General features: G+C 46.2%; 2 pseudogenes; both read left to right on the top strand.

Annotated features, from left to right (window-relative positions):
- Positions 1-22,433: 22,433 nt before the first annotated feature.
- On the top strand, positions 22,434-23,218 carry LOC123046909 (flavonoid 3',5'-hydroxylase 1-like; annotated as a pseudogene).
- A 9,643-nt stretch (positions 23,219-32,861) lies between these two features.
- LOC123042251 (G-type lectin S-receptor-like serine/threonine-protein kinase At1g11330) lies at positions 32,862-36,429 on the top strand (annotated as a pseudogene).
- Positions 36,430-72,089: the final 35,660 nt, after the last annotated feature.

The following is a 72,089-nucleotide window of genomic DNA, read 5'->3' as shown; positions in this document are numbered from 1 at the left end:
TACTCTAAAATGCGCAAGATAAGCGTGAGTGCTATGGATGGCGTTGTCGTAGGGAGACGGGAGCGGATCCATAGTGGTGTATTGATATCGTGAATATGTGGACTCGTGTGCGCCACCTCAAAATAGTTACTTGCAATCGTAGTTCAGGATAGCCACTGAGTCAAAGCTGGCTTGCTGCAGTTAAACCCCACCATCCTCTTTGTTGATAATGATGCATGTATAGTTAGTTCTGATGTAAGTCTTGCTAGGTACATTTGTACTCACGTTTGCCTATTTTATGTTTTTGCAGAGACTTCCGTCTCACTAGTAGTTTCACGTGGACTTCGACGTTTAGCTTGTTACCTCAGCTACGATCTTGTGCCCTCGGCAGGATCTGGTAGATAGTCAGGCTTCTCAGCCTTTTTCATTTGTAGATGTCTGTACTCAGACATGTTAAGCTTCCGCTTGTGCTTTGACTTATATGCTCTGAATGTTGGGTCATGAGACCCATGTTTGTAATATCTCTCTCCTCGGAGCCTATTGAATAAAATACTTGAGTCGTAGAGTCATGTTGTGATGCCATGTTATATTTGCACATATCGAGCATATTGTGTGTATGTTGTTGAAATGCTTGGTATGTGTGGGATCTGACTACCTAGTTGTTTATCCTTGGTAGCCTCTCTTACCGGGAAATGTCTCCTAGTGCTTCCACTGAGCCATGGTAGCTTGCTACTGCTCCGGAACACTTTGGCTGGCCGGCATGTGTCTGTGACGCCCCCGATTTAATCGTACACTAATCATGCACGCAAAGGTGTACGATCAAGATCAGGGACTCACGGGAAGATATCACAACACAACTCTACAAATAAAATAAGTCATACAAGCATCATAATACAAGCCAGGGGCCTCGAGGGCTCGAATACAAGTGCTCGATCATTGACGAGTCAGCGGAAGCAACAATATCTGAGTACAGACATAAGTTAAACAAGTTTGCCTTAAGAAGGCTAGCACAAACTGGGATACAGATCGAAAGAGGCGCAGGCCTCCTACCTGGGATCCTCCTAAACTACTCCAGGTCGTCATCAGCGGGCAGCACGTAGTAGTAGGCACCTCCGGGATAGTAGTCGTCGTCGACGGTGGCGTCTGGCTCCAGGGCTCCAGCATCTGGTTGCGACAACCAGAAAGAAAGAAAAGGGGGAAAAAGGGGGGAGAAAGCAACCGTGAGTACTCATCCAAAGTACTCGCAAGCAAGGAGCTACACTACATATGCATGGGTATATGTGTAAGGAGGCCATATCAGTGGACTGAACTGCAGAATGCCGAAATAAGAGGGGGATAGCTAATCCTGTCGAAGACTACGCTTCTGGCAGCCTCCGCCTTGCAGCATGTAGAAGAGAGTAGATGGAAGTCCTCCATGTAGCATCTCCAAGTAACATCTCCAAGTAGCATCTCGAGTAGCATAATCCTACCCGGCGATCCTCTCCTCGTCGCCCTGCGGAAAAGCGATCACCGGGTTGTATATGGCACTTGGAAGGGTGTGTTTTATTAAGTATCCGGTTCTAGTTGTCATAAGGTCAAGGTACAACTCCAAGTCGTCCTGTTACCGAAGATCACGGCTATTCGAATAGATTAACTTCCCTGCAGGGGTGCACCACATAGCCCAACACGCTCGATCCCATTTGGCCGGACACACTTTCCTGGGTCATGCCCGGCCTCGGAAGATCAACACGTCGCAGCCCCACCTAGGCAAAACAGAGAGGCCAGCACGCCGGTCTAAACCTAAGCGCGCAGGGGTCTGGGCCCATCGCCCTGAGCACACCTGCACGTTGCGAGGGCGGCCGGAAGCAGACCTAGCCTAGTAGGCGTTCCAGTCCAATCCGGCGCGCGCCGCTCCGTCGCTGACGTCTGAAGTGCTTCGGCTGATACCACGACGTCGGGATACCCATAACTACTCCCGCGTAGATGGTTAGTGCGTATAGGCTCGTAGCCGACTCAGATCAAATACCAAGATCTCGTTAAGCGTGTTAAGTATCCGCGAATGCCGAACAGGGCCAGGCCCACCTGTCTCCTAGGTGGTCTCAACCTGCCCTGTCGCTCCGCCACAAGTAACAGTCGGGGGCCGTCGGGAACCCAGGCCCACCTCTACCGGGATGGAGCCACCTGTCCTTTCAGCCCCCTCGTCAGAATCACTTGCGGGTACTCAATGAGCTGTCCCGACTTTAGTCACCATCTGTATAGTATGTATATATGTATAGTATATACCCGTGATCACCTCCCAAGTGATCACGGCCCGATAGTATAGCAAGGCAGACTGACAAGAATGTAGGGCCAATGATGATAAACTAGCATCCTATACTAAGCATTTAGGATTGCAGGTAAGGTATCAACAGATGTAGCGACAATGTCAGGCTATGCATCAGAATAGGATTAACGAAAGCAGTAACATGCTACACTACTCTAATGCAAGCAGTATAGAGGAGAATAGGCGATATCTGGTGATCAAGGGGGGGGCTTGCCTGGTTGCTCTGGCAAGAGAGAGGAGTCGTCAGCTCCGTAGTCGAACTGGTCAACAGCAGCGTCGGTCTCGTAGTCTACCGGAGAGAAGAGGGGGAAGAAATAATGAATACAGAGCAAACAAAGCATCACAAAATATAACAAGGCAATACGCGGTGTTCGGTGTGCCCTAACGCGGTAGTAGGTGATACCGGTGAAGGGGGAAAACATCCGGGAAAGTATTCCCGGTGTTTCGTGTTTTCGGGCAGAGGAGCCGGAGGGGGAAAGTTGCGGGTTCGATAGGTTAGAGGGGTGTGGCGGACGAACGGACTGCGTATCCGGAATCGTCACGTCGTTCTGAGCAACTTTCATGTTGAAAACATTTTAATCCGAGTTACGGATTAAAAGATATGATTTTCTAAAGATTTTATTAATTTCTGAAATTTAATTATTTATTTAATTAATTCGAAAAAATGTATTAATGACGTCAGCATGATGTCATGCTGACATCAGCAGTCAACAGAGTTGACTGGTCAACCTGACCAGTGGGTCCCACTGGTCAGTGACACATTTTAATTAACAGGTTAATTAAACTATTCATAATTAATTAAGGGGGTGGGCCCCACTGTCATACTAATTAATTAGCTAATTAACAGTAGTTAATTAATCATTAGTTTAATTAATTTTAATTGGTTAATTTAATCAGAATTAATTAGGTTAATTAATTAGTTAATTAACTAATTTCATTATTTATTAATTATTACTATTATTTTCTAATTATTATTTTTTTTATTATTAAAACGTTCTCTGGGCGGGGGCCCACTTGTCATTGGCCCCGGGGGCCTTAGCGGATCGGGCGCAGGGGCGGGTCGGGCATTGCGGCGCCCGACTGGGCGTTCGCCCAGATCGCCGGGGCGAGGAGGCCCAGGGCAGCTTGCAGGCGCGGGTGCCGGCGAGGCCATGGCGGGGCGAGGAGCTAGCGGCAGAGGGCAGTGGGGAGGCGCGGGCGAGCACACGACGATGCGGGGAACAAGGGGCGTGCGCGGGCATAGGAGGGAGGGCGCGTGCTGCCCGGAGCGCGAGCTTCGGCACACGGCCGCGACGATGCGGGCGATGGCCACGACGGGGAGCACGAGCGGCACGACGAGCAAGACGCGGTGACTACGGCGACGGGCTAGGGACGCACGTGCGAGGGAGACAGAGAGGAGAGGGGAGTTTCTCTCACCCCCGATGCAGGGGTTCGTCGGCGAGGCTCGACGGAGTCCGCCGGGGAGGAGGTCGGGGAGGCGAGCGTCGACGGTAGGCGGCAGGGCGTCCATCCAGCGACGAAGTGGCGGGGCGTCCATCCAGAGGCGTGGTCGCGGGGCGTCGGAGCCGGCGAGGGAGAGTCGGGGACGGGCAGTCCGACGGGGAGGTACGGCAAACGGGGGGGGGGGGGGGGGAGAGGGCGCCGGGCGGCATCGGGCAGCGCCAGGCAAGGAGATCGGGTCGATCTCGATCTGGATCACGGGAGGGGAGAGGAACGAGCGAGAGAGAGAGTGGGGGTCGTGGGGTAGTGGGGGGGAGAGGGGCTAGGGTTTCTGGCGAGTGGGGGAGGCCTATGTAGGCCAGGGGCGTGGGCCGGCCTGGCTGGGCCATGGCCCAGTTGGGCCAAGGGGGTCCAGGGGAGTCCTTGTCTCCTTTTTATTCTATTTTGTCTTTTCTTTTATTTCTTTTCCTTTCTGATTTAACTTTATGTTTTAAATACCTTAGTTTTATAAAATACCTTAGTTGTACCTAATTTAGTATTAACAAATATAGGCCACTACCCAACCTGGTTTTGACTCAAAATAAGTTAACTTAATATTCTTATAATTTAAAGGAGCAATTAAAATGTTATTTAGCCACTGTTTTTATTATTTTAGTGTCTTTAATTATTTTATAAAAATGTGGGTTCTCCACCATTATTACTAAGGATTTATTGGTCACATTTAGCACATTTTAGTTTTTATGTTCGAAAACTTTTATCGTTTGACTTTAATTCAAATTTGAATTCGAATCGGTTTCGAACTAACACGAGGTTAGCAACAGTAACCGAGGTGACGTGGCATCGTTAACGCGGGATTACTGTAGTCTAATTATCCGGGCGTCACAATTCTCCTCCACTACAAGAAATCTCGTCCCGAGATTTAAGAGGGGAGTAAGGGGGAAAGTTCTGGTTACGGTATTCTAACGGATCTTCTCGGTCTTGGTTGCTCTTCTCGAAGTGGTTGATCCATTACATTGATGTCTTCATTTCTTTATTCCAAAGCATCATGATGAAGTTGTCGTCCTTTCTTCGGGGAACTCCATCGTACTTACGAATAGGTAAGGGGCAGCTCTACAATGATAGGATGTTATAAGGGAAATTCATCTAGGGTATCCCAGGAATAAACATATGAGTAGCTCTCGAGTTGAACAAATGACACACATCGAAAGCAAAGTAAGACGGTGTAATAAGAGGTTTCAAGCGGATAGGCAATCGTTCATTGCCTGAAGCAGAGTGCGAAAGGGGTTCAGAGCAACGAGAATAAGTATTGTGTCCGATACCAGAATAGATCAACAGGCAAATGGCCCGTGAATTACATACAAAGTCAAGCAAGAGGAATAACGCTGACAATAGGGTGTACAGGAGAGTCAGGTTTCGATCCTGTGGAACTGTGGGTTATGGGCCCACCATGTGGGTAAAAAAATTAGGAAGGGTGTTGTGATCATGCACGATCATGGTAGCAATGCAGGTCAGAGGAAAGCCTGTCAGTTATGTCAATGTCAACATCGGTACCAAGGGCGAGGGACGAAGAGAACTATTTTCCTACTCGTTGAACGAGGCGGACCAATAGGCAAAGTTCTCGTCCATCAGTGGTCACCGGAATTCATCAACAGTAGAAATAGGGTTACACCAGACAGGAAGGTACACCGAGGTGTTTACCTAAGCAGGGGATTACCACTTCTTAGATTATATAGGTCACAAGAAGGGTCAAACAGACCCATGGAAAGGAAAATGTGATCATTAGGTTAAACAGAACAATGGAAAGGAAAAATGTGTTTAAACACATATTTCGGGGGTATATCCTTCCCAAGGATAAGCAGAGCATGATATCCATGACAGGATATAATGTAGAAAACCCTTTAGGTAAGGGGAGAGAAATTTCATGACATTACCCATACAACGGTGTTCGGATAATTGAGCAAGAAGCATTTAGCATTGGGCTTCGGATGTTCTTGTTGAAAATCAGAGTATCGCAGACATGCTTCGAGATAGCATTGACATGGCCTTCAGGTGAAGATCAGACTTTGGAATCACGAAGGATCCATCTGGAATAACTTGTAGAATCAGTATTACAATTCCCTCATGGATGAATGGATAACCCTGCTGAAAAGAAATCTATAATGATAGGTCCTCCAGCCGGGGGGGGGGTGCTAGGTATGACATCATGTTACCGGGTCATCAAAGGATCAACATCATAACTCTTGGAAAATGTCCCAACCATCATATCCGACCAAGATTCAGATCCGATTGGTGTCAGGATACCTCAGACTCAGGATGCCTGAGAGGAAAAGGTGTAATACAATTGACAAGAAGACATTGTAAAATTCTCGAGAAATGAACTATGGGAGCAGTTCCCGAAACAAGAGCTCATCATTAAATCAATGAGAGGATGAGAAGGTGGCTGATGGGCTCAGCGACAATTCATCGAGAATTCCAACGGATGGATTTCCACGATAATGTGAACAAGGAGGTAATCATTTGTCAGATCAAATGATATAAGGAAGTATGCTCGAGGAAAACATACACAATTAAACATGGGTTGAAAGGTGCGCCCAAAATATGGGTTAGGTTGCACGACCAATGTCGGAATGGTGATTCAATAATCAATAGCCTAAGAATGAACTTTCGACCATTAACTTCAAAGAAATAGGGTTGCTAGAAGGAAAGAATCCAAACAACACCATTCACTTGTTGGAATTAACACGGGGACCAAGAAAGAATGGTGATGGTGAGAAGTATTTCTATGTCAAGAATTCTCAAGAGGTGGAACAAATCTCAGAACATTCTTGTCATAAAGGATGGTAATACTCCAAGGTAAAGAAGAACAATTGCTGGATGGCAAGGAACTCAAGGTATAACACCAAACATGAACAAGCTGGTGTTGGTGGGTAGGCAATAAAGTGGTCGATGATAATACAATTCATCAAGGGCAAGGATGGTATTTCTCATCATGAATTCAAGTGATATCCTGGAAGATCTCATAAGGTTGATGAGGATCACGACACATTTGTCGACAGATTTCATGAAGAAGTAATCAATCAGCGACGACATCAAGTCAAAGGAATGATGAAGCCAAAAGTCATTGGAACCATGGGTACGACACAAACTCGAAATCAAGCTTGCTGTACAAGGTCAAACGGTATGACGAGGGAGATCGATTGTAAGATTAGCTCACCGTCGAAATATGTGCTCCGAGAAGAAGGACCCGGTAGCACAGTTAATATTTAGCATGATAATGATATAGCCGATCAGACTAGGAATGATGTGATCGGGTACAAACTCGTACTTATAGAAGCTTACTGAAGAGTTGTTGAACCGTAGAGCGGACTCGGTTCAGTTATCGGTGTCTTTGGGTGTTCAATAACTCAGAGCCCGCGAAAAATTGGAATCAGTGGGAAGGTAGCACTTGATGAAGAACTCATAAAAAGTTATGCAGTTCCATGATAATCTCGAGATACCAGGGGGGTAATACTCGACACAAGATCAAAGTAAAGGTTGGTCTGGTGTATTGATCCATAGGAGACAATTGTTTTAACTTGTCCGTGAAATGAGATCAAAGAAGAACAATCATGGTCGGAACCACGATTGCAAAAGGCCAGATCCTAGATATAAGAGGAGCTTATACCAAAGGAATAATTCATTTAAGAGAAGCTTTAATGATAAGATCTACATCGTGTCCATGGGCATGAACACAAGTTCAAGGTCGACTCCCACTTCTCCAATTCATAACCTTTCATTCACTTCTCACGTTCGATGAAGTTGCAGTGTTGAAATTTTATCTGGTGAAGCACCAGAAGAGTATGACTCGTGAAAACTTTCGGGTTCACACGGTTTAGAGAAGGCATATGTTCAACCCATAGGGGCTTCTTAGAAACATATACCACAAGTTTCAAGAGTAAATAACACAAGCTCGAAAGCAGAGCATGGTTGGCCAAGCAGAGGATACAACTTAACAAAGGCGTTATGTATCAGGGGAAGAACTCATAAGGTGATCAAATGTGAAGGACACTGTCGGATAACAATTCAGCAAAGGACTTGATGGTCCACAAAGGATCTGATACGAGTATCGGTACTCAACTAGAGGGAGAAGAATGCAAGGAGATCAGATTATAGAAACAACTGACTAACTCAATTGTCAAATGCAAAGGAATTATGATTTCCAAATCAAGGGATCAGAAGCAATGCTCTGATTAGGGATGGATAAGTTGAATAGCATTAGGGTATAATCAACGCCAATTGGATTGGTCGAGAACCAATTCCAGTTAAAAGAATGGCAGCTCAGCCGGAAAGGTAATTTATAAGGATCAATGATGTTTGCGGGTATTCGCAAACATATTGAGTCAACAGACTCAAAATGATAATGACAAGGAATGTCATTAAGACTACGAGACTTATGGGATTAACCATAATGCAAGCAAGCAAGAATTTCAAGAGCCAAAGGCTCCAGAGGATTTTCAGAAGAGCGAATATTATTTTGAAGACTTTTGTGAAACACAAGAACAACTGGGGATGAGCGGATACTCGGCAAGCACGAGTAATTATCCGTAGGGGTATTCATGCAGCAAGGAACTGCAGGGCAGTAAGCGTAAGAATTCTCGGAATATCGAAGAGTATTTCAGGACATCTTGTAATAACAAGAGCAACTGGGGATGACAATATGAACGATAGGTGTAAGTAGTTATCCAGAGGGATTTATCGATGGAAGTGAATTGCAAAAGCGATGGCACATAGTCTCGAGAGCACATCGTAGAGTATCTTCGGAATCTTCTGGTGTAGCAGGCGATCATCTGAAGTGAGGGGCTCTCCGGGAAAAAGTACTTGCGAGAACCTAAAGTTAGTTTTGTTTTTAGCAAAATCGTTTAACCCGAATAGAAGAGAGTTCAGAATCCCAGAGTAAAGGTCGAGGAGTAAAAGATCCTACTACCACCCAACAGCGACGTGTGCCCGTAAGACACTCAGCCATGTTAGTAAAAGTTTTGCAATGTCTAGACTCAACTTCGGCCAAGGAGTTGGAAAGGGGGATTCCTACAGGCAGTCGGCTCTGATACCAACTTGTGACGCCCCCGATTTAATCGTACACTAATCATGCACGCAAAGGTGTACGATCAAGATCAGGGACTCACGGGAAGATATCACAACACAACTCTACAAATAAAATAAGTCATACAAGCATCATAATACAAGCCAGGGGCCTCGAGGGCTCGAATACAAGTGCTCGATCATTGACGAGTCAGCGGAAGCAACAATATCTGAGTACAGACATAAGTTAAACAAGTTTGCCTTAAGAAGGCTAGCACAAACTGGGATACAGATCGAAAGAGGCGCAGGCCTCCTGCCTGGGATCCTCCTAAACTACTCCAGGTCGTCATCAGCGGGCAGCACGTAGTAGTAGGCACCTCCGGGATAGTAGGTCGTCGTCGACGGTGGCGTCTGGCTCCAGGGCTCCAGCATCTGGTTGCGACAACCAGAAAGAAAGAAAGGGGGAAAAAGGGGGGAGAAAGCAACCGTGAGTACTCATCCAAAGTACTCGCAAGCAAGGAGCTACACTACATATGCATGGGTATATGTGTAAGGAGGCCATATCAGTGGACTGAACTGCAGAATGCCGAAATAAGAGGGGGATAGCTAATCCTGTCGAAGACTACGCTTCTGGCAGCCTCCGCCTTGCAGCATGTAGAAGAGAGTAGATGGAAGTCCTCCATGTAGCATCTCCAAGTAACATCTCCAAGTAGCATCTCGAGTAGCATAATCCTACCCGGCGATCCTCTCCTCGTCGCCCTGCGGAAAAGCGATCACCGGGTTGTATCTGGCACTTGGAAGGGTGTGTTTTATTAAGTATCCGGTTCTAGTTGTCATAAGGTCAAGGTACAACTCCAAGTCGTCCTGTTACCGAAGATCACGGCTATTCGAATAGATTAACTTCCCTGCAGGGGTGCACCACATAGCCCAACACGCTCGATCCCATTTGGCCGGACACACTTTCCTGGGTCATGCCCGGCCTCGGAAGATCAACACGTCGCAGCCCCACCTAGGCAAAACAGAGAGGCCAGCACGCCGGTCTAAACCTAAGCGCGCAGGGGTCTGGGCCCATCGCCCTGAGCACACCTGCACGTTGCGAGGGCGGCCGGAAGCAGACCTAGCCTAGTAGGCGTTCCAGTCCAATCCGGCGCGCGCCGCTCCGTCGCTGACGTCTGAAGTGCTTCGGCTGATACCACGACGTCGGGATACCCATAACTACTCCCGCGTAGATGGTTAGTGCGTATAGGCTCGTAGCCGACTCAGATCAAATACCAAGATCTCGTTAAGCGTGTTAAGTATCCGCGAACGCCGAACAGGGCCAGGCCCACCTGTCTCCTAGGTGGTCTCAACCTGCCCTGTCGCTCCGCCACAAGTAACAGTCGGGGGCCGTCGGGAACCCAGGCCCACCTCTACCGGGATGGAGCCACCTGTCCTTTCAGCCCCCTCGTCAGAATCACTTGCGGGTACTCAATGAGCTGTCCCGACTTTAGTCACCATCTGTATAGTATGTATATATGTATAGTATATACCCGTGATCACCTCCCAAGTGATCACGGCCCGATAGTATAGCAAGGCAGACTGACAAGAATGTAGGGCCAATGATGATAAACTAGCATCCTATACTAAGCATTTAGGATTGCAGGTAAGGTATCAACAGATGTAGCGACAATGTCAGGCTATGCATCAGAATAGGATTAACGAAAGCAGTAACATGCTACACTACTCTAATGCAAGCAGTATAGAGGAGAATAGGCGATATCTGGTGATCAAGGGGGGGGGCTTGCCTGGTTGCTCTGGCAAGAGAGAGGAGTCGTCAAGCTCCGTAGTCGAACTGGTCAACAGCAGCGTCGGTCTCGTAGTCTACCGGAGAGAAGAGGGGGAAGAAATAATGAATACAGAGCAAACAAAGCATCACAAAATATAACAAGGCAATACGCGGTGTTCGGTGTGCCCTAACGCGGTAGTAGGTGATACCGGTGAAGGGGGGAAAACATCCGGGAAAGTATTCCCGGTGTTTCGTGTTTTCGGGCAGAGGAGCCGGAGGGGGAAAGTTGCGGGTTCGATAGGTTAGAGGGGTGTGGCGGACGAACGGACTGCGTATCCGGAATCGTCACGTCGTTCTGAGCAACTTTCATGTTGAAAACATTTTAATCCGAGTTACGGATTAAAAGATATGATTTTCTAAAGATTTTATTAATTTCTGAAATTTAATTATTTATTTAATTAATTCGAAAAATGTATTAATGACGTCAGCATGATGTCATGCTGACATCAGCAGTCAACAGAGTTGACTGGTCAACCTGACCAGTGGGTCCCACTGGTCAATGACACATTTTAATTAACAGGTTAATTAAACTATTCATAATTAATTAAGGGGGTGGGCCCCACTGTCATACTAATTAATTAGCTAATTAATAGTAGTTAATTAATCATTAGTTTAATTAATTTTAATTGGTTAATTTAATCAGAATTAATTAGGTTAATTAATTAGTTAATTAACTAATTTCATTATTTATTAATTATTACTATTATTTTCTAATTATTTTTTTTTATTAAAACGTTCTCTGGGCGGGGGCCCACTTGTCATTGGCCCCGGGGGCCTTAGCGGATCGGGCGCAGGGGCGGGTCGGGCATTGCGGCGCCCGACTGGGCGTTCGCCCAGATCGCCGGGGCGAGGAGGCCCAGGGCAGCTTGCAGGCGCGGGTGCCGGCGAGGCCATGGCGGGGCGAGGAGCTAGCGGCAGAGGGCAGTGGGGAGGCGCGGGCGAGCACAGGACGATGCGGGGAACAAGGGGCGTGCGCGGGCATAGGAGGGAGGGCGCGTGCTGCCCGGAGCGCGAGCTTCGGCACACGGCCGCGACGATGCGGGCGATGGCCACGACGGGGAGCACGAGCGGCACGACGAGCAAGACGCGGTGACTACGGCGACGGGCTAGGGACGCACGTGCGAGGGAGACAGAGAGGAGAGGGGAGTTTCTCTCACCCCCGATGCAGGGGTTCGTCGGCGAGGCTCGACGGAGTCCGCCGGGGAGGAGGTCGGGGAGGCGAGCGTCGACGGTAGGCGGCAGGGCGTCCATCCAGCGACGAGGTGGCGGGGCGTCCATCCAGAGGCGTGGTCGCGGGGCGTCGGAGCCGGCGAGGGAGAGTCGGGGACGGGCAGTCCGACGGGGAGGTACGGCAAACGGGGGGGGAGGGCGCCGGGCGGCATCGGGCAGCGCCAGGCGAGGAGATCGGGTCGATCTCGATCTGGATCACGGGAGGGGAGAGGAACGAGCGAGAGAGAGAGTGGGGGTCGTGGGGTAGTGGGGGGGAGAGGGGCTAGGGTTTCTGGCGAGTGGGGGAGGCCTATGTAGGCCAGGGGCGTGGGCCGGCCTGGCTGGGCCATGGCCCAGTTGGGCCAAGGGGGTCCAGTGGAGTCCTTGTCTCCTTTTTATTCTATTTTGTCTTTTCTTTTATTTCTTTTCCTTTCTGATTTAACTTTATGTTTTAAATACCTTAGTTTTATAAAATACCTTAGTTGTACCTAATTTAGTATTAACAAATATAGGCCACTACCCAACCTGGTTTTGACTCAAAATAAGTTAACTTAATATTCTTATAATTTAAGGAGCAATTAAAATGTTATTTAGCCACTGTTTTTATTATTTTAGTGTCTTTAATTATTTTATAAAAATGTGGGTTCTCCACCATTATTACTAAGGATTTATTGGTCACATTTAGCACATTTTAGTTTTTATGTTCGAAAACTTTTATCGTTTGACTTTAATTCAAATTTGAATTCGAATCGGTTTCGAACTAACACGAGGTTAGCAACAGTAACCGAGGTGACGTGGCATCGTTAACGCGGGATTACTGTAGTCTAATTATCCGGGCGTCTAGTTTCACGTGGACTTCGACGTTTAGCTTGTTACCTCAGCTACGATCTTGTGCCCTCGGCAGGATCTGGTAGATAGTCAGGCTGCTCAGCCTTTTTCATTTGTAGATGTCTGTACTCAGACATGTTAAGCTTCCGCTTGTGCTTTGACTTATATGCTCTGAATGTTGGGTCATGAGACCCATATTTGTAATATCTCGCTCCTCGGAGCCTATTGAATAAAATACTTGAGTCGTAGAGTCATGTTGTGATGCCATGTTATATTTGCACATATCGAGCATATTGTGTGTATGTTGTTGAAATGCTTGGTATGTGTGGGATCTGACTACCTAGTTGTTTATCCTTGGTAGCCTCTCTTACCGGGAAATGTCTCCTAGTGCTTCCACTGAGCCATGGTAGCTTGCTACTGCTCCGGAACACTTTGGCTGGCCGGCATGTGTCCTTCTTCGTTCCTGTGTTTGTCCCTTCGGGGAAATGTCACGCGGTGTCTACCGGAGTCCTGTTAGCCTGCTACAGCCCAGATTCTCTGGAGTCCTGCTAGCCCAGCTGCTACAGCCCGGATTCACTCGCTGTTGACCGACACGTTCGTTGTTGGATCATGTATGCCTGTCCCTGTAAGTTAGCGCCACTTTGGGTTCACGACTAGTCATGTCAGCCGGGTTCTTTGTCATATGGATGCTAGTGACACTATCATATATGTGAGCCAAAAGGCGCAAACGGTCCCGGGCCTGGTAAGGCGACACCCGTGGGAATACCATGCGTGAGGCCGCAAAGTGATATGAGGTGTCACATGCTAGATCGGTGTGCATTGAATCGGGGTCCTGACAGCTTTGGTATCAGAGCTTGACTGCCTGTAGGATTACCAAGCCAAACTGGTCGAAGTTGAGTCTAGAAATTCTTTAGTTATATAAGGGAATTGATTGTGGGATGGAACGTAAGGCTCTTTTTACTCCTTATACCTTATGCCCTTCTGATCTGAGCCATCTTATCTTTCCTACGGGGTTAAGAAACTAGGCTTTCTCTTCTTTCTATCAGGATCACGTGTTACTAATCCGTAGACTTATAGGATTGTTGGATTCAAGTCTCAGTTCAGTTCCTACTACTTCCGTGTGTTCATAGTTGGTCTCAGAATCTTGATATTGTGATGATCGAGTGGTTATGCCACCATTTTTGTAGGATGTCTCAAATCTTTTGAGCATTTACAGTTGTTATGCTGTCCGAGTCATCCCATGTTTCTAAACAATTTGATGCACTTGCAAATCCTTTCCCTCTGGTTATGATGCTCCTTTAGGCCAGGTTAATCACACTAATTGTTGAGTTGAGGTATTCTATTGCTTCGACATTTATGTTGGAATTATTATTATGACCCTAGGTGTCCTAGGGGGATCATCTAGTAATCTAGCCATGATTTGTGTCCCAGTGTGATGATTCTGGTCTTTATTCTCGAAAGCATCCCGTGATGGCACTTAGTAGTAGGTATTCTACTCCTTGGGTTTTGAACCCGAGATTCACCCTACTTACCTCGTGTTGATAGTGTTTGCTAGTTCCTTTAGGATATTAGTAACCTTTGCGATAGTCCTCGAGGTCCATGGTATATCGTTCTTCCAAATACCATGAACCATTCTTGGCAAGGAGTTCTTTTGAAACAAAAAATCACAACCAGAGTGCTCTTGATGAGTTCTCCATTCTATATTGTGAATCTGCCAGTTCTACCTTCTGCATGGGTTATCCGGAAGAAATGTTGAGCTTTGCTCGACATACTAATCTATGCATCCACAACTCAGAAAGATATATGTTCCTTTGAGTTGTCCCTCTTCAGTCGTATTCCGATCTTCATCTATCAATTGATAGTCAAGAGTATATATGCATTTGTTCATCGATGCCTATTACTCTTGTGGTCCGTCGAGCCATTCTATTCTGGAATGACTAGGAGAAACAAACTCCAGTACCTCATCCATATCTAGGATTGGGTCAAAGAAGTTGTATTCCATAGATCAAATGCCAATCCAGCTTCTGGTCTGTTCTACCTTGGAGTGTTACCCTCTTTACGTCGGAATTGTCATGAGAATTGCACCATCTCTTGTGAATTCTTGATGTAGTGATACTTCTTGCCATCATTGTTAATTCCCTGGTTCCTGTGTTATTGTAACCAGAATGCCGACAAGTGAATCGTGACGTGTGAAATCAATACTCCTAGCAACTGTGTTGCTTGGTAGTTAATGGACAAAAGTCTCATTCTTAGCTTGTCGGTTATTGAATTGTCATTCTAAGATTGATCGTGCAACTAGTCCATATTTCCTGGTGCACTCTTCGATCAATGAGTTAGAATCGTGTCAATCCCTTGCTTATTTGATCATATCATCTTGCCTAGAAAAGCAAGATTGTTCTCGAACTTAGTAACATATCAGTGGTTCGTGATTTACCGAATATCTTCTCGAAAGTATCACCATGTCGTCATCTGACTTTTATGTTGAGCTCGTGATCAAGTTGGTTTCATATAAACCACCCCTTCTCCAAGAATCTGTGTTGGATACCCTAAACTAGTTGGCTAAGCTAAATGACAACTTGGAGAGTTGGAAGATAAAAGCTTGTCTGACTCAGTTCATTCCAAAGGGATATCCTTGTGCGTGAGTGTTGAAGAAAGATGATATCTTCATTGATTGATCCTCGTGATCAATTGCTGGATCTATTGTCTTACCAAACCTTTGATTTGCATATGAGCTATCGTCAAATCAAGTCAGAACCAACGATATTCATAATGTTGTCTTACTCGTGGTTGTTTCCTCGAGCATACACCATTATATCTTCTGGGTCTGACCAATGCTAACACCTTGTTTACATAGTTATGGAATTCCATCTCCATGGGAATCTCGATGAGTTGTTGTTGTGCTCATCAGCAGCATTTTATCCTCTCCATGATTCATGCTGAACATCTAAGTTAGTAATGGAAACTTTAATAAGCATTGTCTTCATGTTCCGTTCATGAAGCATATGTTCGGATGAAAGAAGTGACTTTCTCCAAGTTCACGTGCATTAGGTGTAAGTTGCCGCCGTGAATTTGAGAAAGTTAGTTTTGCTTCCCCTGGAATCATCCCAAGTCAGTAATGCATGTGTGGAGTATTCTGTGGTTTGGTAGATTAATTACCTCCACTCCATGCGTAATTCCTAGCACCCAAGCCACTGATTGATTTGTTCAAGGAAAAGAAGTCTAGCGTGCGTAAAGACTTCGAAATCCTTGATGATGGATCCTGACCTGAACTCGATAGTGTTTTATTATAAGACTTCTACGTGGTCATGCTTGTCTTGGACAACATGTTCACATGTGTGTAGCAGAATCAGCTCATGTTTTGGAGCTTGCTAGCGTAGTTCATTTCCCGAGAATCTCGCAACGTCATCTCGTCGATTTGTGTTGCAAACTTTCTTTTCCAGACATGTTGTCTGAAATATCCTGTTACCAACTAGACCTGAATCTCAGGCAGGTGTGATGGTTGGCACTTCTCCCAAGAACTATGATGTAGGTTTCGGTAAAGTGGATGCACCTAGCCGGAAAAACTATTATTGTAGTATCTTGATAAAGCGATTTGGTCACCTCCCATGAGGATCTTGCATGACTTATTCTAGAAGTTGATCCTTATGGATTTTGTGCTCCCGAAGTCCGACCTTTTACTTGATGGTCTAGTTACCAAACCATTTCAATGAATGGGTTATGCTAGCACATCAAGGAGAACATTAGAAGCGGAGTGCTAAACGTCTCTCGGTCGATCATCCAGATTCTGTTTCCTTGGCCGCTAAGGTGAAATCTGAGAATGTGTTATCTCCTTTTGCATCTGCATCGTCCATCACCATTCATCATGGTAGTATGTTATGTTGCCAGGATCCTTGACGCAGATATTGGTAAAACCTTGATGAATATGGAAATTCTCAAGTTCTTGAGAGCACGGGCAAGTGCTAGGTTTTATCGTCGATGTTAATTGCATAGTGCTCTCAGTTTCCTCGGTTATGCTATAACCTTTTCAAACAGTGGACTCACTCTCTACTATTGAGCTTCTCCCCAGTTACTAAAATCATCCCTTGTGTTGTTTTCAACAAGGTAATCCACATCGTCTATTCTAGTCCGAGTATGCCATTCTACCGAAACCCCTCCAAACAATCGCTCGAGAATTGCCCTAGGCTGGTTTAGAGAGTCTCAATGATCTCTATATCAAAGGTAATTCTTTTTGCCACTTAAGGTAATAATATATGAATCACCCTCCTCCAGGATGTCTCACTGAGGTATCATGGCAACTCAACTCCAAGCTACGTTGACAACCGTTCACCATCGTCGTAAGTGTGGAATTGTTGTCTACCTAGTGAACCCTCGTCATCTGTTCCACTCCATTCCTCTAGATGTGTGCTTCGTGTCTCAGCTCGAGAGATGTTGCTATGTCTCATTCCGTGAGTTAATCCTGAGTAGATCGAACTTCAAGAAGATCGATCCTTCTAGAGTTTTCTTTCTCCTCTCGTTGTCATGTCGATTGAAGGTCTCGAAAGCAAAGACGTCAAGATCAATTGGAGCAATGAATCAACATCTTCGAGAAGGGCAATTGGATCATCAAGATCGTGTTAGCTTTGTGTCCCCTCTATCTTTTTACCTCATGCTTGAATCTCGGAACAAGATTCTTGTTTAGTGGGGGTGAGTTGTCACATCCCTAGTTCTGGTATGCACTAGACTAGCCCTTCATGTTTGCATCATGTTTAAATTTTATTTAAGTTGAAATGGGGATTGCTCAAACCCTAGCACCAGATCAAATCAACTAGGTTCAAATAAAAATATTCTCAATGAACCCAAAATGCTCTTCAGAAAAGTTCATTATTTTTGGATTGGTCTAGAACCTCTCCCAAAAATGGTGCACATTTTTCTAGGCCATTCTGGATTTTTGAATTAAATCATATGGTATTTGCATTTGGGCATTTAATTGCTAAAAAATATTTTAAATGCTCAAATAATCACAAACTGAAATGTTTGCTGTTGGAAATATTCCAAACAGTGACATTGAGCAGTTTCATGATTTTTGAAAATGCCTTGGCATTTTTCTTAAAGCCAAACACCATTACAGAAAATAGAAACTGAAAATAAGAGAGAGAGAGAGAGTTAGTACCTGGCCTCACCCGTGCAGCCCACCTGGCCGGCCCAGCTGGCGGCTCAAGTGGCCGGCCCAGCCCACCACCGCCTCCTCCCTGTCGTCTTCCTCCCTCGCCAGAAGGACAGAGGCGCGTGGCCGCCCCGCGCCGGCCACCTCCTCCCTCCCTCCCTGCCTGGTTCCTCCTGGACGGCTCTAGATGAGCGCCACGCAGCCCCTCGACCCTCTCTCACTCTCTCTGGACCTCCCTTCCCTCTCCGCTCTCTCTCCCACGCGACCACCGAAAGCAGCCGGAGCCCTCCGCTCGCCGTAGCCGTGGCCACTGGCCACCGCACCCCCTGCCGACATGACCATCAACTCCGCCGCGACGCCTCGCGTCTCCAAGCAGAAGAACGCAAGCCCAGACGACCTTCTTCCCCGCCAATGCTGCCGTCCTCGACCTCGAGTGCTGGTGATCTGCACCATCGATTCGCCGTACCCCGTGCCTCCCCTGCCTTGCCAGCAGCACCAGAAGACCTGCGGTGAGCCGCTGCTTCTTTTACCCCTACTCCCATGCTCGCCCGCGTCCACTAGGTCGTAGTTGCACGGACGCAGAAGCTCCCCGGCCGCCATGCCTCATCGCCGCCGCACCAACACCAGCCGCAGCTCGCGTCCGAGCACCATCGCGGGCTCAGCATGCTCCCAGGAGCCGAGTGCAGCCACCTGTTCGCCCTACCGTGCACAACAGCGCCGAACCCGACCTTGCCGAGCTCCGACCGCCGCAAAGCTCGACGCCGTCGGTGCTGTAGACCACCCCAGCCACTGCTACCTGCTCCGTTGGATGCGGATGAGCACCAACTCCATGCAGAGCCCCTCCGCCACTCGTTTGGTCGCCGGAGGAGCAAACCCGACGCCTCCGCCGTGGCCTGTGGTCGCCGGCGATTAGCCGCCAACGTGGCCACCTAGTTAGGCCTAATCACCCGCTAATTAACCCCCTGACCCACTAACATATGGGCCCCACACCCAAAATTAACCTTAATTTAATTCCTGTTTAGTTTTAACTAATCACCGTGGCCCCACGCTTCAGCGTTGACCTTGCTGACGTGGCCCTTGACCGACCCCACCCGTCAGTGACCAAAGCCAGCAATGTGACACTGACCAATGGGCCCCATTGGTCAGGTTTGACCCGGACCAGCTCCTTTGACCTGCTGACGTTATGCCTACACATTGCTGACGCAGTAAAGGAATTTCTGGATTAAATCTAATTCAGGAAATTCCAGAAAATGTTTAAAACTTGTAAAAATCATAGAAATTCAACCGTAACCCCAAATGAGATAAATTATATATGAAAAATGATCAGAAAAATCCAATCTGTACCATTTTCATGCATGTTAAAACAACTTATAGCTACTGTTTAGCACAAATCATATAAATAGCATTTAAATATCCACATATGGAGTTTGAATTTGAATCTTGGATTCAAACCAACTTCATTTAATCTGGTTGCTAGTTGCATTAGCTCAAACCACATCATACTGCCATGTCATGATCATGCATCATATTGCGCATTGCATTGATTGTGTTTCTTTCTCAGTTGTCGGTAATTGCCCCCTCTCGATAGACGCGTTTCGAGGATGTGATCAAGGACACCAATGAAGAACTATACTATCTTCAGAAGTGCCAGGAAAGCAAAACCTCCTTGTTCATTCCGATACAATCCCACTCTCTCGCTCCTGCTCTCTTTTACTGCATTAGGACAACAACGATTCAACTGTTACATGCTGCGGTAGTTGAACCCCTTTCCTCTGCATGACATGTCATTGCAACAATAAATAGATGAAACCCACTAGCATGAGTAGGAGTTGTTTGAGCCCTGATGTGCTCATTCATGTTTATTTGTCATGCCTGCTATTGCTTAGAGTTGTGTCAAGTCTGATTCATCAGGGATGAATTGGAGGTGTGTGAACATGTCCTACTATGTGTGAGCTAAGTGTGTGAACACGATTTGGTAAAGGTAGCGGTGCGAGGCCATGTAGGAGTACATGGTGGGTTGTCTCATTCAAACAGTCCTCAGGAACTGAGTTCTGTGTTTGTGATCCATGAACAGCTACTACCACACATTGGGATCCTTAATTGCTCTCTCGACTTATTAACCGACTTGATCTCTGTCCAGGAGTTGCAACTAGTTTCTGGTGTTTGTAGGTAGTGTTAGTAGTCTACCAAGTGGCACCCGGTACAGGTGGGCTTGGGACAGACTAGGCACAGTGACACGGTGTACCAAGTGGCACCCGGATGGTGGGCTTGGGAACCCTGCTCACATCATTTGGGGCCGTGAGCGACACCCCGTCCGGATCTCCTTGCGGATGGAACCCGAATAGACGATAAACCTGGACGAGAGACTTGTGTGGTTAGTCAGGTCGTGGCCGACACCCTTGCCAGGCTTCCGCTTGAAGGTTGCCGAGATACATGACGTGTACATGGCGGTAAGTGGCGAGAGCGTGTGTGAAGAAGTACACCCCTGCAGGGTTAACATCATCTACTCGAATAGCCGTGTCCGTGGTAAAGGACTTCTGGGTTGCCTGTACAGTTCATAGACAAGTGAAAGTGGATACTCTAAAATGCGCAAGATAAGCGTGAGTGCTATGGATGGCGTTCTCGTAGGGAGACGGGAGCGGATCCATATTGGTGTATTGATATGGTGAATATGTGGACTCGTGTGCACCACCTCAAAATAGTTACTTGCAATCGTAGTTCAGGATAGACACCGAGTCAAAGCTGGATAGCTGCAGTTAAAGCCCACCATCCTCTTTGCTGATAATGATGCATGTGTAGTTAGTTCTGATGTAAGTCTTGTTGGGTACATTTGTACTCACGTTTGCCTATTTTATATTTTTGTAGAGACTTCCGTCTCACTAGTAGTTTCACGTGGACTTCGACGTTTAGCTTGTTACCTCAGCTACGATCTTGTGCCCTCGGCAGGATCTGGTAGATAGTCAGGCTTCTCAGCCTTTTTTATTTGTAGATGTTTGTACTCAGACATGTTAAGCTTCCGCTTGTGCTTTGACTTGTATGCTCTGAATGTTGGGTCATGAGACCCATGTTTGTAATATCTCGCTCCTCGGAGCATATTGAATAAAATACTTGAGTCGTAGAGTCATGTTGTGATGCCATGTTGTATTTGCACATATCGAGCATATTGTGTGTATGTTGTTGAAATGCTTGGTATGTGTGAGATCTGACAACCTAGTTGTTTATCCTTGGTAGCCTCTCTTACCGGGAAATGTCTCCTAGTGCTTCCATTGAGCCATGGTAGCTTGCTACTGCTCTGGAACACTTTGGCTGGCCGGCATGTGTCCTTCTTCGTTCCTGTGTCTGTCCCTTCGGGGAAATGTCATGCGGTGTCTACCGGAGTCCTGTTAGCCTGCTACAGCCCAGATTCTCTGGAGTCCTGCTAGCCCAGCTGCTACAGCCCGGATTCACTCGCTGTTGACCGACACGTTCGTTGTTGGGTCATGTATGCCTGTCCCTGTAAGTTAGCGCCACTTTGGGTCACGACTAGTCATGTCATTCCAGGTTCTTTGTCATATGGATGCTAGCGACACTATCATATACGTGAGCCAAAAGGCGCAAACGGTCCTGGGCCTGGTAAGGCGACACCCGTGGGAATACCGTGCGTGAGGCCGCAAAGTGATATAAGGTGTCACATGCTAGATCGGTGTGCATTGGATCGGGGTCCTGACAATGTTAAAATTTGCCCTAATAAAAGGAATATGTTTTGAATTTTGAAATAATATTAAAGGAGATTCTTGGGCAGGTGGGATGCCGGGAGAATAACCTTGGTATCCGTGTGGCGAGGCGTCGTTTGTGATGTCGCTCACCAGAGGCTTCTCATAACCTTCTCTTTACCTCATATCTTTCCCTCTTTACCTTTATATATATATATATCTATATCTATATCTATATCTATATCTATATCTATATCTATATCTATACCTACCTACTATTAAAGCAAGGTGATATTCTTGGTTTCGTCCCGCCATCAGATTTTTTTTCCAATTGGTTTTGGTCACGTACGGCGTACGTTCGTTCTATTTTGGTCACGCACGAGGTGGTACTAATCGCTACTTGATCTCAATTTTACTTGCGTTGGGTTTCTGTCGTCCGTCATCCACTTTTACAGAAAACACCCTGACTTTACTGATAATCAACCCGCAATCCTATTAACCAGTCAACCTGAACCGGTACGGGCAACAGAAAAGAAAAAAAACACCCGAGACCCATGACCTTGCCTCCCATCCGGCGTGCGCCGCCGCCGGCCTCGCCTTCCGACGCGCGCCACCGCCGCCGGGCCCACCCTCAAGTAAAGGGAACCAAACTAATTTCCTCAGAGGAGAAGGGAACGGAACAAATTTCTTGCAAGGAGAAGGGAAAAGAACGGAATTTCCTCCGTAATGGGCAAGGGAGCAAAGGAAAGGGAAACGGAATGAGGAGGAGGAATAAACTCCCAAGTGGAACGAACCGAACCCATCGATCTCCCTAAGATAGAGTGGTCGTGGTTGCCTTGGCGCTCACGAGCTAGCAACTTCGGAGCAGAGAGGGGGGGGGGGGGGGGGGGGGGGGGGGGGGGGGGCCGGCCCAGGCGTTGCGGTCGGGAGGAGGACGAGTGCAGCAGCTACAAGGAGATGACTGTGTCGCTCCTAACCGGAACGGGGAAGTTCAACATCAGCGGCGCTGTCGTGGCTAGACCTGCAGGGAGTGCAGGCCAAGCTGCGCCGGGTGCACCGCCTGTTCGACGGACTCAACATGAAACTGTTGGTGGAGCACGCGGCAACGGCCGAGGAGCGCGCCCGGGAGGAGGGCCGGCTGGACTTCGTGGACATGCTCCGGTTGGTGGCCTGGAGCATGCCGGGGCGAGACGGACAACGTGAGTCGCGAGCAAAGGATGAAGCAAGGATGAGCGCCGCGGGATCGGCCGGGCCTCTGGGGGCATGTCGCAGGTGGCGGAGGCTGTGGGCGGGGCCGTCCGAAACGCATCGGAGGCGAGGCTGCTGGCCGGATCTGGAGCGGGCCGATGACTGGGGCGGGATGGCCAGATCAGACCCACGGCAGAGGAGCTTCCATGGCGCCTATGGGTTCCTCGCCGATAAGGGGTGCTGCCCTGGCTCTGGCCAGCCACCACGGCCGCGCGCACTCCGGGAGAGTGGAGTGCATCGTCGGCACAACACATGTAGAAGAGGAGGAGGAGCAACACTGGGTGGTAGTGGTTGGAGAAGAGGAGGAGTAGCATTGAGTGAGAAGGAGGAGTGGCGATGAGGATAAGGCAAGCAGATGAGCAGATGGATGAGAAGGAGTGGCGCTGGCCGGTCGGTGCTTTTATTTAATGAAACCAAATGGAATTGGTCTTGTACCGGCTAGAAGCTACCGGATGCATGCACGCTAGCATCAATTACAAATTTTTATTTTCTGGAAGAGGGACGATTATTACTTGCTGTTGTTTGTTGTTACTTGATGGTATTTGTTGTTACATTATATATACGTTCTTCTTTCAAGATAAGTGTCATAATTTTAGTACAACTTTGTACCATAGTTAATACAAAGTTAAAACATCTATTTTAGAGTGGAGGGAGTATAGTAATTAAAAGTGAGTAAAATATTAGAAGGAAATATTTCTTAAGGGAGAAGATATTTGAAGCTCAGCAGTGCTTGCTGTCCATGAAGATATTCCTCAAATCTGGATGCCATGGGTGAGACAGGGTGGAGAGACGGGGGGATGAAGAATAGAGAGAGTGCGACATCGGTGCATCTTGCTCGCGCCCTATTTCACCCAACACGACTGCTGGGAAGGGGGAGCACTACCCTCCGTCGTACCATCTATCCCGCAGTTTTGCGTACCCTAATCTTGATCCCCTTCGATGCCCAACGATAATGTCCAGGGAAGTGGTCTTGTTGGCATGGAGGGTGTGGTCCTACTGCTGACGGCAACGTGTCAACAAAGAACGACAAGCATTGTAAATACTTTACTTTTCGGCCATCATATTTTTAAAATGGGAAAGCATAAATATGAATCAATGTTAATAGGGATTGAGAGATATAGGTACAAGTATGTGAATGATGCACAATTACTTTCGCATCGAAGGATTAGTCGATGATTTACTCGATCGACAAATGTTTAGATATTTTAATTATTTTTACACGGGGTTGTTAAATAACAACAACTTATTAAATATTATTTTTTTGGAGAGAGTTGAAGAAATAGTTATATTGGTAGAGAAAAATATTACGAGCTTTTGGAATACAATAAGATCTTCATAAAGTGGATTCTTACGAGTCTTACAACCAATATAATTGGAAAATTTTATTATTCATCGTGACAGGTAAACTCTTGAATATCACATGAACACTCAGATCTATTTTATACCCGTTGCAACGCACGGGCATTTTTGCTAGTATATATATATATACTAATAAAGCAGCGATTGCTTCTGGTCGTACGTCGTCAGCGTTTTTGCAAAACAGTCCCTCTGTTTCTTTGAAATAAACCCGCAGTCCCTCTTTAAGTGGCACTCTGGAAAACGTTTCATTTTTACCTAAACACCCCTGCATTTGTTAAAAATTATGCCCATGACCCTATCTCTTATTGGACTGGCTCACCACCGCGCATCTCGCCGCTTATCATGCCGTTCTCCACCGCCGGGCACGCGCCGCCGGCGCTGCGGCGGGCGTCCGCGCCGAGGCGGGGCACCGGCTGGAGCACGGCGTGCACTCGACGGACACCGGAGCGAAGCTTGTTTGAGGCGCGAGAGGCAGGAGGCTGGATCTCGGCGTGGCCCCCCTTAAAACACAGCCCAGCCGCCGCCCCACTGCCACGAACAGCCCAGCCGCGGAGAGGTGTGAGATCAGGGGCGGGGAGGTTGGAGCGAGCTTACGGCTTCGTCCTCGGTCGTGGATGCGTAGATGAACAGGAGGCAAGCGTTCGTCTCCTTCGGTCTCGATGCGGATGAGCAACTGGGGCTGGGCCCTCGGCGCAACGTGCAGGCGAGCGGGCGTGCAGTGGCTAGGTGTGATGCGTGCCACGCGCGAACCAGTGCGGTTAACGCGACGAGCAGAGTGTCCAGGCGAGCGGGGGGCTTGCGGGTCAACGCATCCTGGCGAGCGGTCGTCGCTGCGCTTGAGCGCTGCTCCCTCGCGTTGGAAGAAGAAAGTGCGGCGGCAACTCTCCAGGGACTTGCGGCGGGGCGACATGGATCCGACAGGGACGGCCTGGATCTGGACAGGGTTGAGGAGGGCGCGGCTCCTAGGGTTGGACTGTTGGACTTGAGCTCGATGCAACATCCATGGCAGCTCGTGGTCCTGTAGCAACGAGAAGAAAGAGGGGGTTAAGAGAGAGAGAAGAAAGAGGAAGGAGGAGGAAAAAGGAGAAGGGAGCAGAGGCAGGTGGCGGCGCGGCTTGCTGCTGGTGCTCGCCGACGCAGGCGGCACGGGGAGGCTCGGGCGCTCGTGCAGCTCCATGGGAGGAGCTCATGGACGGCCGGATGGATGGATAAGAGGAAGGATAGCAGCGCCGCTGGGAGGAATGGCAACGTGGATAACGTCCACACAATGGGTAGCTCTCGGTGGGGATTCTTGGTGTGGATTGCTTTTTTTAATGGCTGCACTGATGAGTGCCGAGAAGCTGCTGGATGTTGCTACGCGTGCTAGCAGCCTAGCATCCATTGCATTTTTTTTCTAAATGAGCACCGATATAATTACTTGTTGTTATTTGTTGTTATTGTCATAGCTTTTTTAACGCAGTAGACGCAAGCGCTCATACATACACGCATACAATTATTACTATGATGCACACACGCTCATCCTATCCCTATGAGCACATCCGAAAGACTGAGCCGGCATATTATCTTGAGATTTAGGTGGCTCGTCGTCGACGGAAACGTCTCCTCCCACTGAAACGCATCACCGGAAATTCTGAAATAAATTCAAGAATAATGCGAGTCCAGAACTTGAACCCTGGTGGGCTCAGGGTACCATTGTCCCTCTAACCATCCAACCACAGGTTGGTCCGCATTATTGTCATAGTTTAATGTTCATGCCTGCTACATCATCATATACAATAATTAAAAATGAATGAATATGGAAATAAATATTTCTGAAGGGAGAAGATATTTGCAGCTCACGTGACTTGCTAACAATTAACATATCCTCAACTCTGGATGTCATTGACGTTGTTGGTGAGATAGGGAGGGATGAAGAGTAGAGGAAATGTGACAACAGTGCATCTTGCTCGCGTCTTGTTTTCTGCCGCACGCCAGCTGGGGGGGAGGGGGGATCTGTTTTACCATCTCTATCGCCGCTCTGCGTGCCCTAATCCTGATCCCCAACGAGGCCCGATGATGATATCCAGAGAAGTGGCCATGTTGGCGTGGGGTGTGTGCTCCTACTGCGGGCTGCCACGTGTCAATAAAAGAGCTCCATGCATTGTAAACTCTTTATCTTCTGACTATCATATTTTTTAGGAAAGTTTAAATATGAATTAATGTTAATAGGGATTTTGAGGGAGGGGGGAGAAGAAGGACAGTAGGGCAAGACAAACGGAAATAAATGGACACATAGACGGTTAACAATGTTTTCCGTTGCAACGCACGGGCATTTGTGCTAGTATTAATAATAAAGCAGCGATTGCTTCTGGTCGTCCGTCGTTAGGCTTTTTGCAAAAAAAGTCCCCCCATTTCTGAGAAATCAACCCGCAGTCCGTTTTTAAGTGACTATCAAAGAAAACGTTTCGTTCTTGCAAAAGAGTCCCTGTAGTTTGTGCGATTCAACCCACCGTCCGATCAGATTTGCAAAGAAAAAAAACAGACACGACCACACACATGGGCCGCCTCCTCTCCCTCTCGCCCACGAAGTCCTCGCCGCCGCCACCACCCATGCCGGCCACTTCCGGTGAGCTCCAGCGACGCGCAGCACACTTCCGACCTCCCCACGGTCCGCGCCTCCCTCCCCTCCGGACAGATTCTCCGCTTCCGGCCTCTACCGCCCGCTCGCAACCCCACCCCCGTGGCTAGGGTTTTGGCCAAGGCTTCGCCGGCACATCTCCGGCGGCCCCAAGTTCGTCCCTCCTTCTTTCTTGGCCGAGATCTGCCACCTCTACACCTCACCTTCTCTTCCTATCCTCCGCTGCAGATGCAGATGTAGCACCCCATGGGAGTTCCCCATCCACCACGGTGGCAGATTCTTCATGGAGATGTGATGCAAAAGAAGCACAATAGTTCAGTGATGATTAGGTTTGTTTTTTCCCAGCTGAGAATTTGAGGTTGTGTGTATACACTGTCAACAATATTTTCAGAAACAAAATAATGGTGTACATCCTTGTATGGGGAAAGGTGGGATGTATAAGCATGGACATTAATCTTCACTTTCTGTGCTATATAAGCATGGACATTAGGTAGTCAATTTAGCCAGATATAGAATTCGTTACAATATTACATTTACAAAAGGAATATAGAAGGTCACATATCATTTTAGTTGTAATTATTCAAATGCCTGACGCAAGGCTCAGTAGGAATAACATTATGATGTTCCAAATATGCAGCGACATGACTAAAGCTCAAATTTCTAAAGTGGTTGTCGTGCTTGCCGTAACAGCGTTGATGTTTTCACATTTCCTCAATTTATTGGTAAGTTTGGATGTTGTAGACTGATCCGCTTTGGCAAGTCATGTTTGCCTGCAGGGTGATGATGTTTATGCATCTAGGGAACCATGGAGATTTTAACATGTGATATTTCCTCAAGCAAACTAAGTTCTTTTGCAATTTGCTGCTCAAGTTGTGGCTCTCCTGCAGGTATGTCATTGTGGTCCTTTCCACTATATTTATTTTACGTATATGTTTCTAGACAATACTTAGGTTTTGTACTACATGGTAAATGAAATGAAATTCCTAATATGCTAGAATGTACAATGGTAATTGTTAGTTTCATTAGTATTTCTTGGCAAACCATTATTCTTTCTTGGTCTGCTGAAAATAATTGTCATCAGTTTTAGTTTACATTGTCTATAGAGAAAGTGATGTTTTTTAAGAGATAGATGAATGATTTCAAAACATGGATTAAGCCTTGTGCCAAGTTGTGTTCCCAACTTTTAATCTCACTGCCTTCTTACTTCAGGGCAAATCTTCCCAACAAGAAGCATAACAGAGGCCTCTCTTTCAATGTCTGAAGATTGGTTATCTAATAACTGGCCATCAGAGGGAGAAATTCAGCTCCATAACCTCCATGTAAATACCATCATCCATTTTCCCTCTCGCCCACTTCTGTTACATATTTACATTTTTGTGTTGGCATGTTCTAAAGAAGCTGCACCTTTTTCCCCTTGTGAGTAAATTGCCAGTAATCTAAGCTCATGGGCAAATGAACTATTTGATTCAGTGATTTGCCAGATCAACAACAGAATATTACTAAGTAGCTCATGTCATTAACTTTTTAATAATGATGCACGTGAGATATACTCCAAGGTATGCAGACAGGTATTTTTGGTAGAATATGTAGTGGTAAATCAACTCTCATGCATGCCCTTTTCTGTATCATGTGTCCTACTATCGGTTAGATAATAGTAGACATCATCGACATTGGCACCATTGGGTTGTACGATCTGATTTCTAGATTGGCCATCATCAATGTTCGATTGAACTGTGAGAAACAACCTTGACCCTCTAGGAGAGTACACTGACAATCAAATCTAGGAGGTAGTCTTGATATTCACATGCTCATTGCTTGTCATTTCTCAAATTACTAAACAATCACTTAAAAAATCTATTTGTCTTGGCTCGAAGTATGAATCTGTTGCTCGTAATTGTTTTTTAGTTCGATATGTCTTCACATTCATACAATTCTATGAACCTATGTGTTCCCATTGATACTTTGTAAATCTTGTACTAGCTACTACGGCTTTGCGCATTTCTCAAATACAGAGGCCCTCCAATCTTCTTAACTTATCTAATAATGACTGAAAATTGTTATTCTACATTTCAAGCATCGAGTCACTATCAGTTAGGAGTTGAAGTTTGGAGAAAGGGGCTAAAACATGATTCGCCAGCTCTGCTTTACTCGTACCATAGAGTTCATATTCTGGTAGTTTTGGTGCTTCTGAAATTGCTGATAAATTCCAAATTGCCCTTGAAGTGGTAGAGAGTGGAGAGAACTGGTGTGTGGGCCAGTGTCAGCCCGTCTGTCTCAGTTGGGTGATTCTAAGACGGACCAAGATACTAGTTCTTCCACTGTTTCGGTGGACTTGCAACCTCTTGCAACAGATAACCTGATACCGGACACACCACAACAGCATTACTTAGGGGTGATTGGCATGACGATCGTGCATCGAATCACCTTGGTCCTTCAGAGCGAAATACTCTAGCTTCTTGACTATGGTGGTACAATCTGGGGAACGATTTTCTGTACAAGAGGAGGTAAAAAAAGGCATTGCTTATTGTACATTAGATTCTACAGGCAGGGGACCTTCAGCTTTGTAGTACTCCTGCTGTTTCATGAAGCTTCAGATTATATTACTACATTTTCCCTTGATTGTAAGAAAATCAAGCATGCACTAATAAAATTAAGCATATAATACATAGTAATTTAATCTGAAGCTTCATCAAACACTGGCAACAATCCGTAGTCTCTCCAAGGCCTATATAGGTATGTTTATCTTGCTGTTTCAGGTTAGAATAATGATTTTAAGCCATGTAGATAACCTTCAACTAGCAATGCCAATCATATAACCCTTGAGCATGTGACAGAGTTTTCACCCTCACCATGTCCAGTGACGTTGCTAGCAGGAGTAAGATGTTTGGGTTGGCGGAGTCAGCGGCCGGTAGTAAAGCAAGGGTGTTGTGTTACAAATTTTTCATCAAGAAATTCGCATAGGAATATATGTTTTCCTTCAATAATGACCCTTTATATTTTTAGTACTTTCAATATTGTTTCACTCAAATAAAAGTGTGTTTTGCTACTTACAAAATTGTATCCTTGTGAAGAAATAGTTGCTTTTTTACTTACATTGAGAGAAGGTTCATCTTCAGTGTATATAAATTCCATGTCCTTTGCAATATTTGGCCGCCTTGAATGATGCACATGCTGACCTTCTATCTTTGTATGTTGGGTGGAGTCAAGCCCCTACATGTAGTAGAAGAATCATATTTAAGGGTTGTGGTTCAGAGTTTTTCCATGTATGTTGGTGAAGTCATGCAAGTGAAGCACCTCATTGTCCCCTATATTTTTTTGACTTGTTTGTCTATGTTTGTTGGGTGAAGTCATGCAAGTGAAGTGATATATTTTTCCGATTTGTTTGTTTATGTATGTTGAGTGAAGTCAGTGAAGAAATTCATTTTGTTCATCCTTTAGAAATTTATTTTGCTTTGTTTCTGATTAACAGGTAATACTGTCTAGTTTAGAGTGCCTCCTAAAAGTTTGTGTTTACTTTACCGTTTCTTCATGATGAATTTACAATACACGACGATCGAATAACTGCCCTGTAGCTACTAGAATTTTTTGAATTGCTATGATGGATTTCACTGTACTGTAGTACTCAAAGAAGTCTACTTGTTTTTGTTGTCGTAGTAAATTATAGTTAATTGATGACTAACCTGATGATGGATTTAGTGTCCTGTAGCTTCTATAATTTACAGTACTATAATTTTTTTGATTGTTTGAATTTACAGTGACCTCCTGCTTGAATTTACACTACCCTGTTCGAAGATTTACAATCCTATAACTTCTGTAACTTACAGCAGTACCATAAAGGTTGTGATTGTTGTATTTTACAGTGACCTGGTATAGATTTTACAGTATACAGTTACCTTAATTTACAGTGCTACATTTTTCTGAACTATTGGTGTTCTAGACATGTTTTGCTGATGCTCTTAGGTGTTGATCTTCTTGTACTGGAAGAACTATTTGGAGGAGATTGCGAGAGTACGGACCTGCAGTTTGTCTTCTTGGTGTGACTGTAGTTTCCTGATTGTGTAGCTATTCTGTCCCCTTCTTCCTCCATCCTCTTTCTCGTTCTTATCTGATCATAAAGCACACATTGTTACTGGTTGTTGCTCCTTATTTTTACGGAAGTTCCAGTATCTTTGTTGTGATCTGGTTGTTACTGACTGGAATTTTAGTAAAACGAACACTGTAAAATTCATCAAAGCTCGATACACTTTTAAAGTTACTGTTTATCATAGTGAGTTGACTGTAAATTTCAGTAAAAAAAACTGTATTTAAAGCTTCATGACGATGAAATATTTAGTATGTGATTAGTTCATAATGTGTTGATCATTGTACAGCAGGTTGATGCGAATGATGAATTATAGTATGTTTGTGTTCAGGAGTTTCCTCTACAAGTATTTGATTAAAGGCCAATTTAATTTCAGTCGATTGTAATAGACACTCATTTTTTTAATACCAAAGTGTTATCTTTTTTTTGAGAATCACCAAAGTGTTATCTGTGTACGTGAAATGTCCATGTCAAGAGCTTTCTTTGGGCCAAGCCCAAATAATGAAATATACAAGAATAACGACTCCCCACCAATGAACAAACTTATATATCAAAAAAACTCAACATAGTAAAAATAGTTTTATATATTCACACTTTTTAAAAACTGGTCAAAATTCCCAAAAGTTGTTCCATTTAAAAAGTGCATTTAAAAATGTTTAAAAAAACAGTCACTATTTTTTAATAAAGCATTTATTTTTATTAAACAAAATCATGTTTTCTGAAATGAAAAAAAAAAGAAAACTGAATCAGACACTATTCCATGAAGTCTTCAATTAGGCGAAGAATGCCATGGTGGCTTCTGAATGACCAAAATTCAACTGAGAAGCAACAATGTAACATTAGTACCGACGTTTAATAGGACTGAATATAAGAAATGGTGCGTATATGACAAAGAAATTCAGGACTTCATGGAGTCCAAGGTTTGCTGGGTGCGTCGTTCAAGAACAAAGTTGCCCATGTTTTAGTTGTAATAAAAATAAGCTTGGTAAAACATGGTTCCATGTCTTGCCAGCATGTGTTATCACACTCAGAATCAATGGAGACTGGTTAATAAATCACAGCGATTCCAACTCAAGAAAAAGGGAAATTGTACCTAACGACATATGGAGCAGGTTTTGTAAGATTCCACGCCCGTTGCAACGCACGGGCATTTGTACTAGTAGTATATAAAACACGCAATTCTCTTGCGTGTTCTTGAAAAACAAAATCCCCAGAAGGGAAAGGAATAAAGAAAAGGTGCGCGGCCTCGCTGGGCCTGCCCATTTAGAGACGCGGCCTCTTTGCCTCGCTACATACATACCTCTCTTGTTTATGTAGTTTGGGCTGGGTAACAAAGAGAAACATGACGGGCTGAAAGCCCCGAATGCCCACACCCACCAACCCATAGCGCGAAACGCAGACAGAGATCCAAGGTAGATAACCAAGTCAACCCCCAACCGGCGCGTCGCTGCGAGCTACCCCGACGGAGCTCCACCTGATGGTAACTCATTTTTAGTATATACTCCCTCCGTCCCAAAATTCTTGTCTTAGGTTTGTCTAAATACGAATGTAGTATCTAGTTACGTTTTGTTGTGTACTCCAGTATAGTACAGTAGTATTATCTGTCGGTGTACATGTGAACCTTTGCTTGTTCTGATGGAACGGCAAGGATGCTGGATGCTGAAATCTGAATATTTCCGGTAGTCATTTTGTCCTGTTGCCGTGCAAGTCCAAGTCCCCGGAACACCATGGCACATATTTCCTCATGACGACAGGCAACACAGCCAGGAATGTAGCCTCTGAGATATTTCTAAATTGCTTGATCTTGAATTCCTCGCAGAGACCACCAGCCAAGAATAATCATCTCTTACACCTTGTGGTCTTGTGTACACATTTGCCTTTCCTGTCAAATCCAGGCTGGACTTTTGTGTGGCAAATAATTGGATATAAAACTCGTGCCAATGTGACAAGCCACATCAGGAATACCATAATTATGGCCTCTGTTTTGGCTTTCTACCTCGTGTATTTGAACCCTCCAAGCATCTTCATAGTATCTATCTACTTGCTCTGCTCTTCATAACCATATGCAGAAGAAGGCCTGATGGGCATGAACCTCCTCCCCGTTTTCATCCTCCTGTTATTGATTTGGTTCTGCAACTCCGATGACCGCCTTACACCGGCAAAGCCACTCTCCAACGGCGACATGCTCATCTCAGATGGTGGCATCTTTGCTCTTGGTTTCTTTTCTCCCTGGCAAACTCAACCGAAAACTCATATGTCAGCATATGGTACCACAACATCCCTGTCCGGACATATGTGTGGGTCGCTAACCGCGACAATCCGATCACCGGCAGCTCTTCAGGTAAGTTGGTTCTGACCACCGGCTCTGACCTTGTCTTATCGGACTCCAAAGGCCACACTTTTTGGACAACGATGAACAACATCACCACCAGAGACATCAAAACTGATGCTATACTGCTGGACACCGGGAACCTGGTCATCAGGTTGCCAAATGGCGAAGATATATGGCAGAGCTTCCATCACCCAACCAACACCATCCTCCCAAATATGAGTTTACCACTGAGCAACAACACCAACCTCTCCATGCACCTGGTCGCCTGGAGGGGCCCTGATGACCCATCCACAAGTGACTACTCCTTGGGTGGGGACTTGAGCCTCCAGCTCATCGTCTGGAATAGGACGACGCCATACTGGCGAAGAGCTGCGTTGGATGGTGTATTGGTCTTTGGCACGTATGAGAGAAAATCAGGTCCATAGTGTCCCAAACGACTGTCAATAGAGGGGGTGAGTTCTACTTGACATTGACCGTCTCCGGCGGCTCACCAAGCTTCCGCATGATGCTGCACCACACGGGCATGATGAAATTCCTGGCGTGGAACAACTACTCATTATCTTGGGAAGTATTTTTTGAGCGCCCAGGTCCTAACTGTGATCCCTACGCCTCATGTGGCCCGTTCGGCTATTGTGATGACACACAGACAGTTGCGACATGCAAGTGCCTCGATGGATTTGAAACTGATGGTCTTAACTTTTCCCTAGGATGTCAGAGAAAGAAGGAGGTGCATTGTGGTCGAGGAGATAGTTTCATTACCTTGCGTAACATGAAGCTGCCTGACAAGTTCTTGTACGTCAGGAATAGAAGCTTCGACCAATGCGCAGCAGAATGCAGTCGTAACTGCTCATGCACTGCATACGCTTACGCTGACCTGAGTAGTCTCGGCATGACTGTAGACCAGTCGAGGTGCTTAGTCTGGATGGGTGAGCTTGTTGACATGAAGAAGCGTGGTGATGGTCTTGGGGAGAATCTGTACCTCCGGATTCCCAGCTCATCTGGTATTTGCTCATTTCCCACCTTATTGCTTATACTGTGTGATGGATTGCCTATTAACACAGGATTACATATGCGGCTGATAAAATTTGTACCACTAAGTTTACTAAGGTGGCTACTACAAATAAAGCATGTGGCAGTTAGAGCTATGTTCCATTGAAACATTCTTCCGCATTTGTGCTCTCCTGTTACAGTTTGAAGACGCATAATGAGCTTTGATATTGGATGAAGATTATAGGACCTAGACTAATATATTATGTTCTTGCATACGTATGTTCAATACTACCAGCTGTGTTCTCCCTACCCATCAAAAGAAATCATGTTTTCAGATTCTGCTTCTTTATAATCCTGTCATTTGGCATCGTCTTCGTCAGTGTTTATTCAATTTTACCATTTCACCTGGTAAACATTTACATGCTCATGAGCCTATATGCTAGCGTCTTTGGTGACTGCGGTTACAGTAGACACAAACTTGCTTCCCAGCACTTCCTTTTTGTTGTACCTTACTCCATGTTTTGTGAGAAAATACAATAGTTGCCCAGTTGCCCTTCTCATGCAGTATATATCTAAATATATGTTTTTGGTCTTTCTCTCCCCTCTCCTTCCACCTAAATCAATATTTCGCCTGGATGTACACAGTGCTCCAATCTACTTTTTGTATAGTAAGTATTCTATCTGTTGTCTTTTGCAGTCAGTAAGATGACAGGTGCACTCAAGATTGCACTCCCAGTCATGGCAAGTCTGCTGATACTTGTGTGCATTTGTCTTGTCTGGATACGCAAGTCGAGAGGTTGAAGAAGATTCGTTTATGTATCCAAGTGCATGCCATGTTAATGCATTAGTGCTTAACATAACTGATTAATTCCTGGCAGGCAAGTACCATACCAAGGGACCCATGAATTTTGTGATGCCAAAACAACTGAGCAATTCCGATGAACTATATGATGAGAATTCAGAATATCTGTGGATCAGCTTCAAAGACATCTTCCCTGCTACAGGTGGTTTCTCTGACTCCAATGTGCTTGGAAAAGGAGGCTTTGGCATAGTATACAAGGTAACATAATTCCACTTTGACAATTACAGTAGTGAGATGCACTTTTTCATTTCTGCGGATTAATCTGAATAATTCCACCACGTAGGGGACACTGGAAGGTGGCAAGGAAGTTGCTGTTAAAAGGCTTACCAAGTATTCTGACCAAGGAATGGAGCATTTGAGAAATGAAGTAGTTCTCATCTCAAAAGTGCAGCACAGAAACTTAGTTAGACTTCTTGGTTACTGTATTCACGGAGCTGAGAAGCTTCTTATTTATGAATACTTACCCAACAAAAGCTTAGACTACTTCCTGTTTTGTATGAATTAATCATGTACAATGATTCTTGCATTTAGAATAGGAGCATGCCTGATGTTAAGACTAACATGGCTTCACATACTCTGTTCCGGCATGCAGATGATGCTAAAAGGCCTATGCTTGATTGGCCAACAAGGTTTAGCATAATCAAAGGGGTAGCTAGAGGACTTATGTACCTCCACCATGATTCAAGAATGAGATAATCCACAGAGATCTCAAAGCAAGCAACATCTTATTGGATGTGGAGATGAGACCCAAAATATCGGATTTTGGAATGGCAAGGATTTTTGGTGATAACCAGCAACAAGCGAATACTAGGCATGTTGTCGGGACATAGTGAGTAGTAACTCCTGCACTCTAGAATAACCATGTTTAAAAAACTATTTATGAGCTTCAACTCATCAGTTTTTGTCCACTTGCTTGTGAAACGATTCAAACAGCGGTTACATGTCGCCTGAATATGCGATGGAAGGCATTTTTTCTGTCAAGTCTGATGCGTATAGCTACGGTGTCTTGCTTCTGGAGATTGTAAGTGGGTTAAAGATCAGCTCGCCGCATCACCTTATAATGGATTTTCCAAACCTTATAGATTATGTAAGTGTTGCCAAATGCTTCTAATTTGTATAGCTCGAGTACAACATAGTAAATATGTTTATGAATGCTCGACCTTGTTCCAGGCATGGAACTTCCTGAAAGAAGGAAAATCCGAGGATTTCCTAGACACAGTGCTTCCGGAGAGCTGCTCACTGCATCAAGTGTCTCTGTGCATCCATATTGGCCTTCTGTGTGTCCAAGACTGCCCAAGTGCCAGGCCACTAATGTCGTTAGTCGTGTCTATGCTGGACAACGAGGCCATGCCACTCACAACACCAGAGCAGCCGTTATATTCCGTCGGGAGGAAACATGCTGCAGAAGAAGCAAGGGAGAACTCTGTCAACAATGCAAGCCTGACGACGCTAGCAGGGCGCTAGATGCGGTAACCTGAGTGCCCTGGAACATCAAAGGGAAGCAGATTATGATTGACTGCCAAGTGGGTTTCAGTGGTCAGCTGCAGGTGGAGAATCCTCTCCCGCTTTGACGCCCTCGTCTGATGGTTAGTTTCAAATTAGTATTGATGCTATCTTTGATCCATTGGCTTATAAATCTTATTGTGGTGGGCGTGTTCTTGCTGCTTGAGATCAACTGCTGGGATCCATGACCATTTTGTCAGACGTGTCAAAAGGGAGGGAAATGAGGTCACAATTATCACAACTTTGTAGAATATAGTTGATCAGGTATTCAGGTTCAATGATTGTGTTGAATCCTGGTGTCGAAACTAATTGTGCTTTCTAAAAAAGCTAGCTGTGCGGGTCGTAATAATTTTTTTTATCAATTGATAATCTCTATTGCCTAAGAGGGTACGTGTACAAATGCTTCGTGAGAAAAGGGCAATGGCGATTGTGAAAACCTATCTGCCTCGAGCCGCCTTCCCTTCTAGCCGCTGCCAGGGCGTCGTTGCCTGGCAAAGCCCGCACGGTGTCGGCACCCGCTGGGAGGTCCGTTTAAGGATGGCTTTCTGGGAAGTTGGAGGCCTTGGAGAGCTGCTGCGGTCAGAGAAGGAGATAAGGGCTTGAGTGGAGGTCTTCGTCAGGTCATGCTCGGCTGCCGTGTTGGTGAAGCCGGCAGTGGCCGGACGAATCCAGTGTGGTGAGTTTCTATGGCGGCCTGGCCGGCCTAGGCCATCGGAGAATACGGCCGGGACGACAACGAGTTCGATATCAGAACTGGACTTGGCGTACGTTGGCTTGGGAAATTTGTCTCTGGTTGCCTTTAGCTAGTCTTCCCTACTGGTATCAGTGGTGGCATGATCACTTCAAATTGGAGGGACAATTGGGCCAAATTCCCATACTGTAAAAAAATGTTTTATATTCTGAAAAAACAGTAGCTATCTGCTTTTCCACTGGGTGGGATTGCTTAAGCAATTCTCTTGATTGTCGACCCCTTGCCAATTGATTCTGACTTGTTTTATCGAGAGCAGAGGCGAATTGTGCAAAGGCTTGTAACTCTGCGAATTGAGCTAGTTTCAATTTGGATTTGCCAGCTACTTGTTTCATGGCTTTAATTTGAGCCGCGGATCCAACTCTGGAAGCAGAAATACCCACATTAATAGCGGGTCGAATTCCGGAATTGAATAGATCCGTAGATAAGAATATTTGTCCATCTGTATATGCTGCTATAGGGCTATAGGAATACATATTCAAACTTGATTGTATGATAAAACTGATTATTGATTCAATTCTTCTACTCGCAGCATCTGTTCTATTAACTTGTAACTGCCTACTAATTACAATTTCGAGTGTCCTGGTGATGCGGATGCTATATATATAGCCTTCTCAGACTCATGCGGATGCTATATATATAGTGTCGTGGAATTGTCACGTCAGATGTCCTCGTGAAAGGACTTAGTCGCGAGGCCAACGCATCTATGTGGTAGCTTGAAAGGGGTTGATCGGGACGAGAGACGCAACACGCAAGACAAGGATTTAGACAGCTTCGGGCCCCGGGAAACATCATCCGGTAACAACCCTACATGCTGTTTGTGGCTCTCATTATGCTCAAGAGAAGAGTCGCCGTAAGCCGGCTCCCCTTTGTGTCTAGCCCTAGATATTGTTTCTTGTTGCCCGTCCCTCTTTGGGGAGCCCTGCCCCTCTTTATATAAGTTAGAGGGGCGGGTTACATGTGGAGTCCTAGTAGGACTAGCCTATCTTGTACTACAAGCCGGATACAAGTCCGGGTCTTGATTCCTTGTAAGGGAGATACCCCTTACGCCTTTCCTCTTAAGCCGGCCTATCATAATGTAAGCCGACCTCCTGGGCCCCCGGGTCTTGTCGCTCATCTGATCCGCTTGCCAGGTCACACATAAGTCGTCAGATCGGGCGGGTCACTTAGTGTGTTGTCCAGTTAGGGCGGGTCATTAGTGAGTCGCCAAGTCCGGCCGGGTTATACCTTATGGCAGGGTTACACCGCGGGGTATATCCCTGACATTAGCCCCCAAGTTTAGCTTGGATTTATCCATGGTAAACTTATGCTGCAAAAATAAACACAAGAACAAAATTGATAGGTTGTGCTCCGGGTTAAGAATTCTTGTAAACCGGCACCTGAACATCCTTAAGTCCTTGTCATTTCCTTCTTCTAGAAAATCCAGGTCAATAGACCAGCTTCACAATCAATTTGCTTGTAGAAGAAATATTGTGAACAAATAATCCATCTGAGTCGGCTTCCAAAGCGCCAGCTTAAAATTATAGGTCTTGACATACTCATCTGATTTCAACCAGCTTAAAGGTATAGACCTTGCCGAGTTATAATTTTCAAAATCTCCCGGTTGTAAAAACTGATAATTCCTCGTCATGATTGTTTCCAACGCCGGTTCATGATTGTTGCCAATGCCGGTTCATGATTATAGATGACACCGGGTTATGATTGTCGCAGACATCGGGTCATAATGATTGGTGATGCTGGGTCAATCTGGTTTGCTCAGAACTGAAAATTGGAAGATATTTCTCCCTTATATCCATATTACCTGTAGCCCCCAATTGCCGGGTTGTCATGCTTGCAACAACCTGGGACTTGTAATTGCCTTATGCTCATAAAACTTTAACCAGTGTAGCCCCCAAGGGCCAGGTCATTATGCAATAATGAGCAGGGACTTTGTAAATATTATCATGTAAACTTGAACAGCAATGTGTAGCCCCCAAGGGCCGGCTCATTACGATGTGATGAGTCGGGTCTTCAATAAGGTGAGCAAACAATGACTTTGCATTAGCCCCCAAGTGTCATGGTGCATGCTTGCAGCGACATGAGACTTGCATATTTGATATAACCTCAATTTGAATAATGTAGCCCCCAAGTGCTGGGTCGTAAGCCTGCAACGACTCGGGACTATTCCTTCCATTGTAGAATAAATCATATCATTTGATAAAATAATAGCCATTGTGCTAAAGCGACTTTGAAAACCTCAATAATACTGGTTATTGATAATTACAATAGAAATCCAGCCATATTGGCTATTCAAGATTTGAATAATGTAACCCGGTATGAAAACCTCAGTCATTCAATATCATCATGAAAATCCAGCCAGTTTTGGCTATTTAAAAATTTGAATACCTCATTGGTTGATAAGTAAACCCGGAGTTTAAATACCGGGCGGCTCTTCGCCAACGACGATTTAATTCACCCTCATTGTAAGCCGGAATTTTTATAACCCGGCGGCTTATAGCCTTTGAGAAAGATCCAGAACAGATAATTATTTTGAAGCATCAAGTTTGGTAATGAGCTTGAACCTTAATCATTTATGTAAGCCATAGCTCTGTAAATCCTGCACAGAGTTTAAACAACATATGCCCTGGCGACTTAATGTCAAAAGCCAGGGCGGGTAACCACCCAAATATAGTCTTATCCTGCACACAAGTAGATCACAAGATCCCTATGATCCTTTGAACGATACCACCAGTTTATGTGACCCGGACACTGAAGTTAATAACTCAACTCTGTAAGATCCGACACATATGATATTTGTAACAACTCAAATACTTGCGATTGTATAAAAACAGATAAAAAATTTGAGGCTTCGGATTCGAGTACGATCAGCAAACCGTTCCAAAGGGGTTAAGCTAAGATTCAAATACAATCATATAGCCCCCAGTGGCGTTGGCGTTGCCGATCAAAGTGGGTATCGACAGCTATGTTCTCTTTGGTTCGAATAGGACCTATGTTTGAACAGGAAAACCCCCAAATGACCACTGTGATATTGAATTCGTACTGCCGGTTTACATGACCTGTGTAATAAGGGTAATAATCCAATCCTTAGAAGCCAATGCTTCCATATAAATGATGGTTGTCATAAGCTGGCGACTTATAGTCAAAAGTCAAGCCGGGTTAATCATAAAACACTTATATACATGTGAGATATAATCCCCAAAAGGTCTCAAGTTAAGTAATTGTGGCTGCAATAAACTTTACCAGAGATAGAATAAAACTTTTTGAGGCTTCTGATTCGGATACGATCAGTAAACCGTTCCAAAGGGGTTAAGCTAAGATTCGAATACGATCATATAGCCCCCAGTGGCTTTGGCGATGCCGATCAAGTGGGTATCGACATCTATGTTCTCTTTGGTTCGAATACGACCTATGTTTGAACAGGAAGCCCCCAAGTGACCATAAGAGTTGTTTAACGATGCTGATTCGAATACGATCCACGTCGATTCCCAAAGGGGTTGAGCTATGATTCGGATACGATCAAGAAGCCCCCAAGTAGGTTCAGCAGTTTGCTAATCAAGTGGGTATCGACAGCTATGTTCTCTTTGGTTCGAATACGACCTATGTTTGAATAGGAAGCCCCCAAATGACCGTATAAATTTTGGCATTGCACCGATCAAGAGGGTACTGATGGCTATGCCCGATGAGCAGGAAGCCCCCAAGTGACCATAATAAGATAAGCCGTAAAGTAGGATACCCATGTTTGGAACCGGAATTTCTTAAACCGGATATTGAGATCCTCAAAGCTTTGTAAGGGACAAATTTACCTTGATCCGGATGTTTGAACCGGTTTTGGAAGCTTCAAAGCTTTGCAGGAGAGAGATGTCTCTTGAACCGGATTTTAAACCGGAATTTTCATCTGTATGGTAGTGTCCTCCGGAACCGGGTTATCATCCCCTCCCATGACCCGGAGTTCCCGAGTCATGTCACTGTAGCCCCCGAGTTTTAAGACTACTCGAGGAGTTGGCTTGAGACTCTCCATATTTGACCGTGATATAAACCGGTATGAGTCATTCAACATCTTAGTGACATAACTTGTCCTGCACTGGAGAACTTGCAAGCCAGAGTAATTACTCTTTTAAAGAAAGCAATATATAATATAAAATATACTAGATGGATTTCACCTGATGTGTTGAGCCGGAATTAATCCGTCGCAGAGTTGATGATCACTGCGGTAAAGTTGAAATCAATGACGAGTGAGTCGGCCACGGGAGCGGACAGATGAGTCGGCCGCGGTGTTGTAAGCCGGTGCGGACGAGCAAGTTGTCCTCCCTGCGCCAAAAGATGTTGGCGTGTCTCCACCTCCGTGGTATAATATCAATTTTTATCATAAATAATCTGCCCTGCATAAACAATATTACAGACCAAGGCAAAGATAAACTTGTTCTTTGACAAAAATAACATGTGATAATAAAAACAAACTTGGATGGATATCACCTAATGCGTCAGGCCAGTAGTTATCCACCACGGAGTTAATGATCACCGCGGTGAAGCTGAAATTAATCACGGGTGAACCGACCGTGGCGTCGTAAGCCGGTGCGGTCGGGCGAGTCAATCGCAGGAGCAGTAAGCCACTCGGACGCCGAGTCGGCCACGGGGGTGGATGGGTAAGTCGCCCGTCACATTGTAAGTTGGCACAGACGTGTGAATCGGCTGGCGCGTTGATGTAGATCGGACCGCAGGGGCGGCGGCTTGCACCCACCTGTTGAGCAGTAAGCGGTCGTCGATGTCGTTGCATGATTATGCTACCGCACACTCCATGAATATGGCATTACACCACCTTTATGATGAATCATTGTCCTGCACATAAAGGTGTACATACCAAAGTGATTGTTTTTTTAACAAAAAACAATATAATAAAATAATTTTAGATGGATATCACCTGATTTGTTCGGATGGCCGATGATCCATTCAATGCAACGGAAAACGGCTCAGATAGACCAGTAGAGGCGAATCAACGCAGCCCCGGCGGCTCGTCACATGACATGTGCAGCTCAGGCTTAAATCACGACGGGCGGTTCAAAAGCGGAAACCGGTAAAGGCGTCGGCGGCTCAATGCACAGTCGTGGAGATGGCAACTGGTAGCCCAAGGTGCGGCAACTGTCCTGACATTTTTATCAGACAAACGCGTACACTGATGTTGGATGATGCTTAGTGCGGGTCCCGATGATTTTTCCAATGTACGCGTACACTGATGCCAGCTTACGGTCGGTGCGTCGACAGCGGCTCACGGCCGGGGTGCGTCAACGGTGGAAACCGAGGCGCGGTGCGAGCCGACGCATGGATTACGGAAAAAGCACACGGGCGGACCCAGCTGCGAACCGGCGGGCATACCGGCGACTTAGAGGTGATTTGGAGTCGGAGATGAGGCCGGAGCAGCTTCGGTATGGCTGCGGGCCGGTGTACAGAAGTGGAGCGCGTCGTGGCAGCAGAGACAGGGTAACATGCGACTCGGACGGGCGCCCGGCGATGCGCGGCCGTGGCCACGGCAGAAGAACATCCGCAAGGCGGCAACGGCAGCTCAGGTGACTCGGACGCAAGGCGAACGGCGGAGCCTGCGGCCCGGTCCGTTTCCGGGTCGTGATGGCTTTGTGTTTTCCTTCTTCTTCCTTTTCAACTCCGTATCCTGTTCATCCTTGTGTATGCTCAATGCATGAACCTTCCATGCTTCAGCCCTGTCACATTATTGCTAGTTCCTCGACTCCTAATCGAACATGCAACGAGCAGAAAGCACCAAAACACCTTGTTCCTTGTATAGCCCACACTAGGAGTGCATATCAGGTGATACAGGAGCGAAAATGCTCCCATGATACGATGTGATCTTGGCCATGGGATTTTACATCGAACGGTGAGCCCAGGAGCCCCAGAACATTCTCAAAAGAGTCCTTTTGGAAGCCTAGAATCGCGTCCTGATCCGCATCCCCAGATGTTGACCGTTGGATGTGAGATCCAACGGACAAGATCACTTCGTATCATGGGAGCATTTTAGCTCCGGTATCACCAGATATTTTCCCCCCACACTAGTACAATAATAATTGGTTCAGTAATCTGTCTTCATGTCAATCGCGGCCGGCTTGCTGTGATGTAAACAGCGGCAGTTGATTTTGACCACTGGGTTTGACTGACAAAGCACCTCCTTGTGCACAGACTTGCTTTAGGGCATGTTCGGTTGACAGGGAAAATGGAGGGGTTTGGCAGGGATTGGCAGGGATTACACCCTCTACAAGTCAAAACCTCCTCCAATCCACCCCAATCCCCTTGTGAGGAGGTGTAACTGAACAAAGCCTTAGTAAGGATTCGTAAAACAATACTAGTCCACGAATAAGTTCTCCTAGGAGCTTGTGTATGTACGTAGCGATGTGCTGGCCTGGCATATCACTTTTTCCTTTTTCTTTCAGACGGATTTGACGCGGAGGTCGCGTGCCCCAGCTGCGACTTCCATCGATCAGCCTAATCCTCGGGACTTTAAAACAAGTCCGCGTATTTTGCCTGCCATGGATCTAATCTGCTTCACGTGCACTAGAGAACGGCAATTAAACAATGCAATACTCTGAGTCAGTCTCGGACTCGGCGGATTACCACGGCGCATCTGGCGGCCGTACAATATGTAACCCTAAAACAATTTCAATCTCGTACACGCCGATCTGACTGCTCATTGACGGCGTAGATCCTCTTCACGCCGGCTCTTGCTTCACCCGAAAAATTGTGAACTCCTCGAACCCTAAAAAAAGATCCCTTCAAGAACTCAACACCACCGTGTGCCGGCCCCACGATGGGCGCCAACTGTCGTGGAATTGTCACGTCATATGTCCTCATGAAATGACTTAGTCGCGAGGCCAACACATCTATGTGGTAGCTTGAAAGGGGTTGATCGGGACGAGAGACGCAACACGCAAGACAAGGATTTAGACAGCTTCGGGCCCCGGGAAACATCATCCGGTAACAACCCTACATGCTGTTTGTGGCTAGGTCTCATTATGCTCAAGAGAAGAGTCGCCGTAAGCCGGCTCCCCTTTGTGTCTAGCCCTAGATATTGTTTCTTGTTGCCCGTCCCTCTTTGGGGAGCCCTGCCCCTCTTTATATAAGTTAGAGGGGCGGGTTACATGTGGAGTCCTAGTAGGACTAGCCTATCTTGTACTACAAGCCGGATACAAGTCCGGGTCTTGATTCCTTGTAAGGGAGATACCCCTTACGCCTTTCCTCTTAAGCCGGCCTATCATAACGTAAGCCGGCCTCATGGGCCTTGAGCCTCCTGGGCCCCCGGCTCTTGTCGCTCCTCTGATCCGCTTGCCAGGTCACCCATAAGTCGTCAGATCGGGCGGGTCACTTAGTGTGTTGTCCAGTCAGGGCAGGTCATTAGTGAGTCGCCAAGTCCGGCCGGGTTATACCTTATGGTCGGGTTACACCGCGGCGTATATCCCCGACTGTAAGGGCATGTTTATCCCTTAGGTGTTTTGGTGATTGATGACAATGCTTTTGCGGACTAACCGTGTGCCTTGAGTTTCTCAGATACTTCATCACTAGGCACGAGACGATTCGGTGCCCCTCGGAGACTATTGAAGTCGGCGTTGTTCTACATTTCTCTTTGGTGGATTTGAGTCGTAGGAGAGCCGTACTATTAAAAGGGGGTCCACGTCGGAAAGGTTTGGGTGGAATCAACACGTACACTTGTCCTACCTTTCCCTGCACTTTGGAGCTTCTCTTCGTTATCTTGGTTGTGCTGAAATCTGACGACTACTGATGTACTTGCGGTAGTACCGCAAGTACCAGCGGTAGTACCGCTGTGGGTCACGGTAGTACCGCTCCTCCTGAGCCGTAGTACCGCGGCTCCCAGGCCTAGTGCCACTTCGGTACGGTAGTAGGGGCGGATGTAATTTTTTACATCCGTGCCACCCACGGTAGTACCGCGCATCCAGCGCGGTAGTACCGCTGGGACCCACAGTAGTACCGCTCCCAGGAGTCATAGTACCGTGGCCCTCCTACCTAGTACCGCAGCGTCACGGTAGTAGGTGTGGATGTAATTTTTTACATCCGCGCCCGCAACGGTAGTACCGCGCCTCGCGAGCGATAGTACCGCGTCGGATTTTTGTACTACCTCATGTTCAACGGAAGTAGGCAGGGATGTAATTTAATTCAACCGCGCCCTTCCCAGGCAATGACTTTCCTGCCTTGCGGTAGTACCGCTAGGAGGAGCGGTAGTACCGCTAGGAGGAGCGGTAGTACTGCCCCCTAGTCAGGTAAGTCCCGGCCTCTGCTGCGGTCGCGGAAGTACCGTGATTTGCCACGGTAGTACCGCGCGGCCTCGCGGTAGTACCGCGCCCCTGGAGCGGTAGTACCACGTGTCGCGGGCTGAACATGTGGATAACGGTTGGTTTTTTCCCTCGCCTATATAAGGGGTGTCTTCTACCTCTAGTTGACTATCTCTTCCATCTCTAAGCTCCATTGTTGATCCAAGCTCCATTTTCGCTCGATCTCTCTCCCTAGCCAATCAAACTTGTTGATTTTCTCGGGATTGGGTGACAAGGGCCCGATCTACACTTCCACCATAGGATATTTGATTCCCCCCACTTATCCATAGCGGATCTTGTTACTCTTGGGTGTTTGAGCACCCTAGACGGTTGAGGTCACCTCGAAGCCATACTCCATTGTGGTGAAGCTTCATGGTGTTGTTGGGAGCCTCCAATTGTTGTGGAGATTGCCCCAACCTTGTTTGTAAAGGTTCGGTCGCCGCCTTCAAGGGCACCATTAGTGGAATCACGGCATCTCGCATTGTGTGAGGGCGTGAGGAGAATACGGTGGCCCTAGTGGCTTCTTGGGGAGCATTGTGCCTCCACACCGCTCTAACGGAGACGTACTTCCCCTTAAAAGGAAGGAACTTCGGTAACACATCCTCGTCTCCACCGGCTCCACTCTTGGTTAATTCGTGCCTTTACTTTTGCAAGCCTACTTGTGTTACATCCATTGCTTGCTTATGTGCTAGTTGTCATTGCATCATATAGGTTGCTCACTTAGTTGCACATCTAGACAACCTATTTTGTTGCAAAGTTTAATTTGGTAAAGAAAAGCTTAAAAATTGTTAGTTGCCTATTCACCCCCCCCCTCTAGTCAACCATATCGATTCTTTCAATTGGTATCAGAGCCTCGTCTCTTTATTAAGGACTTTGCCGTTCGAAGAGTATGGTTGACACCAACGACGGTGCGGAGGAACACTCCGGTGTGAATCCCATCTCGTCTTCGGCCGAAGGGGGAACCTCGGTCTCACGTGAGGAATTCAATGTGGCTTTAGACACATTGAAAACCTCCATGACGGCCGAGGTTAAAAGCATGTTTACTGAATTTCTAGAAGGACTTAAACTATCTACCTCGCCGATGAAAGTGGGTGATCCTACTAACAAGGTGACGGATGCTACCTCCGACAAGGGGGAAGCTAACAATGAAAAGAGTCCTTCTACTAGTGGTAGAAATGGCACCGGCATCTTTGCCCATGTGGAACCTCCTATCTATAGAGGACCGATTCCCTCCACTCATTTAAATCATGCCGGTCCTCCTCCTAAATATGAGAAGCATGAAGATTTTGACTCTTGGGTTTATCGTTTCAAGCGTCATTTAAAACATGTGAACACTAACCTTTGGAGAATCATTGAAGAAGGTTTTTATCCTCATGACCCAAGCAACTTCACCCCTCGAGAAGACGTGGACAATCAATTCAATGAGAGTGCTCTCTTCATCATCCAAGATGCTATCCTTCCCGAAGATCTTCCTCATCTTCGACCTCATGTCATGGCTAAAGAAGCATGGAAATGTGTCGAGTGTCTCTATCGAGGAAGTGCTAGCATTCAACGCTCCAACTATGAAGTGGTGCAAGATGAAGCCGATGAGTTTGCAATGAAACAAGATGAAGAACCTCGTGAGCTCTTTCGAAGAGTGACCAAACTCGCGGTCGCACTCCGAGATCATGGAAGCAAGGACACGGATGACAATTGGATCAAGCGAAAGTTCCTCAAGGCCATGATGCCCTACAACAAGGCCATGTCCTCCATCATTCGTCAAAGACCGGACTTCCACTCCATGACCTCAAGTGAAGTGTTGGATGAGTTCGTTGCAATGAGCATCTTGGACAAGACCGCCGACAATGCGGTGCTCCGTTCTCAAAGGGCAAAGAAGCCCAACCTTGCTTTGAAGGCCAAGGTTATTGTGGAAGAAGAGGAAGAAGTGGAAGATGAGGAAAGCAACCCCGAAGACACTAAATTTGATTACCATGAGCACATGGCCCTTGCTTCAAGACAATTTTGGAGCAAGAAGAATTCAAGACCCAACTTCAACAAGAACAACTCAAGTGGTGTCAAGGGCAAGCAACGAGTTAGAACTTGCTTCAACTGTGGCAATGTGAGCCATTTCATTGCGGATTGTCCTTACGAGAAGCGGGAAGACAATGGTGGCAAGTTCATCCAAAAAGACAAAGCCAAGTCCTTCCCCAACAAGAACAACTTCGCCAAGAAGACTCCCACTCGTGGGTTGGTGGTTCAAGAAGAATACCAAGAGGATGACGATGATGATGAAAATGAAGAAGCAATGGCCATGGCATCCGTTGCCATTGCTACCACTCCCCGGGTGTCTCTCTTTGATTCACCCAACGAAAACATCACCGCCAAATGCCTCATGGCTAAAGCTTCAAACAAGGTAACCCCCAACATTAAAACCACCATCATTACTAATCCCTCCATGGAGGATTGCATTGATGAACATGATGGGTCTAATGAAGAAGTGAATGAGTTTGAGTCTTTTATGAGTAAGCTCAAGGGCAAGTCCAAGAAGCATTTTGTTGCTCTCTTGGAACAACTTGGTGAGGCCAATGACATGATCGAGGCTCACGAAGAAACCATCTCTAAGATGGAAGGTCATAGTCGTGACTATGCTGATGAGATATCGGATCTCTCTAATGCTCTTGAGGAAGAGCGTGTGCATCGTTTGACTTTTGAGGAGTCACACAACGATGACCATGCTAAGTTAAAGAAAGATCTTGATCATGCTCTTGTCGTGTCTCGTGTGCTAACTTCCGAGAAGGCTAAACTTGGGTTGATCATGCTAGACTCAAAGAGGAGTTTGAGATACTTGACAAGGCTCACAAGGTCTTGAAGGGTGCTCACGCTAACCTCAAAGAGTCTCATGCTCAACTCCAAGTTACTAACCAAGGAAAAGGACACCTTTCCTCATATTGTATTAATTGATAATGCATGTGCTACTAACCCGTGTTGTGAGCATGTGCATCTTGTGGAGGAGAATGCCAAGTTGAAGGATCAACTTGAGAAAGGCCTTGTTTCATGCATTCAAGGTGAGAAGAACCTCAACGACCTCTTGAGCAATCAAAAGGAAGTTGTGGCCAAGGAAGGAATTGGATTTGCACCCAAGTCCAAGAGCAAGAAGAAGAAGAATGACAAGACCAAATGTCCTCCTCCTCTCAAGCAAACTTTTGTAAAAGAGGGAGAGGGTGCTTCTAAGGAGAAGAAGGAAAAAGTGAAGGGGGTTGACGCTCAAAAGGGCAAACGCATTTCCCCCAACAAAGCCGGCGACTTTAACCCGTCATATGTGTTGTGCCGTGCTAGTGATGGACATGTTTATGCTAAATTTGTTGGTTCTCCCTATGAGTACATTGAATGGTCTATTTGGGTTCCCAAGACCCTTGTTACTAACATCAAAGGACCCATTACTAAATGGGTACCTAAAACCAAGCATTGATCTCTTGTAGGTGTTTGCTTCCGGTGGGGGATCATGGTTGCTCGATAGTGGAGCAACAAATCATATGACCGGGAGCAAGGACTTGGTGGTGGACGTGCAAGAGATTCCATCTATGCCCACCAATGTCGAGTGGGGTGATGCATCGCATTCTAAGGTATTGGGTCTCGGCAAGGTTGTCATTTCTCATGATCTTACGATCGAGAAAGTCATGCTTGTTGAGTCCCTTGCATACAATTTGCTTTCCGTTCGTCAACTTGCACTCATGGGTTTTTCTACATTCTTTGACATTGATACCGTGGCCCTCTTGTGGAGCAAGACTCTTAAAGTAGCCTTTGTTGGGCATGTCGAGAATGGTCTCTACACTACGGGAAACAGATAATTTGCCATCAGGGGGCATCTTTGCCGTCAGCTTTTCGTCGGGCAGACGGCAAAGAAAGGGTTTGCCGACATCAGCAGACGGCAAAGAAAAACTGATGGCAAAATATATTTTGCCATCTGCCAGAAAAATCACAGACGACAAAGAGCTCACTTTGCCGTCTGCAACAAAAATCACAGACGGCAAAGATTCTTCGTCGTCTGTATTTTTTTCAGCAGACGGCAAAGATTCTTTGCCGTCTGTATTTTATTTCGCAGACGACAAAGTGAGCTCTATGTCGTCTGTATTTTTTCCGCAGACGGCAAAGAAGAAACACATCACGCGGATCGATCACGTGGATCGATGACTTGGCAACATCATAGACGCACATCCCCAACCACCAGGCCATCCACACCCCACCCACCCATGATGCACGCGCCCCCAGGGCAGCACCCATGTGCCCCATGCTCTGTCTCCCTTATCCCCACCCCCGTCGCACGTCTCTCTCTCTCTCCATCTCGATCCAAATCGAGCCGCCACCGGCGCTTGCAACCACCTCGACCCCCAACCCCGGCCAACACCTCGCCCCCCGGTCCTGGGCTCGCCGGCCACCACTTCGCCCGGCGGCCGCGGACACTTCCCCCTTCGCCCCTCAGCACCGTCGGCCCCAGCCACTTCCCCCGTCGCCATCGTAGGCCCGCCGGCGCCCGCCACCACCTCGCTGGCCTTCATCTCCCCGGCCGGCTCCGGCCTCGCTGGCCATCATCTCGGCAGCCGGCCCCGGCCTGGTCGCTCGTCGCCCCCGGCGGCCTCCGCGCCCCGTCCCTCATCGCCCCCTACAGCCTGCGCACCCCGTCACCCCCGCCGGCCTCCAACGGCCTCGACCCCCGACACCGGCCCCGACCTCGATAGCAGTCGTGTGCTCCGCTTTCGCAAACTCCGCGGCGATAGCAGCCAAGCACTCCGCCTCGCTTGCGTGCCTCCCCACGACACCGGAGCGAGTTAGCTCCTGAGCGCGGCTGGGCCAGAGCCGTGCAGCTCAGCAGGTCCAGACAGCGGCGCGGCGAGCAGAGCACGACAGAGTGCCGCAGTGGGCGTTGGGCTCAAAGGTGGGCCGAGCGGACCACTGTAGCGAAGAACAAGGACCCGATTGCTTTTCCATTTTATGTTTTAGGGTCCTTTGTGTTAATTTCAAGGACTATTCTATAACTTTAGTTCTCTCTCGGTCCCATTTACATTTTGTACTCCACTAATGTTAAATGAAAGGCACTAGGCACGACCGGGCCTTTCTCTCTTAAAATGATGAAGAATGAAGAAAGATTAGATAGGGCAGTGCACTTGCATGTGTTGCCCATAGCTTGGGAGCAACGCCACTGTTATTTTTTTATTTTGACCGCTTTCTTTGCCATCTGTGATGTATGAGGCTGACGGCGAAGACGTGAGGAGCTGATGGCAAAGTTGTAGTGTGGCTGACGGCAAAATTACTTTTCTTTGCCGTTTGTGATATATAAGGCTGACGGCAAAGAAGGTTCGGCCGACGGCAAATTCTTTGCCGTATATGAGATAAAAAGCTGACGGCAAAGTATTCTTTGCTGGCTAATCTTTGCCGTCTGACTTTGCCGTTTGCTTCCTGACGGCAAAATCTTTGCCGTCTGGATTTAGGTCTTTGCCGTCTGTAATCCACAGACGGCAAATTTCCTGTTTCCTGTAGTGCTATGTGATTAACTTTTCGGAGCGACCCACTAAGACCGCGACATGCCTAATGGCTAAAGTTGACGTGGGATGGCTTTGGCATCGCTGTTTAGCCCACGTCAATATGAGATCTTTGCAAATTCTTCTCAAGGGGGACCATGTCCGTGGACTAACAAATGTTAGTTTTGCCAAAGATCGTATTTGCAGTGCTTGTATCGAAGGAAAGCTTCATGAAAAGGCTCACCCTCCATCAACCATCATCTACTCGAAGAGACCCTTGGAGCTCCTTCACATGGATCTCTTTGGGTCTCCATCTTTTGATAGTCTTGGAGGTAGAAAGTATTGCTTGGTGATTGTGGATGACTATTCAAGATACACTTGGGTATTCTTCTTCAAGAGGAAGAGTGAGACTCAACAAACCGTCATCGACTTTGCAAATGAAGCTCAACGTCAACACAATGCAAAGATCTTGACAATAAGAAGTGACAACGGCACCGAGTTCAAGAACTACACCTTGGATGAGTTTCTTAGTGATGAGGGGATCAAGCACCAATATGCTGCTCCATACACCCCTCAACAAAATGGTGTTGTGGAGAGGAAGAACCGGACGTTGATGGATGCGGCTAGGACCATGATGGAGGAGTTCAAGTCTCCATACAACTTTTGGGCCGAAGCCATCAACACCGCATGTCATGCATCCAATCGGCTCTATCTTCGCAAAGGCTTGAACAAGACTCCTTATGAGATACTCACCGCAACAAGCCCAACCTCAAGTACTTCCAGGTGTTCGGTTGTAAGTGTTTCATTCTCAAGAAAGGTGTTCGTTTGTCTAAATTAGAGGCTAGAGCTCTTGAGGGCATATTTGTTGGTTATGCTACAAACTCTCATGCTTACCGTGTCCTCAACAAGTCCACCGGACTCATTGAGGAGACGTGTAACGTGGAGTTTGACGAAAATAACGGCTCCCAAGTGGAGCAAAGTGGTACTTGTGATGTAGGTGATGAAATTCCTCCCCAATCCATAAGAAGAATGGGTATTGGTCATATCCTACCCATTGAGGAACCCCTTGTGGCCGAAGGAGAAGGACAATGCTCCACTCAAGTGGAGCCATCACCTCCCCAAGACCCACACGCTTCTGAAGAACAAAGTGAAGGCCCTCACCCTCATGAACAAGACCAAGGGCAAGATCAACCTCAAGATGGTGGTGAACCTCTAAATGATGCCCAAGGTCAAGTTTTCCCCCTCGAGCAAGTTCAAGATCATGAGCAAGCTCAAGATCAAGAACAAGCTCAAGACGGCGCTCAAGATGATCAAGTTAACCCTCCTCCTTCCACACCCGAGGAGGAATTAGAGCGTCGTGCCGCGAAGATTGCTTCCAAGCTCACCACCCAAGGCCATCTCATGGAAAACGTGGTTGGAAGCCTAAGAAAGGGGGTAAGCATTCATAGACAATTAGCAAACTATTGTGAACATCACACGTTTGTCTCTTGTGTTGAACCCCAAAAGGTCTATGAGGCGCTCGAAGACTCGGATTGGCTCAATGCCATGCATGAAGAACTCAACAACTTCGAGTACAACAAGGTGTGGAGATTGGTGCCAAGACCTTCGGGGAACCACAACGTCATTGGAACCAAGTGGATCTTCAAGAACAAGCAAGATGCTCATGGGAACATCATTCGCAACAAGGCGAGATTGGTAGCACAAGGCTACTCCCAAGTCGAGGGTATCGACTATAGTGAAACCTTTGCTCCCGTTGCTTGTCTTGAATCCATTCGTTTTTTGATTGCTTATGCTTCCCATCACAACTTTAAGTTGCAACAAATGGATGTGAAAAGTGCTTTTCTTAATGGTCCTATTAATGAGTTGGTGTATGTCAAGCAACCCCCCGGGTTCGAGGACCCCTACTTCCCGGATCATGTGTATCAACTCGATAAGGCACTCTATGGCCTTAAACAAGCCCCACGTGCGTGGTATGACCACCTTACCGAGTTGCTACAAGATCGTGGATTTGAAGTAGGACAAATCGATCCCACTCTTTTTTACTAAGAAGGTCAAAGGGGAGTTGTTTGTATGCCAACTATATGTTGATGATATTATCTTTGGTTCTCCTAGCAAAGCCTTCAATGAGCAATTTGCCACTCTCATGACCTCCAAGTTCAAGATGTCTTCGATGGGAGAGTTGAAGTTCTTCCTTGGTTTTGACATCAAACAAAGAAGAGAAGGAACCTTCATCAACCAAGCCAAATACACTCAAGACATGATTAAAAGATTCAAGCTAAGTGATGTCAAGCCGGCTACTACACCAATGCCTACCAAGTGCCAACTTGACATCGATCCCAATGGTAAAGCGGTGGATCAAAAGGTATATCGCTCCGTGATTGTCTCCTTGCTTTACCTTTGTGCATCTAGACCGGATATCATGTTGAGTGTGGGGATGTGTGCATGGTTTCAAGCCGCACCAAAGGAAAGTCACTATGTGGCGGTCAAGCGAATCTTTCGATATTTGGCTCATACCCCAAACTTTGGCTTATGGTACCCAAGAGGAGCAAATTTCAAGCTTGAAGGTTTCATGGATTCCGATTGGGCGGGGGACAAAGTGGATAGGAAGTCCACTTCCGGAGGGTGCCAATTTCTTGGTTGCTCTTTGGTAAGTTAGTCTTCCAAGAAGCAAAGTTGTGTGTCTCTCTCATCCACCGAAGCGGAGTATGTGGCGGCCGGTAGTTGTTGTGCTCAACTCCTATGGATGAGGCAAACTCTAAAGGAGTACGGTGTCATTTGTGAAGGAAATATGCCCTAGAGGCAATAATAAAGTTATTATTTATTTCGTTATTTCATGATAAATGTTTATTATTCATGCTAGAATTGTATTAACCGGAAACATAATACATGTGTGAATACATAGACAAACATAGTGTCACTAGTATGCCTGTACTTGACTAGCTCGTTTATCAGAGATGGTTATGTTTCCTAGCCATGGACAAAAGAGTTGTCATTTGATTAACGAGATCACATCATTATGAGAATGATGTGATTGACTTGACCCATTCCGTTAGCTTAGCACTTGATCATTTAGTATTCTGCTATTGCTTCCTTCATGACTTATACATGTTCCAGTAACTATGAGAATTGTGTAACTCCCGTTTACCGAAGGAACACTTTGGGTACTACCAAACGTCACAACATAACTGGGTGATTATAAAGGAGTACTACAGGTGTCTCCGAAGGTACATGTTGAGTTAGCATAATTCGAGATTAGGTTTTGTCACTCCGATTGTCGGAGAGGTATCTCTGGGCCCTCTCGGCAATGCTCATCACCTAAGCCTTGCAAGCATGTAACTAATGAGTTACTTATAAGATGAAGTATTACAGAATGAGTAAAGAGACTTGTCGATAACGAGATTGAACTAGGTATTGGATACCGACGATCGAATCTCGGACAAGTAACATACCGATGACAAAGGGAACAACGTATGTTGTTATGCAGTTTGACCGATAAAGATCTTCGTAGAATATGTAGGAACCAATATGGGCATCCAGGTCCCGCTATTGGTTATTGACCAGAGATGTGTCTCAGTCATGTCTACATCGTTCTCGAACCGTAGGGTCCGCACGCTTAAGGTTTCGATGACAGTTATATTATGAGTTTATGTATTTTGATGTACCGAAGGTTGTTCGGAGTCCCGGATATGATTACGGACATGACGAGGAGTCTCGAAATGGTCGAGACATAAAGATTGATATATTGGACGGATATATTTGGACACCGGAAAGGTTCCGGAGAAGTTTGGAGCCCCGGGAGGTTACCGGAACCCCCCGGGAGGTATATGGGCCTTATTGGGCCCATGTAGGAGGAAGAGAGAAGGAGCAAGGGAGGGGGCGCCCCCCCCAAGCCCAATCCGAATTGGGGAGGGGGGCCGGCCCCCCCTTTCCTTTCTCCTTCCTCCTCTTCCTATTACTACTACTAGTACTACTTCCTAATACTAGTACTCTTTCCTTCCCCCTCCAAATAAGATAAGGAAAAGAGAGGGAAACCTACTTGGAGTAGGTTTCCCCCTCCTCATGGCGCGCCCCCCTAGGGCCGGCCACCTCCTCCCTCCCTCCTTTATATACGGGGGTAGGGGGCACCCTAGAACACACAAGTTGATCATTGATCGTTCCTTAGCCGTGTGCGGTGCCCCCCTCCACGATATTACACCTCGGTCATATTGTAGCGGTGCTTAGGCGAAGCCCTGCAACAGGAGAACATCAAGATCGTCACCACGCCGTCGTGCTGACGGAACTCCCCCTCGGCGCCTCTGCTGGATCGGAGATCGAGGGTGCGTCATTGAGCTGTACGCGTGTCAAGAACTCGGAGGTGCCGGAGTAACGGTACTTGGATCGGTTGAACCGGAGGATGTACGACTACTTCCTCTACGTTGCGTCAACGCTTCCGCTTCGGTCTACGAGGGTACGTAGACAACACTCTCCCCTTGTTGCTATATCATCACCATGATCTTGCGTGTGCGTAGGAATTTTTTTTGAAATTACTACGTTCCCCAACAGTGGCATCAGAGCCTAGGTTTTATGCGTTGATGTTATATGCACGAGTAGAACACAAGTGAGTTGTGGACGATATAAGTCATACTGCCTACCAGCATGTCATACTTTGGTTCAGCGGTATTGTGAGATGAAGCGGCCCGGACCGACATTACGCGTACGCTTACGCGAGACTGGTTTCACCGTTACGAGCACTCATGCTTAAAGGTGGCTGGCGGGTGTCTGTCTCTCTCACTTTAGTTGAACCGAGTGTGGCTACGCCCGGTCCTTGTGAAGGTTAAAACGGAGTCTATTTGACAAACTATCGTTGTGGTTTTGATGCGTAGGTGAGATTGGTTCTTGCTTAAGCCCGTAGCAGCCACGTAAAATTTGCAACAACAAAGTAGAGGACGTCTAACTTGTTTTTGCAGGGCATGTTGTGATGTGATATGGCCAAGACATGATGCTATATTTTATTGTATGAGATGATCATGTTTTGTAACCGAAGTTATCGGCAACTGGCAGGAGCCATATGGTTGTCGCTTTATTGTATGAAATGCAAACGCCCTGTAATTGCTTTACTTTATCACTAAGCGGTAGCGATAGTCGTAGAAGCAATAGATGGCGTAACGACAACGATGCTACAATGGAGATCAAGGTGTCGCGCTGGTGACGATGGTGATCATGACGGTGCTTCGAAGATGGAGATCACAAGCACAAGATGATGATGGCCATATCATATCACTTATATTGATTGCATGTGATGTTTATCCTTTATGCATCTTATCTTGCTTTGATTGACGGTATCATTTTAAGATGATCTCTCACTAATTATCAAGAAGTGTTCTCCCTGAGTATGCACCGTTGCGAAAGTTCTTCGTGCTGAGACACCACGTGATGATCGGGTGTGATAGGCTCTACGTTCAAATACAACGGGTGCAAAACAGTTGCACACGCGGAATACTCAGGTTATACTTGACGAGCCTAGCATATACAGATATGGCCTCGGAACACGGAGACCGAAAGGTCGAGCGTGAATCATATAGTAGATATGATCAACATAGCGATGTTCACCATTAAAACTACTCCATCTCACGTGATGATCGGACATGGTTTAGTTGATTTGGATCACGTGATCACTTAGATGACTAGAGAGATGTCTGTCTAAGTGGGAGTTCTTAAGTAATATGATTAATTGAACTTAAATTTATCATGAACTTAGTCCTGGTAGTATTTTGCAAATTATGTTGTAGATCAATAGCTCGCGTTGTTGCTTTCATATGTTTATTTTGTTATGTTCCTAGAGAAAACTGTGTTGAAAAATGTTAGTAGCAATGTCGCGGATTTGATCCGTGATCTGAGGTTAATCCTCATTGTTGAACAGAAGAATTATGTCCTTGATGCACCGCTAGGTGACAGACCTATTGCAAGAGCAGATGTAGACGTTATGAACGTTTGGCTAGCTCAATATGATGACTACTTGATAGTTTAGTGCACCATGCTTAACGGCTTAGAATCGGGACTTCAAAGATGTTTTGAACGTCATGGACCATATGAGATGTTCCAGGAATTGAAGTTAATATTTCAAGCAAATACCCGAGTTGAGAGATATGAAGTCTTCAACAAGTTCTATAGCTAAAAGATGGAGGAGAATCGCTCAACTAGTGAGCAAGTGCTCAGATTGTCTGGGTACTACAATCGCTTGAATCAAGTGGGAGTTAATCTTCCAGATAAGATAGTGATTGACAGAGTTCTCTAGTCACCATCACCAAGTTATTAGAACTTCGTGATGAACTATAGTATGCAAGGGATGACGAAAATGATTCCCGAGCTCTTCGTGATGTTGAAATCGACGAAGGTAGAAATCAAGAAAGAGCATCAAGTGTTGATGGTTAACAAGACCACTAGTTTCAAGAAAAGGGCAAAGGGATAGAAGGGAACTTCAAGAAGAACGGCAAGCAAGTTGCTGCTCAAGTGAAGAAGCCCAAGTCTGGACCTAAGCCTAAGACTAAGTGCTTCTACTGCAAAGGGACTGGTCACTGGAAGCAGAACTACCCCAAGTATTTGGCGGATAAGAAGGATGGCAAAGTGAACAAAGGTATATTTGATATACATGTTATTGATGTGCACTTTACTAATGTTTATAGTAGCCTCTGAGTATTTGATACTTGTTCGGTTGCTAAGATTAGTAACTCGAAACAGGAGTTACAGAATAAACAGAGACTAGTTGAAGGGAAAGTGACGATGAGTGTTGGAAGTGGTTCCAAGATTGATATGATCATCATCGCACACTCCCTATACTTTCGGGATTAGTGTTGAACCTAAATAAATGTTATTTGGTGTTTGCGTTGAGCATGAATATGATTTGATCATGTTTATTGCAATACGGTTATTCATTTAAGTTAGAGAACAATTATTGTTCTGTTTACATGAATAAAACCTTCTATGGTCATACACACCAACGAAAATGGTTTGTTGGATCTCGATCGTAGTGATACACATATTCATAATATTGAGGCAAAAAGATGCAAAGTTAATAATGATAGTGCAACTTATTTGTGGCACTGCCGTTTGGGTCATATCGGTGTAAAGCGCATGAAGAAACTCCATAAAGATGGATTTTCGGAATCACTTGGTTATGAATCATTTGATGCTTGCGAACCGTGCCTTTTGGGCAAGATGACTAAAACTCCGTTCTTCGGAACAATGGAACGAACTACCGACCTATTGGAAATAATACATACTGATGTATGCAGACCAATGAATATGAAGGCTCGTGGCAAGTATCATTATTTTCTAACCTTCACAAGATGATTTGAGCAGATATGGGTATATCTACTTGATGAAACATAAGTCCGAAATAGTTGAAAGGTTCAAAGAATTTCAGAGTGAGGGAAAAAAATCATCGTAACAAGAAAATAAAGTTTCTGCGATCTGATCACAGAGACAAATATTTGAGTTACGAGTTTGGTCTTCAATTAAAACAATGTGGAATAGTTTCACAGCTCACGCCACCTGGAACACCACATCGTTATGGTGTGTCCGAACGTCGTAACCGCACTTTATTTGATATGGTGCAATCTATGATGTCTCTTATCAGTTTACCACTATCATTTTGGGGTTTATGCATTAGAGACAGCTGCATTCACGTTTAAAAAAAAGGGCACCATCTAAATCCGTTGAGACGACACCGTATGAACTATGGTTTAGCAGTAAACCTAAGTTGTTGTTTCTTAAAGTTTGGAGTTGCGATGCTTATATGAAAAAGGGTTTTTTCAACTTGATAAGCTCGAACCCAAATCGGAGAAGTGCGTCTTCATAGAATACCCAAAGGAAATTGTTGGGTACACCTTCTATCACAGATTCGAAGGCAAATTTGTTGCTGATAATAGATCCTTTCTAGAGAAAGGAGTTTCTCTCGAAAGAAGTGAGTGGGAGGAAAGTAGAACTTGATGAGATAACTGTATCTACTCCCTTATTGGAAAGTAGTTCATCACAAGAACCGGTTCCTGTGACAACTACACCAATTAGTGAGGAAACTAATGATATTGATCATGAAACTTCAGATCAAGTTTCTACTGAACCTCGTAGGTCTACCAGAGTAAGATCCGCACCAGAGTGGTACGGAAATCCTATTCTGGAAGTCATGTTACTTGACCATGATGAACCTACGAACTATGAGGAAGCGATGATGAGCCCAGATTCCGCAAAATGGCTAGAGGCCATGAAATCTGAGATGGGATCCATGTATGAAACCAAAGTATGGACTTTGGTTGACTTGCCCGATGATCGGCAAGCCATTGAGAATAAATGGATCTTTAAGAGGAAGACGGACACTGATAGTAGTGTTACTATCCACTAAGCTTGACTTGTTGCAAAAGGTTTTCAACAAAGTTCAAGGTGTTGAATACGATGAGATTTTCTCACTCGTATCGATGCTTAAGTCTGTCTGAATCATGTTAGCAATTGCCACATTTTATGAAATCTGGCAAATGGATGTCAAAACTGCATTCCTTAATGGATTTATTAAAGAAGAGTTGTATATGATGCAACCAGAAGGTTTTGTCAATCCTAAAGGTGCTAACAAAATGTGCAAGCTCCAGCGATCCATCTATGGACTGGTGCAAGCATCTCGGAGTTGGAATATACGATTTGATAAGTTGATCAAAGCATATAGTTTTATATGGACTTACGATGAAGCCTGTATTTACAATAAAGTGAGTGGGAGCACTACAGCCTTTCTGATTAGTATATGTGAGTGACATATTGTTGATCAGAAATGATGTAGAATTTTTCGGCAAAGCATAAAGGAGTGTTTTAAAGGAGTTCTTCAAAAAGAAAAGACCTCAGTAAAAGCTACTTACATATTGAGCATCAAGATCTATTGATATAGATCAAGACGCTTGATAAGATTTTCAATGAGTACATACCTTGGCAAGATTTTGAAATAGTTCAAAATGGTACAGTCAAAGAAAGAGTTCTTGCCTGTATTGCAAAGGTATGAAATTGAGTAAGACTCAAATCCCGACCACAGCAGAAAATAGAAAGAGAATGAAAAGTCATTCCCTATGCCTCAGTCATAGGTTCTATAAAGTATGCTATGCTATGTACCAGACCTATTGTATACCTTGCCCTGAATTTGGCAAGGGAGTACAATAGTGATCTAGGAGTAGATCACTGGACATTGGTCAAGAATATCCTTAGTAAGGACTAAGGAGATGTTTCTCGATTATGGAGGTGAAAAAAAGAATTTGTTGTAAAAGTTACATCAGTGCAAACTTTTACACTGATCCAGATGACTCTAAGTCTCAATCTGGATACATATTGAAAGTGGGAGCGATTAGCTAGAGTAGCTCCGTGCAGAGCATTGTAGACATAGAATATTTGCAAAATACATACGGCTCTAAATGTGACAGACCCGTTGACTAAGCTTCTCTCACGAGCAAAACATGATCACACCTTAGTACTCTTTGGGTGTTAATCACATAGCGATATGAACTAGATTATTGACTCTAGTAAACCCTTTGGGTGTTGGTCACATGATGATGTGAACTATGGGTGTTAATCATATACAGATATGAATATTGGTGTTAATTCACATGACGATGTGAACTAGATTATTGACTCTAGTGCAAGTGGGAGACTGAAGGAAATATGCCCTAGAGGCAATAATAAAGTTATTATTTATTTCCTTATTTCATGATAAATGTTTATTATTCATGCTAGAATTGTATTAACCGGAAACATAATACATGTGTGAATACATAGACAAACATAGTGTCACTAGTATGCCTCTACTTGACTAGCTCGTTTATCAGAGATGGTTATGTTTCCTAGCCATGGACAAAAGAGTTGTCATTTGATTAACGGGATCACATCATTATGAGAATGATGTGATTGACTTGACCCATTCCGTTAGCTTAGCACTTGATCGTTTAGTATTCTGCTATTGCTTCCTTCATGACTTATACATGTTCCAGTAACTATGAGAATTGTGTAACTCCCGTTTACCGAAGGAACACTTTGGGTACTACCAAACGTCACAACGTAACTGGGTGATTATAAAGGAGTACTACAGGTGTCTCCGAAGGTACATGTTGAGTTAGCATAATTCGAGATTAGGTTTTGTCACTCCGATTGTCGGAGAGGTATCTCTGGGCCCTCTCGGCAATGCTCATCACCTAAGCCTTGCAAGCATGTAACTAATGAGTTAGTTATAAGATGAAGTATTACAGAACAAGTAAAGAGACTTGTCGATAACGAGATTGAACTAGGTATTGGATACCGACGATCGAATCTCGGACAAGTAACATACCGATGACAAAGGTGAAGGAAATATGCCCTAGAGGCAATAATAAAGTTATTATTTATGTCCTTATAATCATGATAAATGTTTATTATTCATGCTAGAATTGTATTTACCGGAAACATAATACATGTGTGAATACATAGACAAACAAAGTGTCACTAGTATGCCTCTACTTGACTAGCTCGTTAATCAAAGATGGTTATGTTTCCTAACCATGAACAATGAGTTGTTATTTGATTAACGAGGTCACATCATTAGTAGAATGATCTGATTGACATGACCCATTCCATTAGCTTAGCACCCGATCGTTTAGTATGTTGCTATTGCTTTCTTCATGACTTATACATGTTCCTATGACTATGAGATTATGCAACTCCCGTTTACCGGAGGAACACTTTGGGTACTACCAAACGTCACAACGTAACTGGGTGATTATAAAGGAGTACTACAGGTGTCTCCAATGGTCGATGTTGGGTTGGCGTATTTCGAGATTAGGATTTGTCACTCCGATTGTCGGAGAGGTATCTCTGGGCCCTCTCGGTAATACACATCACATAAGCCTTGCAAGCATTACAACTAATATGTTAGTTGTGAGATGATGTATTACGGAACGAGTAAAGAGACTTGCCGGTAACGAGATTGAACTAGGTATTGGATACCGACGATCGAATCTCGGGCAAGTAACATACCGATGACAAAGGGAACAACGTATGTTGTTATGCGGTCTGACCGATAAAGATCTTCGTAGAATATGTAGGAGCCAATATGGGCATCCAGGTCCCGCTATTGGTTATTGACCAGAGACGTATCTCGGTCATGTCTACATTGTTCTCGAACCCGTAGGGTCCGCACGCTTAAGGTTACGATGACAATTATATTATGAGTTTATGCATTTTGATGTACCGAAGGTTGTTCGGAGTCCCGGATGTGATCACGGACATGACGAGGAGTCTCGAAATGGTCGAGACATAAAGATTTATATATTGGAAGCCTATGTTTGGACATCGGAAGTGTTCCGGGTGAAATCGGGATTTTACCGGGTTACCGGGAGGTTACCGGAACCCCCCGGGAGCCATATGGGCCATCATGTGCCTTAGTGGAAAGGAGAAAGGGGTAGCCCAAGGGGGCTGCGCGCCTCCCCCCTTCCCCTAGTCCTATTAGGACTAGGAGAGGTGGCCGGCCACCCCTCTCCCTCTTTCCCCCTTGGGAATCCTAGTTGGAATAGGATTGGGGGGGGAGTCCTACTCCCGGTAGGAGTAGGACTCCTCCTGCGCCTCTCTCTCTTGGCCGGCGCCCCCTCCCCCCTTGGCTCCTTTATATACTGAGGTAGAGGCACCCCAAAGACACACAAGTTGGCACAAGTTGATCCACGTGATCTATTCCTTAGCCGTGTGCGGTGCCCCCTGCCACCATATTCCTCGATAATACTGTAGCGGAGTTTAGGCGAAGCCCTGCTGCTGTAGTTCATCAAGATCGTCACCACGCCGTCGTGCTGACAAAACTCTTCCCCGACACTTTGCTGGATCGGAGTCCGGGGATCGTCATCGAGCTGAACGTGTGCTCGAACTCGGAGGTGCCGTAGTTTCGGTGCTTGATCGGTTGGATCGAGAAGACGTACGATTACTTCCTCTACGTCGTGTCATCGCTTCCGCAGTCGGTCTGCGTTGGGTACGTAGACAATACTCTCCCCTCGTTGCTATGCATCACATGATCTTGCGTGTGCGTAGGAAAATTTTTGAAATTACTACGAAACCCAACAAAAGGGAACAACGTATGTTGTTATGCGGTTTGACCGATAAAGATCTTCGTAGAATATGTAGGAACCAATATGGGCATCCAGGTCCCGCTATTGGTTATTGACCAGAGATGTGTCTCAGTCATGTCTACATCGTTCTCGAACCGTAGGGTCCGCACGCTTAAGGTTTCGGTGACAGTTATATTATGAGTTTATGTATTTTGATGTACCGAAGGTTGTTCGGAGTCCCGGATATGATTACGGACATGACGAGGAGTCTCGAAATGGTCGAGACATAAAGATTGATATATTGGACGGATATATTTGGACACCGGAAAGGTTCCAGAGAAGTTTGGAGCCCCGGGAGGTTACCGGAACCCCCCGGGAGGTATATGGGCCTTATTGGGCCCATGTAGGAGGAAGAGAGAAGGAGCAAGGGAGGGGGGCGCGCCCCCCCAAGCCCAATCCGAATTGGGGAGGGGGGCCGGCCCCCCCTTTCCTTTCTCCTTCCTCCTCTTCCTATTACTACTACTAGTACTACTTCCTAATACTAGTACTCTTTCCTTCCCCCTCCAAATAAGATAAGGAAAAGAGAGGGAAACCTACTTGGAGTAGGTTTCCCCCTCCTCATGGCGCCCCCCTAGGGCCGGCCACCTCCTCCCTCCCTCCTTTATATACGGGGGTAGGGGGGCACCCTAGAACACACAAGTTGATCATTGATCGTTCCTTAGCCGTGTGCGGTGCCCCCCTCCACGATATTACACCTCGGTCATATTGTAGCGGTGCTTAAGCGAAGCCCTGCAACAGGAGAACATCAAGATCGTCACCACGCCGTCGTGCTGACGGAACTCCCCCTCCGCGCCTCTGCTGGATCGGAGATCGAGGGTGCGTCATCGAGCTGTACGCGTGTCAAGAACTCGGAGGTGCCGGAGTAACGGTACTTGGATCGGTTGAACCGGAGGACGTACGACTACTTCCTCTATGTTGCGTCAACGCTTCCGCTTTGGTCTACGAGGGTACGTAGACAACACTCTCCCCTCGTTGCTATATCATCACCATGATCTTGCGTGTGCGTAGGAATTTTTTTGAAATTACTACGTTCCCCAACAATTTGTGACAAAGTGCCTCTTTCGTGCGATAATGAAAGTGCCATCAAGATTTCTCTCAACCCGGTACAACACTTCAAGACGAAGCACATTGAGATTCGGTATCACTTCATCCGGGATCACATTAGGCGAAGGGAGATCGAGCTCAAGTATGTCAACACTCATGATAACCTTGCAGATATTTTCACGAAGCCCTTGGATGAAGCAAGATTTCGCGAGTTAAGGCATGAGCTAAATATCATTGATTTGAGCAATGTGACTTGAACCCGTGCACCCCCCACCACACTCAACTTGTTGTCTAGTTTAGGTGTAGGCATGGACATAGGGGGAGTGTTGTTCTCTCAATGAACTCTCCCTCCCCCCATCATGCATAAATCGATCACCTCTTTCACATTAGCAATTTTTGATGGTACTTGTGCTTCAAAGACGAGTTTTGGTCATGGGCCCAAGGATAATTCTTCGCGGTGCCATACCATCCAACTCAAACATAGGTGGCTTCGGCCACCGCCCTCTCTCCTCGAGAGGCTTTGTCGCTTGGTGGTTTCTTGTTGTCTCTCTGCCTCTGGTTTGTGTGTGTTCTTGAGGTTTCTTGTGTGTGAAAAGTTTCCGTGCAAAGGCTTTTTCCTCGTGTTGAAACTTGCGGTGACTTGAGTTCACTGTACTACCGCGGCCAGCTACGGTACTACCACAACCTGCCATGGTACTACCGTCACCACGCGGCAGTAATTTTTTACTGCCGCCTGGTTGAGCGGTACTATCGCCTCAGTGCGGTACTTCCGCCCGAGCGGTACTACCGCGATGATACGCGGTACTACCGCGCTGGTTTGGGCCCGTGGGGATAAGGACGGGCAGGGGGAGTTCTAACTCCCCATACCCATTCGCAGCTCTTCACCCACATCGCCTCTTTCTCTCCCTCGCTCAAGAACGGAGCCGGCGTTCGTCGCCGGATCTCCTCCACCGGCTACCCTCCCGTGATTCCGTCCGGTGGAATCGTTCCCCACCACGTGCTCTTTCTATGGACCAAGGTAGTGGCTCTCACCGGTCCAATCCCAGTCGTGACACTGGCTCCAAGCGTCTGCGCAACCCAGGTGAAGTACCAGAGGGCTCGTCTGCCTCCAAGCGCAATGTCAAGACCACAGCTAGGAAGCACAAGGAGCCCGCTAAGGGCATGGATGAGATATCCCCAACTGAGTATGTCCGTCTCAGGCAGCTTCACCCTTATGTGCACCCGCGTTCCACTGTCAGAGGTTGTGAGCTGTTCTAGACAAGCAACAGACCAACATCTATATGGATGTCATCAAGAACAAGCAGAATACCTACATGGAGGTGAAGTGGATTGATATGCATCACATGAGGAAGGACAAGTTCCGTGACTACTTTGGAGAGGCTTTGGACTTGGTGGAGCAGTTTGGCATTGAGCATGTGATATCCTTCCACCTTGACTATGACCCTGAGCTTATCTGTCAGTTCTTTGCCTCAGTTCACTTTCACTCCAATGAGGAACGGAGGATGACCTGGATGACCAATGGCCGTCAATTGTCTGCTACCTGGAAAAAGTTCATGGATCTTCTCCAGGTTCCTGATGATGGGCTCAACACTCCAGTGGGTGTTCGCCCCCATGCCAATGCTGAGTCTGCCAACAAGGACAAGCTTGCACCGTTCATGGTTGAGAAGGCGCTCACCAATGGCAAGACAACTTTGGTGCTCAACTCTTTTCTGGATATCATGTATCGCATCTTCCGCAACTCCTTGTTCCCTCACATTGGTGCATGTGGTGTGAGCTCCGGTTTGCAGTGTTCAATTGCAAGGTGCCTATCTATGGGCCCTATCTGTTTCTGTTGATCTCAAAGACTTGGGAGAAGATGTTCCCTGGTGAGGAGTTCCTTGCTCCAGACTGGATTCGCCATGAGCCCATCTGTCTGCGTATCAAATCCAACTGGTCCAACACCACTACTCGTACCGAGGCGACTGCTGCTAGAGCTGCTGTTGATGAGGAGGATGCTGGCGCCGAGGATGTTGCTGTGGGCCGTGCTGCTAGGCCTTCCCAGAGTGCCACTATGCCACCATGGGCCAAGAAGCTGAAGGACAAGATGAAGACTCTTTTCTGCATGCAAGCCAAGGGGCAGTACAGGACTCATGTGGCATCCAAGGAGAGTCGTCGCCGGGACAACAAGATCATGCAGCTCTATGGTGAGGAAGTGTCTGGCGGGTCTGAGGAGCGCATCACTCCAGAGGCCGAGTGGATGGAGAAGCAAGGCTACAGGTGGACTGATTCTGAGGAGGATGTCGAGGAGACCATCCCTGCTGCCGAGGAGACCGACGGAGAGGGTTGGGACGAGTTCCCTGCTTGAGCCACCTCTTGTGTGTAGGTGTCCTCTCTGCCTTTTTGGCTTCTCGATGCCAAAGGGGGAGAGAGTGTAGGGATTTGCGAGTGTGTCGTGTGTTTGCTGCTTTCTCGGTTGAACTATTTGCTGCTTTCTCATTTGAACCTCAGTTGCTTTACTTCGTTTGGTGTAAGACATTTGCACTCTATCTATCCTAGCGAGCTTGTGTTATATTGTGCTATCTTTATGCTATGCTATGTTATTTATCATGCCTTGGTCTCTAAAATATAGGGGGAGTGTTGATCCTAGTCTGTGTGCTATGCAGTCCAAAGCATTCATCTAGAGTGCACACCTAGGGGGAGCCCGTCTATATTTTAGAGAGGTGGGGTTTGCCGTTGCTCTAAATTATCTTATCTTTGTGCAAATCCTGTGTTGTCATCAATCCACCAAAAAGGGGGAGATTGTAAGGGCATATTTATCCCTTAGGTGTTTTGGTGATTGATGACAATGCTTTTGCGGACTAATCGTGTGCCTTGAGTTTCTCAGATACTTCATCACTAGGCACGAGACGATTCGGTGCCCCACGGAGACTATTGAAGTCGGCGTTGTTCTACGTTTCTCTTTGGTGGATTTGAGTCGTAGGAGAGCCGTACTATTAAGAGGGGGTCCGCGTCGGAAAGGTTTGGGTGGAATCAACACGTACACTTGTCCTACCTTTCCCTGCACTTTGGAGCTTCTCTTCGTTATCTTGGTTGTGCTGAAATCTGATGACTACTGATGTACTTGCGGTAGTACCGTTGTGGGTCACGGTAGTACCGCTCCTCCTGAGCCGTAGTACCGCGGCTCCCAGGCCTAGTGCCGCTTCGGTACGGTAGTAGGGGCGGATGTAATTTTTTACATCCGCGCCACCCATGGTAGTACCGCTCATCCAGCGCGGTAGTACTGCTGGGACCCACGGTAGTACTGCTCCCCAGGAGTCGTAGTACCGTGGCCCTCCTACCTAGTACCGCAGCGTCACGGTAGTAGGCGCGGATGTAATTTTTTACATCCGCGCCCGCAATGGTAGTACCGCGCCTCGCGAGCGGTAGTACCGCGTCGGATTTTTGTACTACCTCATGTTCAGCGGAAGTAGGCACGGATGTAATTTATTTCAACCGCGCCCTTCCCAGGCGATGACTTTCCTTCCTTGCGGTAGTACCGCTCGGAGGAGCAGTAGTACCGCTCAAGCGGTAGTACTGCCCCCTAGTCAGGTAAGTCCCGGCCTCTGCTGCGGTCGTGGAAGTACCGTGATCTGCCACGGTAGTACCGCGCGGCCTCGCGGTAGTACCGCGCCCCTGGAGCGGTAGTACCACGTGTCGCGGGCTGAACATGTGGATAACGGTTGGTTTTTTCCCTCGCCTATATAAGGGGTGTCTTCTACCTCTAGTTGACTATCTCTTCCATCTCTAAGCTCCATTGTTGCTCCAAGCTCCATTTTCGCTCGATCACTCTCCCTAGCCAATCAAACTTGTTGATTTGCTCGGGATTGGGTGACAAGGGCCTGATCTACACTTCCACCACAGGATATTTGATTCCCCCCACTTATCTCTAGCGGATCTTGTTACTCTTGGGTGTTTGAGCACCCTAGACGGTTGAGGTCACCTCGAAGCCATACTCCATTGTGGTGAAGCTTCATGGTGTTGTTGGGAGCCTCCAATTGTTGTGGAGATTGCCCCAACCTTGTTTGTAAAGGTTCAGTCGCCGCCTTCAAGGGCACCATTAGTGGAATCACGACATCTCGCATTGTGTGAGGGCGTGAGGAGAATACGGTGGCCCTAGTGGCTTCTTGGGGAGCATTGTGCCTCCACACCGCTCTAGCGTAGACGTACTTCCCCTTAAAAGGAAGGAACTTCGGTAACACATCCTCGTCTCCACCGGCTCCACTCTTGGTTAATTCGTGCCTTTACTTTTGCAAGCCTACTTGTGTTACATCCATTGCTTGCTTATGTGCTAGTTGTCATTGCATCATATAGGTTGCTCACTTAGTTGCACATCTAGACAACCTATTTTGTTGCAAAGTTTAATTTGGTAAAGAAAAGCTTAATAATTGTTAGTTGCCTACTCACCCCCCCCCCTCTAGTCAACCATATCGATCCTTTCACCGACATATAGTCTTCTCAAACTCTGAGTGCACTGATCTCTGTTAAGTTGTAACTGTACCTTCTAGTTTTTTAATCTGAGCAATCGTTGATCATCTCATCCATTTGATCGTTTGAACACTGGAATTAATATTTTTGCGGAATCGTTGATCATACTTCGTGTGTACTAATTGAAATCAGTTGTGCATGTCCGTGCTGCTGCCCGCCCCAGGACAAGTCAAGTGCCCCCGTCGACTATGGAGGAGCTTTCGACGTCTGTGCCGCGCGATCGGTCGGGATCGTTGGCCTTCAGTTCCTGCCGGATTTCCCTTGTGACATTAGTCCTCGCAGCAGCTGCTGCAGCCTTGATCATGTTGCTGTTCTGATACATGCTTGTCTGACCTCGCTCTTGAACTTTTGCATGTCTGCTTCGTCTTTCTTGATCGGTTCCTCGTGTTGCATACAATGAAGTGGTGTCATGTGACGCTGGGCATAATCTCTAAAAACTCCTGACTGGTTCGGTGTGGTTTTGTATATTCAACACCAATTGCCTTAGCTTTCTTTTTTTGAAGGAGACAGAGAAGAGAGTAGCTAGCTTTCTTTTTCTATTTTGATTTACAAATGGTCCGGTTTTATTTCAAAATGGTTCGTACTTTTCGATCTTTGGGCTTATTAAGCTTAAGAATCTTACTTAATAGGAGAAAATAGCCTCCTAAACATATGACTAGCAACTTGTTCACCAGGAGTACGCAAGAAAGGCAAAAGCACTACGAATTATTGATTTAGGAATGGGAATGGGCTAGAACCCTGGGTTCTTCCTTATATAATTGATGGTCTTTTCATCCTAATATTCTACCCGAGGGTTCTCAGTATTTAGCAAAGTTGTTCCTACCTAACGGATAAAAACTGGATCAAATGACAAAGACATTGTTTGTGGAGAAAGAGGGAGTCGGGGCTTTCTAATTTGAAGTTGCTGGAATAGGACCTCCGTGATCGGTTGATCATTAGTAGTTTTTTTAGGGTAAGTAGGCAGGCATGTCTTGATCGAAACCAAACTTCAGTTCCACCTAGCTCAGATTCTATGCAGAAGTGGGGAGGACCTGTTTATATTATTTTTTTGAGAATTCCATTCCTTTCTGCCGCACCCCAATTCTTTCCCAGCAGTTGAAAATTGATATAAGATCTTGAACCTAGGGGGCTCCAATGTTCTTGGCAGAGGCATTGATGCGGGCTATTAGAATAAGGTGGTAAGGTCCAGGCATCTTCAAACCCCACACATGCCCTCTTTGATCTAGTAAGGGGAATGAAAGAAACGGGAATGTTGCACATGAAGGAAATATGCCCTAGAGGCAATAATAAAGTTATTATTTATTTCCTTATTTCATGATAAATGTTTATTATTCATGCTAGAATTGTATTAACCGAAAACATAATACATGTGTGAATACATAGACAAACATAGTGTCACTAGTATGCCTCTACTTGACTAGCTCGTTTATCAAAGATGGTTATGTTTCCTAGCCATGGACAAAAGAGTTGTCATTTGATTAATGGGATCACATCATTAGGAGAATGATGTGATTAACATGACCCATTCCGTTAGCCTAGCACTTGATCGTTTAGTATGTTGCTAGTGCTTTCTTCATGACTTATACATGTTCCTGTAACTATGAGAATTATGCAACTCCCGTTTACCGGAGGAACACTTTGGGTACTACCAAACGTCACAACGTAACTGGGTGATTATAAAGGAGTACTACAGGTGTCTCCGAAGGTACATGTTGAGTTGGCGTATTTCGAGATTAGGTTTTGTCACTCCGATTGTCGGAGAGGTATCTCTGGGCCCTCTCGGTAATGCACATCATTATAAGCCTTGCAAGCAATGTGACCAAATGAGTTGGTTACGGGATGATGCATTACGGAACGAGTAAAGAGACTTGCCGGTAACGAGATTGAACTAGGTATTGGATACCGACGATCAAATCTCGGGCAAGTAACATACCGATGACAAAGGGAACAACGTATGTTGTTATGCGGTTTGAACGATAAAGATCTTCGTAGAATATGTAGGAACCAATATGGGCATCCAGGTCCCGCTATTGGTTATTGACCGAGAATGGTTCTAGGTCATGTCTACATAGTTCTCGAACCCGTAGGGTCCGCACGCTTAACATTACGATGACAATTTTATTATGAGTTCATAAGTTTTGTTGTACCGAAGTTTGTTCGGAGTCCCGGATGTGATCACGGACATGACGAGGAGTCTCGAAATGGTTGAGACATAAAGATTGATATATTGGAAGCCTATGTTTGGACATCGGAAAGGTTCCGGGTGAAATCGGGATTTTACCGGAACACCGGGGGGTTACCGGAACCCTCCCGGGGGTTAATGGGCCTTAGTGGGCCATGAGGGAGAAGAGGAGGGCCGGCCAGGGCAGGCCGCGTGCCCCCTCCCCCTAGTCCGAATAGGACAAGGAAGGGGGGGGCGGCGCCCCCCTTTCCTCTTTCCCCTCCCCCCTTTCCTTCTCCACCAAGGCAAGAAGGGGGAGTCCTACTCCCGGTGGGAGTAGGACTCCTCCAGGAGCACCCCAAGGGGGCCGGCCGCACCTCCCCCTCCCTCCTTTATATACGGGGGCAGGGGGGCACCCCATAACACATAAGTTGATCTACGGATCGTTCCTTAGCCGTGTGCGGTGCCCCCCTCCACCATATTCCACCTTGGTCATATTGTCGCGGAGTTTAGGCGAAGCCCTGCGGCGGTAGAGCATCATCATCGTCACCACGCCGTCGTGCTGACGGAACTCATCCCCGAAGCTTTGCTGGATCGGAGCCCGGGGATCTATTGGAAATATGCCCTAGAGGCAATAATGAAAGTGTTATTATTATATTTCTTTGTTCATGATAATAGTCTTTTATTCATGCTATAACTGTATTATCCGGAAATCGTAATACACGTGTGAATACATAGACCACAATATGTCCCTAGTGAGCCTCTAGTTGACTAGCTCGTTGTGATCAACAGATAGTCATGGTTTCCTGGCTATGGACATTGGATGTCATTGATAACGGGATCACATCATTAGGAGAATGATGTGATGGACAAGACCCAATCCTAAGCCTAGCACAAAGATCGTGTAGTTCGTATGCTAAAGCTTTTCTAATGTCAAGTATCTTTTCCTTAGACCATGAGATTGTGCAACTCCCGGGTACCGTAGGAATGCTTTGGGTGTACCAAACGTCACAACGTAACTGGGTGGCTATAAAGGTGCATTACAGGTATCTCCGAAAGTGTCTGTTGGGTTGGCACGAATCGAGACTGGGATTTGTCACTCCGTGTAAACGAAGAGGTATCTCTGGGCCCACTCGGTAGGACATCATCATAATGTGCACAATGTGACCAAGGGGTTGATCACGGGATGATGTGTTACGTAACGAGTAAAGAGACTTG

This window comes from Triticum aestivum, chromosome 2B, assembly GCF_018294505.1.
Source record: "Triticum aestivum cultivar Chinese Spring chromosome 2B, IWGSC CS RefSeq v2.1, whole genome shotgun sequence".
NCBI lineage: Eukaryota > Viridiplantae > Streptophyta > Magnoliopsida > Poales > Poaceae > Triticum > Triticum aestivum.
The sequence above is the reverse complement of the archived record's forward strand: the minus strand, read 5'-3'. Positions and strand labels throughout refer to the sequence as shown.